The 72,089-nt window shown below is 36.9% G+C and overlaps 1 protein-coding gene across 4 annotated transcripts; it reads left to right on the plus strand.

Moving 5' to 3' along the window:
- The first annotated feature begins 25,332 nt into the window (after positions 1-25,332).
- On the plus strand, positions 25,333-46,546 carry LOC131051793 (mitochondrial outer membrane protein porin of 36 kDa). Of its 4 annotated transcripts, none has more exons than XM_057986400.2 (7): positions 25,333-25,489; positions 34,861-34,949; positions 39,374-39,441; positions 44,974-45,084; positions 45,291-45,377; positions 45,560-45,768; positions 45,919-46,546. In XM_057986400.2, the coding sequence occupies exons 2-7, from the start codon at positions 34,901-34,903 to the stop codon at positions 46,223-46,225; spliced, it is 831 nt and encodes a 276-aa protein (XP_057842383.1). In that variant the 5' UTR covers positions 25,333-25,489; positions 34,861-34,900; the 3' UTR covers positions 46,226-46,546. The 4 variants fall into 4 exon arrangements, with proteins under 4 accessions (XP_057842383.1, XP_057842384.1, XP_057842382.1 ...); XM_057986401.2 differs by having other exon boundaries at positions 25,337-25,489; positions 34,874-34,949; XM_057986399.2 differs by having other exon boundaries at positions 25,379-25,489; positions 34,808-34,949.
- The last annotated feature ends 25,543 nt before the right edge of the window (positions 46,547-72,089 follow it).

Raw genomic sequence — 72,089 nt, forward strand, 5'->3', positions numbered from 1 at the left:
TTCTTGAGTTCTGTTTTGACTAGTACTGCAATTTGAGGATGCATCTTACGAAGCTTCTGCTTGACAGGTTTGGCTCCTTCTGATACGGTGAGGTGATGCATGACTAAAGCAGGATCAAGCCCAGGCATGTCTGCATATGACCATGCGAAGTTGATCTGACGCTTTTGGAAGAACTCTATAAATTTAGGCTGTTCCTCTGGAGTGAGAAGAGATGCCAGATGTATGATATGAGGATTTTCAGGAGTCCCCACATTGTACTCTTTGGTTTCCTCGATGAGAATTGTTGATCGTTCCTGTTGTGTATTATCAGGGAGAATGTCAAACCCTTCATCCTCAGGTGCCTCAGAGAGGTTTTCACCGTTGGATACGCTCTTTCTTTTTACTTTTGTCGGATCAAACAGTGCCACAGTGTGGTTTTCACTGAAAGATCCATGTTTTAGTGTTATATTTTTGCAGCTGAAAGGTTTGGCATCCGCCCCGAAGTATGTTGCGCTATTAAGTTCAATGGCGAATCTAGCTTTGTGATCCCCGCTTGGTAGGTTATCCCTTAATTCTAAAAAGTCAATGATAGCCTCATCATTTTGGAAGAAGTCAAGACATGGGGGATTTGGTTGGTTCCATTCGATGAGTTCAGGGTGGATAGTGGGCATTACTTCATCGATTAGGTTAAGTGTGTTAGATGTATCAGTGAGGGTTAAGGCATTATGGTGAAGATCGTTAATGGTACTCTCCCTGTCAGAATCAGGCGTAGGATGAAACCTAGGGTCTGTGGAAGATGTTTCCAGCTCAGGAACCCAAGTGGTCTTTATCTGTGCTTCTCCATAAACAGGGATGTCTTTGCATGGTGGAGGTGGTGATGTGTCTTCCTCATCTGAAGTATTAAGCTGTACAGAATCAAATTCCCACTCATGTGAGTCAGTCTCTAAATCACTTTCTAGCATCTGATTACTATACCATACTGGGATGTCCTTTGAGTTAAATACCGCAGGTGTGATTGGTTGATGTACCTTTGTAATGATTGGTGCTGCAGGGCGATTGAGGGGGATCAAGGAATCTGTTATAGGGAGTATTGGTAATATTGATTTCGTTGCTTCTGTTGGGACTGCTGATGTTATAGATGCTGCTGCGGGTGCTGATACAGTTACTGCTGCTAATGGTGCGACTGATGAGATGACGAGTTCATTTGATGGGATGAGTGGCATTGGTGATAGTTGTGTTGGGACTCTGAGCCTCGATGGGGCAGTTGTGATGGTGCTTGATGTTGCTTTGATTATGAAAGGTGCCCGCTTTGCAGTAGGTGGACAAAATGGTTTGCTAGGTTTTCCTTTGAACTTGAGCTTAGGAAGGATCTCTTTTTCAAAGCCTAGGCCTGTGTTACCTTTGGGCCTTAATTCCGGCAGCAGAGGTTCATGTCGTCCTTGTTTGCAATATCCTAAAGCACTCTGACCATCATACCCCATTCTTTGCATAATGAGGAGGCCTTTGCCATACAGATCCATAGGAAGTTTAACTTGTGGTAGATCAGTGGTGATGGGATCCTTATAGATCCATTCCGCCAAGTCGTCATCTTGTGTTTCTTCCTCTTGACTCTTTCCAAGAACAAAAGGCGTCAAGGCACATGCTGGTATGTTTAGTGGTTGCTGGAGTACCTGCTGTGGTTTACCATGAGTTCTAGGAGAAGTGGGCATTTGTCCCACACAAAAGAGTTGACTCAAGTTGTATTCCCCAGGACCTTCCTCTGTGATCTTCATCTTAAGCTTATCTTGCTTCAGTATAGTGGTGTTTGAACCGGCAAGAGAGGCGGGACTTATATATGATGTGGAGGAAATGGCTTCTCTATTATTAGGAACGGTAATCTCTGGTTGATCGCTGATATTATGGCAAAATGCAAAGGGATTTGCATCACCCAGGATTGTGATCTCTACACCGTTATGTGGGAACTTGATACATTGATGGTAGGTAGATGGAACGGCTTGCATGGCATGTATCCAAGGTCTCCCTAATAATAGATTGTATGGCAGAGGAAGGTCCAGAACCTGACAAATGATGTGCTTTACCACGGGACCCACTCGGATTGGTAGTACCACAGCTCCTTTGGATGAACGCTCTGCGTCGTCATAGGCTTTGATTGTGATCTTCTTGCGAGGATCCACTGATTCTACTGCATATCCCAATGCTGTGACCAACTGTAATGTACAAATATTCAGGCCTGCTCCATTATCGATCAAGACTCGCTTGATCCTATGCTGGTTAATAAATCCTTCGATGTGGAGTGAGGCGTTATGAGGTTGCTGGAAGGAAGAGTTATCACTTTCGGAAAAAGTGAGACAAGGTGATGACTTCAGACTTCCAACCATGGCTTGAAATTGGTCTGTATTCAGATTTGCAGGGATTGACGCTTCTTGGAGTGCTTGATCCAAGATAGTTTTATGAGATGGCGATAGGCGCAATAGCTCTAAAATGGATATAAGCACAGGCGTTTTGTCTAATTGTTCCACAAGATTGTACTGCTTTGGGATGGAGGTGGTGCCTTGTGTAGTTGCCTTTATGGTGACCTTGCCACAACGCGTAACAACATTGCAATTTGAGTTGGGATTTTTGAAGGTTATAGTTGCAACTTGTTCATTGGCATCATACAGATGATTTACAGTGTAATTATACGCAGCCTGTGTATAATCAATGGTATCAGTGCCTCGCCTAGAAGTGGAAGGACCCCTTTGATCTTGTGATGGAAGTGGATTTTTGAACATCAGATGATCATTATTTGTTGTTTTTGGGTCATGTCCTTCAATTTCAATTTCTCCTCGATCAATAAGATCCTGAATGAGATCTTTCAATCGGTGACAATTACTTGTCTTGTGCCCTCTTCCTTGATGGAATTCACAGTGTTCAGTATCTCTCCACCATGCCGGTTTGACCTGAGGCTCATAGTTTGATAGTTTAGGTAGAGTGACCAAATTTTGAGAAATGAGTTGTCGCAATACTATTTCAATGGGTTCCCCTAAGGGAGTGTATGTGCGTTTCTATTTTTGCTGACGAGGTCTAGGTTCATCGTGAGATGTGATGCGACCTTGATTAGAAGGAACATTTGTGTTGTTTTGAGGTGGAGGATTTTGTCTTGCAAACCGAACCACAGGTTGTGCGTTTTGGATAGTCCGGGCATCCACAACCCCATCGTTGACGATATTCTTGTTTTTATTCCAGAAGCTTGGTTTATCACTATTGAAGCGCGGGCGAGGACCATCTTTTGGTTCATTAAAGATTTTGATGAGTCCTTTCTTGATGAGTGCCCGTTCACATTTTAAACCCTTGGTGATCATATCATTAAAAGAGTCTGTGTCTTTGACATCCAAGTGAAATTCCATTTCTTCGTTTAAGTTGGAAATGAATATTTCCACTAGTTCTCGTTCAGGTAATTGAAGAGAACGTCTGCTAGACATTTGGCGCCATCGTTGCAGGAATACTGAGAATAGTTCACCTGGTTTTTGTTTGGTGTTACACAGATCAGCCATGGTGATGTCGCATTCAATGTTATGAGAGTAATGAGCGAGGAATTTTTGGATAAGTTCCTCAAATGTTCTAATGCCACCTGGTAGTCGGGAAAACCATGATGTGGTTGTTCCTCCCAAGCTTTGGGGAAAAAGGCGCATTAGGTATGTGTCTTCATATGCTACTTCGAGACAAGCAGAATGAAATTCTCGGACATGATCGCGGGGATCCCCCTTTCCTCTATATTTTTCAAAGTTGGGTGTTTCGAATCCTCATGGAAATGGTGGCATGTAAAGATTCCTATCAAAAGGATAGGGACATATGTCATTGAGTGAGAATTGGTTAGTCTTGACACCACTATGAAGCTATTGGGCGAGATTCTCGACTTGTTGCCGCAACATCTCCATTTCATTTGGAGGAGGAGGTGGTGGGTTACCTCAAGGAATGTTATATCTGATGGGATTTCTACCTCTTTCCTCTTCATGGCGACTTTGTCTTTCTGATGCTTGTCTTAATTGGGCAAGATCAAAGTCAGAGGGGAGTTTTGCTCCTTCTTGAGCGAGTCTTAAGAAGTGAGCATCCGCATTGCTCCTGAGTATTTCATCAAAAAGTCTGTTAAAGAGAGGGTTATGCTGAGCCCTTTCTATTGTTGCAGGAGTGGGAGTACTTGGGTTTTCGTCATCTGCATTTCCTCCAAGTGCTTCTTGAAATTCATTGAGATTTTCCTCTTCTTCTTCTTCCCTTTCTATTTCTCGTTGCCTGGACTGTGATCGGGTTTGGGCCATTTTGTTTATAAGCTTTTTGTTGAAGTTGATTGAAGATGATGATGAGTTGTTTGATGAAATGAAAGATTGATGGTTGGTGAATTGTGTTGCACGTGGATCTCTTAACACTTTTAAGGTAGATGTAACCGAAATTCCTTCTTTGAATTGCTTGCTTATTTTGATAAGGTTGGATGTGATAAGGTGTAGAGAAATCTGAGATGTGTTACAAATTTAACTACCTAGTAATTAGAGGATTCACTCATGAACTAGTTTTAACCTGCGTAGATGTGTCTCTTAGGATGAACTTATCCTAGATGTAGAAACAATCTAAAAAGTGATGTGATGCGTTTGATTCAAGCAATATCTAAAAAGAGAACTTGGAGCAAGAACCTCTTAATGTTTTGAGAGTTGGAATGGATTGATGATGAAGTGATGATGTATGAGTGAGATGATGGATGAAAATGTTTTCAACTTCAATAAAAACTTTGTGTTACAAATGGGACAAACTCTATCTCTTCCCTTTCGGATGTTGGTGGTATTTCTCGAGCTGTGTTGTAGGTGATACAGACGTTTGGGAAGAAGTTTGGATTAATCTTTCCTCCTTGATTTTTGTGATAACTCAGAGCTCTATATTGCATAAAAGCTCTGCGGTTCAATGATTCGGAATCAAATTCGTTTGTTTTGCCTTGAAGATAGAGACACATGTGACGCAAGAAAACTCTATGGGAGACAAAGATTTGTCTATTGATATAGAAGAATTTCCTTCGTTTGATCAAAGCCTTTGAGCTCAATGGTCTTCTTTTCAAGTTGATATTTTGATGACACTTCTTCTTTCGCAAGATGTGAAGAATGGTCATAAAATTTTTGACTCTTTTGTTGTTTGCACTTTGTTTTTGATGTTTTTGGTTGTTTTTGAAAGATGTTTGGTTGGATCAATACTTTGTTTTTGGGATTGATTTTCTGATTTGATGTTTCTTTGACAAGAAAACAAAGCAAGCACACAAACACAAGAATGTTGCCTCCAAAGGCACAAATGAGTATGGGTCTAGATCAACCCAACCTTGGACTTGTATATGACCCTTCCTTTAGATGTATTTTAAGGTCTATTTCCAAAGCCCGAAGTCGGCTCAATTTGTACTTGGTCTTGACTAAAATGAACACACTTCAAACACTTTTTATCCCTAAGGTCAAATGGCCAGTTGTGATAAATTTAGCCCACATCTTGATATTTCTTCGACTTTGGTACTACATACCTTATGAATCTCGCCTTGGCAGGTAAGGATGTGATATACTAAGTCTTGCATGAGCATAACAAATAGATGATCCCTATGATGGGGGAGTCACCACTTTTATCAAGCCACAAGTGACTTTTCAAAAAGCTATGTTTCTACTCAAGGAAATATGTATGGTGAGTATCTTGGGAGCAAAACCATCTATGCTCTTGCACTAAATTATATCGCAAATATCCTCAATCAATAGAACAGGTGGGCTACTACTTAAAGGCGTTTAGTCATGTTCGATGTTTTTGGACATAAGTTCATTCTGCAGTGACTCACTTAAGAGCCTTGTAATTGGTGGTGGGGCCCATTTGTCCTTTCGGCCAGTTACACTGTAGGAACAACTATACCCAAGGCTACAGCTTTCGCTCTCACCTGATTTCTATAGCGGCTCGAAGGATTTACCGCTCGAGGTCGTTCCCAAGAGTATCGATCCCTTGGCAGGCCTCTCTTAAAAAGATAAAATTTTGAGTGTTACTAACACTTTTCTCTTGCACCTAGGACCACGAAAGCCAAGGGAGAGGATAGTGTGTGTTAGAGGTAGGACCACTCGACTGACTTTTTGCACAAGTGTGCCAAGTACGAAAGACACTTGTTCTTTTTAATCCACTATTACAAATGTGATCTAACTATTTGGAGATGTTGCTCCAACAACCATGGTGTTCTTTTTAACTTCAAAGGCAATGTGTTTTGAGTAAACTAGAATTTGAAAATCCTGGTCAACTTAATGAAAAACACGTTTGCATGAAGTAAAATTGCTTTAAAAATGAGACAAGTTGATTGTGAATTTTATTTGCACCAAAAATGGAAGTGTGGATTGTGAGTTTTATCTTGATGCAAGAAATAAAATTTGCCTTGTTGATTTTAAGCACCAAAACGAAGTTTGTTTCCTAACTTGCAAAAAAATAAAGTTGTTTTTGTATAAGTTTGTGGTTCTTTTTACCTTGGAACAATGAAATTCTTTTTAAGAGCCCTAAACAAATGTGTGATTCTTTTTTTTAAAAGCCCAAATTTGAAATGTGAAGTTAATTTTAAACCAAAATAAAAAGTGAATTCATTTTTAAAACCAACTTCAAAAACAAGTTAATAAAAAAATATAAATCTACTTTTTAATCTAATTTAAATCTACACAAAAGAGAAAAATAGTTAGTAAAATCCGCCTATTTAGTGGGCATCTACAAGCCTAATTTGTTTTTTGGTTTTGTTTTTTTTTGGTTACAAGGTGATTTGTACAACGTTTTGTTACAATAGCGCTAGTCTGCGTTTGAACAGAAGCGCTATTTAACACAAACGCACTAAAAGAAAGGGAAAGACAAAGAAGGCAAAAACACTGAAACAGGGTGAATAGCGCCAAAATAATGTCAAACGCACCAAAACAGTGTCAAAAGCGCAACCTGTGTGACATTTTCAACATTCAAACATGTTATTGGTTTAAAAAAAAAAAGTTGATCTTTTTGGTGTTTGGATTCACGTCGGGTTCACCAAATGATGCTCTGCAAAAAGGATTAGAAAATCTGTTTGATGGCAACACACACAAGAGCACAAGAAACAAACGTTAGTGTTAGCAACAAAAGATTATCCTAAACAGGCATATCAAGAGAGATATTAAGCATGAAATAGAAAGCATATAAACATAGAATAAAATAGCTAATCAAGATGCTCATAGTTGCTCCTCCCTTGTTCCTCTCCTCTCCAAGTCCCAAATGAGTGTAGCTCTCAGCTTTTAGCACTAGCCATGGATGCCATATGGAGATTCAAGATAGTTGAATATGATAAGCAAATGCTATGCAAGTGTAGATAGTGATGCTATGAGAAAGCTCTATGCTAATGCCAGTATAACAACAATACTCTAATGCTCCCTCTTTGCTTGAGGAGAAGGGTTCTATTTATAGAAGAAATGGGGAAATGAAGGGTTAAGATTGAATGGTTTAATCAAGGGCCAAGTTTGAAAGTTGGGGATGCATGTGCACAATTGGCACCAATAAAATGGTGACAAGTGTCAACATAGGATTGGGTTGAGAGAAGAGGTTGGAGGTATTAAAGGCCTGAGAAGACCTCATGGTTATCTAGAGGCTAAGGGTCAAGTCCAAATTAAGATTACCCACTGGATTAAGAGTTAATCCAAGGATAAATCTTTGTGCAAATGTTTAAGAGATAATCATGGTCAAAGCATTAATGGCCTGATGAGATCTTTGGGTTGGGTAGAGGTTGAGTCAAAACAAATGTTTTAACCGTGTGGGAGGGTTTGAGGTAACCATTAATGGTTATTGGAGACTTTGGGGATTAAGTGGTTGAAGGTTGAAAGCCTTCAATGGTTATCAAAGACTTTGAGCCATTTAGTGGTTGAAGGTTGAAAGCCTTTAATGGTTATCAAAGACTTTGAGGGTTTGAGAAGTGACTTCCCTTTTGCTTAGGAATGTGACAAAGTTTAGAGAAGGGGTTAGGTTATTTAGAAGTGATTAGAAAATTCTAGAAGGGGTTTAGGCATGCAAGTGGATTTTGTAGGAAAATGCAAGTGGGAGAAATTTTGGTATTTTCAATTAAAATAAAATCATTTATTTCAATTAAATGGTGTAATTTGCATTTGGATAAATATTCAAATAAATATTATTTTATTTAAATGAGAAAAATGAAGATAAACCATTAAAGGCTTAAAGACTTTAAGGAAAACCATTAAAGTCTTAAGAAGACTATAGAAGGAAGCCATCAAGTTTGAAGACTTTAAAGCCATCAAGTTTGAATACTTTAAGGGAAACCATTAAAGGTTTCAAGTGGGTGAGGATAAATAGGATTTTAAATAAATAATTTATTTAAAATAATTGTGCAACTTGCTTTTGTAGGAAAATACAAGTGGGTGGAGGATAAAGGTGATTTAAATAAATTATTTATTTAAAATAATTGTGCAACTTGCATTTGTAGGAAAATACAAGTGGGTGGAGGATAAAGGTGATTTAAATAAATTATTTATTTAAAATAATTGTGCAACTTGCATTTGTAGGAAAATACAAGTGGGTGGAGGATAAAGGTGATTTAAATAAATGTTGATTTATTTAAATGTGAGAGGTGGGATTTTGGGGGAATTTAAATAAATGTTGATTTATTTAAATGTGAGAGGTGGGATTTTGGGGGAATTTAAATAAATATTAATTTATTTAAATGTGAGAGAAGATTTAATTAAATAAATATGATTTATTTATTTAATTAATGATCTGAATTTGGTTAAGTGAATTAAATCAAATAAATTGAATAATTTATTTAATTAATAGGAGAAGAGGGTTAAGATGAATTAATTAAATATTAATTTAATTAATTATTAATTGATGGTTAAATAATCAAATAAATACTAAGTATTCATTTAATTAAGTGGACAGATTTATGTGACTACAATTACATTTTAGTATGTATTGATTATATAACCAAATGGGTGGAAGCTCGCGCCATGACACATGCAAGGGATAATAAGATGGTTGAGTTCCTTTATGAGGAGATATTTACAAGATATGGAGTACCAAGGGAAATTGTATCAGACCAAGGACCACAATTTACTTCAACATTGATTGTAGCCTTGGTCAATGAATACAATAAAAGGCACATAAAATCTACCCCATATCATCCACAAGCTAATGGACAAGTAGAAGTTACAAATAGGGAGCTTGAGGCTATTCTTACCAAGACAGTAGCTGTTCATAAAAAAGTCTGGTCTCATAGACTTTCAGAAGCAATTTGGGCATACAGAACAACTTGGAAGACACCGATTGGTTTTACACCTTTTGAGATGGTGTATGGAAAAGCAGCAATGATGCCTATTGAGTTTGAGCATAAAACTTTGAGGACAACTTTGCAATTAAATATCACTTTTTGAAGCACAAAAAGATCTTATTCAACAATTGAATGCTTTGGATGAATGGAGAAAAATGGTCGTCCAACAGATAGAACTGATATAAAATCAGAGAGCCAAGTGGCATGATAAATACATAAAAGAGAAAAAGTTCAAAGAAGATGACTGGGCACTATTGTATGACTCAAGATATAAAGATACTATGGGAAAGTTGCAAACCAGATGGTTAGGTCCATATGAGATAGAGGAAGTTTTCAATAATGGAGCCGTTCGTTTGATCATAATTGACCAGGTTCGATTCAAGCTTTTGGTAAATGGTCACAAATTGCGTCTTTATCATAAGCCTGCCAACAAAGAGGAGTTCCTGTAGCAATTTGCTAAAAAGGATCAACCATAAGTTCCTGCAGCAACTGGTCAAGTTCCTTCTGCAATTGAACAAAGTATTAGAGGTAAGGTTCCTGCAGCCTCTGCAGTGAACATACTTGCCACTTCATAATTCTCCACACGTCATTTCACAACAATATTTCCATGTCTTATGGAAATATTATTATCCATAAATAAATTTTTCCATCCACGTCATCCCATCTCATTTCCTTATCTTTCATTTCATTTCGCCATTCTTTTCACACGCTTGCAGGTATGTACATATTTTATTTTAATTTAATTAGGCATTTATGATGTCATTATGATTATTGTCTTTACTAAATCCGCATACACTTCCCTAAATCCTTTCAGCTTGTGTGGACACGTGCCAAAGTAAGTTGGGGGGGTGTTTTATGGTCTAGTTTCCAAAATTAGTAATTACTCGTCCTTTTCGGTACCTTGATTTGATTGCTTGCCATCATTCCTTTAATGAGATATTTTTTGGCATAAGAAAGTAATGAATTATGCTGCCAAATTTGGAAATAAGTAAGGAAGTTTCAATTCTCAGTCTGTAGAGTATTTTGGTTCTTCGTTTCTCATCTGCAAGGATTGCTACATTAACAGATTAAGAAATGGGTGGAGATCTAATCTGCCATGAACCAATAATCCATGATGCGTTGCTACAAGATGCTCTTTGTGAGCATTATTTCCAACAGTATGGTTGGATTGTCTACTTTCTAAAAATGACGGATTATAATGAAGAAATTGTCTCTGAGTTTATGCATTCATTCAATGAGGGGGAGGCTATTGTTAAAGGATTAAGGGTCATTGCTACAGAGCAACGGATAGATGAGGTTACAGGGTTGCTGCAGGAAGGAGAATTGTTTCCAAAATCAAAAGACGCTAGAAACGCCAGAGCAAAATTTACACACCCCATAGATGGACCTCTAATAGTGGACAAGCAAGGAACCAGGAGGATTTCCCTCCCAACAGAGTGACCCCAGGTGGCTTTATATGTAATGAAGTACATTACTTGTGAAGGGAGGTATTCAAATTTACATTCACCCCATTTCAAATTGCTTAGTCATTTACGGCATGGCCGGAGAGTGAATGTTCCAATTTTTTTATATCACCTCATTTCCACAAGTGCCAAAGAAACACGGAAGAATGGAAATCGTTCTATCAGCCATCATGGTTTGATAAAATTGCTGGTAGAACGTTCTCTTAGGGATGTTTCACAGATGGAATGGGGGGTATTTGAAGACATATTGCAGTTTAGGGTTGAAGATGCTCCTGTTGTAGATGAGTTAGCAGTTGAAAAGGAGGAAATGGGAGAACCCTCTTCTCCCATAATTTCTGCAGAGAACGAATTGCTCATCATTAAAGGAGCTGTGACTATTACGGAGGAAGAGATGGTTGAGACAAACATGGAGCAGCTCTCCACTTCTTTTCAAAGAAAATTAACATCTTCTAAAAGAAAAGGGAAGGACTTAATGCAAAATATGAACCTATGGTTCAGCCGCAGGAAACTCAAGTTTCCCCTGCAGCCAAAAGGGGTAGACTGAAGAGAAATACTCCTATAGCAAAGCTGCAGGTAGAAACCATTCCTGCAACCACTCCAAAGGTTTATGCAAGAAGAACTAGGAGTACTACCCAAAAAGTTCATCCAATAAGTGATGCAATAGAGGTTATTTCAGTAGAAGCATCAAAAGAAGAAAACCCAATAGAGGTTGAAATTCAGAAGGAGGATGATGTTGACAGACTTTCAAGTCTGGCATATGTGGCAGGACAACTTGAGAAACCTATTGAAGAAATTCCACGTCCAAAGGTAACAGCTATTAGACCTCCATCATCTCTTAGTAGTTTATCTATTGCATTAACATTTTATAGGCAGTGGGAGATAGAAAGGGCTAGATTACAAGGGATTATTAACAAACAATAGAAAGAAATTGAAAAAAGGGATAATAAAATTGAAGAATTAGAAGCCAAAGTTGATACAATCACTAGTATGGTCCCGGAGTTAATGCAATGTAGGGCACCACTAAGAGTTTATGCTCTGCATTTGAAGGAGCGGTATTTAAATTTTAAATTAAACCGCATTATCATAGACCTTAGCCCTTCTTTAGAAACCCCCGAGGAATTTTATGATGCCTATCAGACTTCCCCAACAGCTGTGAAAAAATTATTGTGTGGGCTTTACTTGCATAGCTATGCTGTAACTTCTGATAGTGAGTGGAATCTCTTGTTATACATTGGTGATATCCACATAAAAGCCTTAATGTCATGGATTCAAAATGACATTAGCATGGGAGCATAGGCCAGAACACATAGGGATGTTGAATTTGATTGTCCATTACCACTGAGGAAGGAAGCAAAAGAGCCAAGAGTTCTCTATTATGAATGGCAGAAGCTATTGGTAAGGCAACATGTGAGGAATCAAGTGTTGCCAATGAGGGAAGAAATATTCCAAGCATATGAGCATTTAGTTCAAAATGAAAGTGCAGTTGCAATTAAAGGCCTAACTCAGCGCTGGAATAATTTGCTAGAAGAATTGAAACAAGGAGAACCTCATTCACTGCCAAATTTACATGCAGCTATGCAAAGAGCCCCTAAATATATCCAACTGGGTAGGATGAAAACCAATAACTGGTTACCTTTGATCTTTCAGCCCCCTATACTTATGTGGCCATTGTTGGGATGTAAGGTTACAGATCACCCCTATGAAGCGGCTACAGAAAAGGCCAGATGGTCTAGATTAGAAAAGATGAAGGGGTTTATTGGAATTTGCTTTCAGGAGGAACAAGTCAAGGAACCATTGGTGACTTAAGAGTTAGTGCCAAAATCAGGAATTTTCCTCTTGCTGGAGGATCAAGAAGACCTTAAAGTTGGGGGGCATGATGAGTTGATACATTAGCATATTTTTATCCTCATAACTCTTAAGTTTTTCTCATATTTTGATTTACATAGTAGTAATGAGGAATCAAAAGTTTACTATATGTATTTCAGATGTTAGCCTGAACCTATTAAAACATGTTTTTGTCTTTGCCAGTTTATTCCTGCAGCCATGTTATTCATTCTTGTTGCCATGTGGATTGTTTAGGCAATATCATGTGTGAAATTAATAGATGTTTTAATTAATTAAAATAGATGTGTATGTTCTTGTATGTTCTTTCTTTTTGAGATTGCAGGAATAAATTGATGTTGTTGGGAAGGGTCTCCTGTCGCGCCAGTTGTTGTAGGAGATATTTAAGGAGGAGACTGAAAGATCGAATCAACAGAAATGTTGATGAGCGTAAGGAACGACAGAGGAAAAGTAATTGTGCAATGTTTACTGATGTCTTACTCAAGTAGACATTAGTGTTGAAAATACCGCCATGATGTGTTATGACTGTGGTTCAGTTTAGATCCATATTATCGGTGACTTAACTCCGGTTGTTTCCTTTCTTGATTAGTTATCCACCTCTTCTAATTGGAGTGATCTATGTAATAGGAAGTAATTGTTTTCTTTTAAATAAAGGTCTTTATCTCTTTTCGTAGGTTAGATAGTAAAGAGAGAAAAGAGAGCAGAGGATTTTAGAAATAAAGTTACAAGTGTTTTGTTTTTATTTTGATGTTGAATCATGTAATGACTTTGAAGAACAATGAATAAAAATATGTTATTCTGAGCACTTAGAGTTGTTTTTGGGAAGCCTAGAATCACTCATCCAAGGGGGCCCACTTGGTGAGTGTTCTTATGCCTTTGTTAAGATTAGTTTTCTTCTTTAGCTGTAGTAAACATTCTTGCATTGACTGTTCCTGCAGCCATTGGAAACAGATCAATTGATTGTTCCTGCAGCCAAACCAAAACAGAGTAATTTCTATTTAGCAGCATTAAACTTAGCCAGTATTGCTCGAATGAATTTATGTTAATGCAGAAGTAGTTTCAATTCTTGCTTACCTTTTTCCGCATAGATGTTAGTTGTTGTAGTAATGCAGGGTAGCTATTGCAGGAACTTAGTGCATATATAGTACAAACCCATTTCAAGTGTTACGTCCCTGGGTTGACAATCAAACGAACACTAGCTATGGAAATAATGACTTTACCAAGTGAATGTCCAAACTTCGGGTTGAGACTTCAACTAGAGTTATTATTCTTATTGTTGGGTTGAACAATCCTAAACACATAATTCAATCAATTCAAATCTCATTCCAGAAGAGGGGATTAACTTACCATTCTTATATCACTCAGAATTCAATCGCCTTTTCTGTAGGTTGAATCTAGTGCATTTTCCACCCTCTTCTAATATAATATGGGAAAAGTGTTTGAAGGGAAATCCAAAGTGAAACTTTCATCTCTCCTCGGAGGGAAGAAAAGCTTTCCTCTAGATCCATAATTCACCCATTTTTCCCCACATTACATTTTGGTGAACCCAATGTCTTACATGCTTTATTATGAAAATCATTGCATATTTTTCATTTACAAGTTTAATTTTCCTGCAAACTTAGTGATTAATTCATTCAAAACCCTAGTTTTTAAAAGTGAAATTGAACTTGTGTTCTACAAAAAACTACTTGTTATTGTCTTAATTTGAAAATTGATTTGTTTGTCAAATTCAATTTCTTCATTGTCTTGTTCAATTTGCAAATCAAATTCATAAAATTAAGAGGTTAATTGTCAAAACCCTAATTTTCAAAAATTATCCTGAACTTGTGCAAAAATTGAATTTCCATTCAATTTTCAGATTTGTGACTGTTTTCATATTTGTCTTCATTTCTACAATTCAAGTTTTTAATTTCCCTCTTCTTTTCACAATACAAATTTCAAAAATTATTTTGTTAGGTCATAAAAGCCTAATTTTCAAAATTAATTGGATTTTGAGTGAATTTCAATCAATTTCACTCAAATTCAAATTTCTAAACATTTTCCAAGGTGTCCCTCTCCCTTAGGTTTGACCCTTTTCAAATATGCAGTCCAATTCCCTTTTCTCTTCAAAACCCTAATAGGGTCCTATTTTTACATTTGAACCTTAATTTCGTCTATCTAGAAATCATAAAATCCACCAATATTTTGGGATTAGCTTTAAAATCATCGTAATATTCATCCTTGAAAATTTTGAAAAAAGTTGGTCGGACCGTGTGCATTTTCGCCACGATCCTTGACTCTTTTTCCGAAATTTTGGGAGACTGTTATGACTGTATTTAATAGCCTAAATCTAGAAAATTGGCTACTTTTGTTGATTTTTGGTACCTCTAAAATAAAAAATATCTCCAAAATTCAACATTTCAAATTTCAAGAAAAATTTTAAAATTAAGAGGTTACTTATAATCTGCCCTGATTTAAAATTTTTTGATTTTATCAATCTTAAAAATCTTAAAATTAAGTGGTATCCCACTGGCCCTAATTTTAAAATTCCAATTTCCTTTGATTTATTATTTTGGAAATTGTGTCGTTATCTTCCTCCAACAAAGTTCAAATTGTTTAATAATTATTTTCTTAAATTTTGCATTACTCAATTTTGTAAGCTTTCTTCAAAATTCAAAATTTCAATTTTCCCTCTAGTGCATGAGTTTTACCACTATTAGTCCTACCTACCCTATCCCTATTAGACAAAGCATTATAATTAAGTGATGCTCTGCTAAATGGACAAGGTTAGCAAATGACAAACAACACAAGACACAAGAAAATCGTTAGTGTTAGTCAATCAAAAACTAATCTAAACAGGCATATCAAAAGAGATACTAAAATCATGCTAATATATCTAACAAATGAAACAAAGATAATGAGACATCTCCAAATGCCTCTTAGCATGCTCTTAGCTCCTTCTCCCTTGTTCCTCTCCTCTCCAAGTTCCAAAATAGTGTAGCTCTCAGCAGCTTTTTGCACTATGGATGCTCATGGAGGATTGAGATTTGAAATATTGCTCTAAATGTAAATAAATAAGCTAATATTAAGCTATTGATACTAAAATGATTTATTTTAACCAAAATGACAATATATGAGTTTGCTATGCTAAATGCTCTCTAAAATGCCTATAGGTTAAATGCATACAAGTTTTCAGGATCTGGATTATGAAGAAATGGGCTCTATTTATAGGGAAAATGGAGCAATGGATGGTTGAGATTGAGCAATCTCAACAAGGGTCGAGATTGAATGATTTCAAATCCATGTGAGGGCTTTCAACCCAATCCTAGGATGACAAGTGTCAATGTGAGATAGGTTGAGAGGAGAGGGAATAAGCATTAAATTCTTGATATGACCTTGGGAGTTTAAAGTCAAGGTTAGTTGAATGAATAAACTCTTTATTCAAAGAATAAAGCTTTTATCCAATGGATAAACTCTTGTGCAAGTGTAAAAAGGATAAATATGGTCAAAACAATAAATGTTTGGGGAGACAAGTTTGAAATAACCATAAATGGTTATATAAGAGTCATAAATGGTCATGTAAGAGCCATTAGTGGTCTTGGAAGACTTTGGGGGTTAATTTGTTGAACACACAAAGCATTAAATGATTTTCAAAGACTTTTGAAGTCTTTGAGAAGTGACTCCATTTTGTTTAGGAATGTGACAATAATTAGGGGATGGATTAGGCTAATTAGGAAGGCGTTAGAAGAATCTAGAAGGGGATTTAGGAATGCAATTGGATTTGGTGGGTGAGGGAAAATAGGATTTTATTAAAATAAAAATTCATTTATTTCAATAAATATGTGCAAGTTGCATTTGTAGGAAAATGCAAGTGGGGGGGGGATAATGATTTAAATAAATGTTTTTATTTAATTTATTTAAAAGAGGAATAGGGGGATTTAATTAAATAAATAGATTTTATTTATTTAATTGATTTGAATTTGATTTAATTAATTAATTAAAATAAATTGAATAATTTATTTAATTAATAGAAGAATGTTTGGGAATAAATTAATTAAATATTAATTTAATTAATTGATGGCTAGTGGATTTTTAATCAAATAAATAGCGAATATTTATTTAATTAAGCTAGACAGATTTGTGTGACTACATTAAGGCTTCCCAAGGTTTAATTACTAAGCACATGGAGCCTAATTTAGGTGATTTCTTTAATGAGGATAATGCTAATTCTTCCCATCTTAATCATGTCCCTATCTATCCAATTGATGAATCCCATGATGAAGAAGAAGCTTTGACTAGATTTTCTATAGATCAACTTTCAAAATTGGACAATCAATTTGATAACTTTCAACAATGGATGTGTCAAGAATACCCTAATAGTGAAGCTCTTCCATTAATTAAAGGCCTTAAACACACGATTCAAAGTGATAAGAATGGAATTGATATATTGTGTGGCATTGCTCATATTGTTGATTCTAATGTCATGCCTATCAAGAGTTGTGCTGAGAACTTAGGTTATTCACAACCTTCAAATCAAATCAATTCTTCTATTCCTTTGACCACTTCAATGGCTAGTATTCCTACTTTCACTTCAAACATCATGGCTACATCAACTCAAAATGTCATTCCTACAACAATTGGTCATGGGGGCAATCCCTCTTCTTCATTTAATCCTCCATCTTTACCCATGTCTTCCATAAGTATTCCTATTATCCCTCAACCAATCCATGTGACACAAGGGGGCAATTAATTCAACAATTTTGTTCCTCCTTTAAGTGTCATGTTTCCTACGCAATCATCACCTATGCCTACTTACCATAATGTCCCACCACCTTATTCTCAATACATGCCTTCCTTCGATATTATCACACCACCTTCTCAATCAACCATGTCTGACATCGATTCTTCTACTGAAGCAACCATTAACAATCTTGCTCAAACCGTGTCTTCCTTACAACAACAAATTGCTTCTATGAGTCAATCCAAGTTTAGTGTTCCTACCTTTGATGTTGTGAGGCTACTTTCTCTTGATATTGTTAAAGTCGTGCCACCTAAGCATGTGGAGGTCCCTCAATTAGAACTCTATAACGGAAAAGGTGATCCTCTTATGCATGTCAAAACATTTCAAACCTTGTGTACTGATTTTGCTTATGATCAAAGATTGCTTGCAAAACAATTTACAAGAACATTAACAGATAAGGCTTTACAATGGTATTGCTCTTTTTCTTCTTATTCCATCACTTCTTTTCAACAACTAGCAAATGCTTTCATCCAGCAATTTCAAAATAACATTGGTCTTGGAATCACTTTGACTGATTTAATGCATTGTAAATAAGGTGTTAAAAAAAGTGATTGATTTTGTTGGTAGATATAAGCATTTGTGTTCTCAAATTTCTTTTCATGTACCTAATAATGATATTAAGAGAATTTTCATTTCTAATTTACAAAAAGATATCATGGAAAAGCTTCTTTTGTCTGAGTTTACTTCCTTTCCGTAGTTGTGCGCAACACTCCACAATTATCAACCGGCCGTGAGTCAAATGGAGCAATCCATTCCTATGGCTCTGAGTGATAAAGGGGAGAATGTTCAACAACCATTTGTAAAGTTCAAACCAACAAAAAGCTCCGTCAAGTTCAATGATACAATCAACAACAACAATGTGAATGCTACAACGGGTGTGCCTTCTATTTCTAAATTTTTCAAAAGAGAAAGACAATTTACTCCTTTGAATGAATCTTTACATAGTATTATGTCTCAGTTTTTGCAAATAAATGTTATCACACTTCCTCCTATAAAACAAGTTGATCCTTCTAAACTTTCATCCCCTTAATTTGATAACAATTCCTTTTGTTAATTTCATCGTCAGCCTGGTCATGATACTGAAAAGTGTTTTGCATTGAAAAATAAGATTCAAGATTTGATTGATAACGATACTATATCTGTGGTAGGTGTGAATGATAAGGGAAATAAATCAATAGCTCCTCCTAATCAAAATATTAATTTTTTTACTGATCGCTTGCCTTCTCATACCTCTAACATGATTGAGAATAAGTATACTTCTTTCTCCTCTGAGAAATTCACTTCTATGGCTCCGAACTTGGTAAACATGGTAGAAAACCAAGATACGCCTAAGGATTTTTGTATTACATTTGAACTTATTGAGACTATTAGAGCACCCGATGGCCCTTTATACATAGTTGTGAAGGTTAAGGATATCCCTTGTCGTGGCGCTCTTGTTGATCCCTTTTGCATGGTTAACATCATCACTAAGGAGTATCTTTTCACTTTACGATTGCATAAACCAATACATGATGCCTCTAATGTAGTGGTGAAGTTATTTGACAGATTCTCTTGTCCTACCATTGGCTCTATCACTCTTCTTGTTGAAGTTAATACTAAATCTATGGATGTTGACTTTGCTATCATACCCTCTTCCAAGTAATTCTGTGTGAAGTTGGGCTATCCTTGGCTATCTTCCATGAAGGCTATTGCTTCTCCAATCCACAAGTGTTTGAAATTTCCTCGCAATGGAGAAATCATAACCGTGAACCATAGCTTATTTAGACCATCTGAAAGAAGCCCTAACGTTCCTATTGATTTCTTTTGGCCTAAGCAATTTCAATCTCTTCCATCAAGGAGTGATGCTCTTTTTCAATCTTATCAAAAATGGAAGAAAGATATGATCTTATCCTTAAGTCAACTTAGATCCCCAACACTTGACATTCCTATCATTTTTAAAGATGAAGTTCTTCCCCTCGCAGATAGAACTAATCTCCCTCCCAAGGAGGATCTTCAATCTATTCCTATGGATGTGACTATGTCTTCTCCTAAGAAGAAAAACAATATTCCTCCTAAGGTTAGACCTGTACCTCCTCCTCATGATGGACTTGGTCTTCTTCCTACACCTAACATTCCTCCTTTATATGGCGTAGGTCCACCTTCTTGCTCTTATCGAGAGAATAGGCCTGCTTCTTCTCTTGTCCAACCTAAAAGACCTCAACCGAAGCTTTCAACTATCAAAGAGGAGCATGTTCCTCCTTTCATAAATATTCCTCCTCCTTCTCAGTCTTCCACTAAGACTCGACGAAATCATTGTGCGAGAGACCACCGACGAAGGCATCATGCTCGAGCTCGTGAAGTTGTTCCTCAAACTATTCCATCTCCAAAAACTCCAACAGTTGATATGATTCCCTTTTCTCCTAAGCAAGATGTTCAACCTACATCTCCAAATCCTAAGTTGCACAAAACATGTGATGGTTTTCCTCCTATTCGTGTTTGTATTCCTCTTTCTATAAATTTTAATGAAGAAATGATTGAAGATGTTATTCATGATGGAAATATAACTCCTAATGCTTCTGATAGTGACTATGAATATGTTGACATGGACAAGCATTTATCAACTGAATTTTCACAAACCCTAATCCTATCTCCTAGAATCGAACAAAGTGACTTACCACATGAGCATAGTCCTTGTTTGGATCTTGTGATAGCTCCATCTGCTGTGCTCGATGTCGCTCCTTTGGTATGTTGCTCTCATTCTTGAAATAGTGATCAGCAAGATCGGGAGGCGGATGTCCTGCTAGATTAGCAATATTAGCACTGTAGATCTCTTCTCCCTCTCCTCTCTTGCTCTTTGTGACCATTCTTCTATGTGTACCATGTTCTTCTATTGTTCCCTTAATGTCTTTTTCGGGACGATGCAAAGCATTGAGATCTCTTTTGGTCTCTTTCATGTTGAGTCAAAAAGACTCATCTCTTCCCTTTCTTCCAAGGTAGTGTCCTTTCTTTGGGGAATGATGATTATTATATGCATATACATATATGATATACATGAGTTATCATACAACATATTGATCCCGAGGAAAGTGAAACTGCCTTGTGTTTTGTGCTCATTATCCTTGGATTTATTGCTCACTTGGGGGTTAAATCCTTGTGATAAAGTGCCCCCTCTCTCCTCTCTCTTGGGTGTATCCTACCTTAAAGCAATCGCTCCCGATAAGGTGCGCACGATCGCTTTAACGTGGGGGCATACACTCCACTCATATTTTCCTTCTTGGTACTTAGAATTATTTAGTGAGCTTGGTTTTGCTTCATAATTTTGGTCTCTTTTTTGTGACTCATAGTGAGGGGAACCTTGCTACTTGCAGTCATGATTTTCCCTTCTTGATCTTCCCTTTTACTTTGTCAATCGATGTCGTAAGATCCTTAGTCCACTAGGGGCTTGGTGCATCTTGCCTCCTTGACATGGTAGAAGTCTTTCAATCTTGTTTCCTTGTACTTTACCGACAGCATTGGCATACGCTTATACTCTCGCTAAAGTAGGGGCTAAATGTAGTGTCATAAAATTGTGACCCTCGCAATTTTTGACCACATTAGAGTCCTCACGCATGTGAATCGAATCCCTAAGCCTGATCGAAGACTAGAGACTTGCTCAACACTTGAAAACTGCATCTTTCTTGCCCTCCACATTGCCTGAACTACTTCCTATCCTAGAAAAAAGGGCAGGACAGGGGCATGGCACCCCTATCCCCTGCCCTATTTTGGGGCATGACCCTTCAAATTGTGCTTTGGTGGTTGTGCATTAAGTGGGAAAACTCCCCCAATGTCAGCCTGTGTTGAAAAATCAGTCACTTTATCCTAATTGACAAGTATATAAGTCGCATTCACCCTCCTATTTGGCACATGTTCAATAAGTGATAAGGTGGGCATGAGATCAAGCATTTCAGAGCATTCAAGCATTCCTTTCCAGCATTGAGCATTCTCAAGTCTCCTTTCAAGGATATGTGTTGCATTCAAGTCAAGGATTCAACCATTGAAGAGGAGATTCATTCCAACATCCAACTTCATACAAGCAATTCTATTAACTTTTCTATCACAACCTCCCCTGAGGTGATTTGCATTACAATCTTTCATTTACATTTACTTGCAAGTAATTTCTTTTCATCATTTGGTTAATTCCAAAACTGGGGTTTGACCTAAAGGCAAACCCCCAATCCCAACCCCTTTTCCTCTCTTTTGTGTGTGTAGGTTGTAGGTGCGTAGCTGTACTTTCAGATTTGGACTCCATTTGTAGAGGTGAAAAAACCCTTTTCCTTTCGTGAATTTTTCGGAGGACCGTGTACACTCCCGCCATGATCTGGGAAACTTTTCCTCAAATTCGCAGGGCGGCTTCGTCTTGACATACTATTGCCAGATCTTGGTGCACAACTTCATCCTATGCTTCTATCTCGAGTTATAATCAAATCTTTGTCACTTTTTCACTTGGTCCTAAGCACATAATTCAATCAATTCAAATATCATTCCAGAAGAGGGGATTAACTTACCATTCTTATATCACTCATAATTCAATCTCCTTTTCTGGAGGTTGAATCTAGTACATTTCCCCCCCTCTTCTAGTGTAATACGGGAAAAGTGTTTGAAGGGAAATCCGAAGCGAAACTTTCATCTCTCCTTGGAGGGAAGAAAATCTTTCCTCTAGATCCATCATTCACCCATTTTCCCCCACATTACACATTCTACTTCATGAAATCATAATTCCATGTGGAGGCAAGCAAAACTTCATAAGGAGGTATAAGCATTTCATTTTCAAGCAATTCAATATCCCCTCAAAGAGGAGGATTTCTACTTTCAATCCTTTCATTTACATTATTTCAACCACTTGGTTAATTCCAAAATCGGGGTTTGACCTGATGGCAAACTCTTATTCCCAACACATTTCCCTTTCTTTATGTGTGTAGGAAATAGGTGCACAACTGTACTTCTAGAATTAAGCTTTATTCGTAGAGATGGAAAAAACCATTTCTACGCGCAGAAAGTTCAGAGGACCAATTGGAGAGCACCCCTGTCCAAACACACAATCCTTGCAACTTTTGCTCGATTTCACAGAGTAGTTCCGAATCATCTCAAACTTCTCAAATCCAATTGATTGACTAAATCCCGAATCTATAGCTCACTGTTTTCACATACTTTGTCTTCATTTTCAACACTTTGCCTTAATTCAATTAATCAACTTACAAAAGAAGGTCAATTACATTCCAATTTCAACCAATCTAATTAGTATTCAGTCCTTGCATCCTTTGGGATTGGATCTAGTAGATTCAACCCCCCTTTTGAATGTAAAGTTTCCTCAAGTGAAAATTGAGCTTAGTGAATCTCCCTTCTTTGTGGAGAATTGGCTAAGCTCCCAATTTTCTACTTTATAGTAGGTTCCACATCACATCGTTTGTTGCCAATAAGGTAGGATGGCTCTACCTCGGCCACATGTTCGTCTTTGACAACCTGCACAAACTCACGACTCATGAAAACATCAAATAGTCTGCCAATGATAATAGTTTAATACAACATAATTACTTCCCAAAAAAGTCAATTGATACAAACATTTATCATGTTACATTCCAAAATTGAAACATAGCAATTTGCAATCATCCATCATTAAAAAATTAAAATACCAGAGTAATTCATGTTCTTCTGGATAAACTCAAAAGTCTAACTTACATAGTCTTTTTTTAATATTAACCCATGTCCAGTTATTTAATAATAAAAAAATCGGGTTATGATAGTTATTAGATTTAGAGTGCTATTAACTTAGCAAAGAACTTGAGTTTTCACAAACAAAAAAATCATATTGATGTTCAATAATGTTTTGCTAATGATTTGATGGAGGATGAAAGGGTATTTTTTGATCATTTTATTAAATATTCTAAATGCATTAACAAAGTTGATAAACAAAAAGAAGTTTAGATGGTGCAATGAATTTATGAGCCCCACAAACTTTAATAGATAGTTCATAGTTTATAATTGGTGTCCATTTTTCTCCTGCATGGTATATGATAAGTGGGAGAATATTGGGATAACTGTCATACACCTAACAATTTTAATGTTCAATTAATTGATTAAAATATGTTTATTTAAGTGTTATCATGGAAAAGGGTGTCCCACTTTGAGGTGACACTTATTCCATGTATATTTTGTATTACGATGCATTTGTAAGGCCATTTATCTTATGTAAGATATGCAAGAACATTTATGACGTTGTAAGACATGTAAGATGTAAGTATGTTATTCTTAAGAGCATGTAAGAGGAAGGCTACTTATTGTAATATGTATTCTATAACATGCATATGAGCATGTAAGAGGAATGCTTACTTAGTGTAAGATGTAAGAAATTCCATGACATGTATAAGATCGTGTAAGAGGAAGGTTACATAGTGGACCATGATAAATTTGACCAACTTATATTGCATACAGAATGACATGTCATAGTGTATCATTGAAGGGTAATAATGGGTCCAAAACGTAGTGCCCAAGTTTGGCGGTGGATTATGATGGACTTTGTGACATGGGGAGTCTACCTTATTATTTGGAAGTTGACCACCGTGGAGGGAGACATTGGATTTTTCTCTAGATTTGGGTGCCATGTTTAGCCCATGGAATCATAAACAACTATTTTGTTGCAACCACTTGGTGGTTTGTGGGTTGAGCTTGCTTTATTTATTTGACACTTAGGATAAAAATTATATCATGTTATTATGTAGGAACATTATATTGGTATATTCTTTAGACTTACTTGGTGTCAATTTCTTGTGAAGGCTTGAGCATGTGATTATATTCTAATTGTTATTAATTCCACAAATACATTTGGTTTGAGATTTATAGGGTGGGTTTTTCTCTTGGAAAGGTTTTCCTAGTATAAATGTTGCATCCCTATCCATGTGATTCTAAATTGTGTTGTTTCTCTCTTGAAATTGTTCTAGATTGAATATTTCTTATGTTTCTCTTCTCATAGACTAGTGTAGGAAGCATTTTGCTATCTTGCTTCCTTTCATGAGGGCCAACCTTCTTCCTGTTGACATTGTATAGCTTTCGTTTCCACCTATCAATAAGTTAGTTAGCAAAGGAGATTTGAGAACAACTATCTTGTAAATATCCTCAAAATGGAAGAATCTAATACTACAGGCTTACGGCCAATGCTAGTCCTCAAGAGATTTACATTGATAAAAGATTCAAAAGTCAAGTGTTAGGAAGCAGGGACTAGGCTTTGAATTTAGTAATAATAAAGTGATCAATGTTGTTGAGATTGAACTCTTATTCAAGCGATCCCAAAATTTCATTGTAATTAAAATAATTCTCAAAAGTCTTAAAATCTTATATACCCTTAAAGAAATGTTTACCTCAAATTTAAAAACGAACCCCTAACATATTTTTTTAATAATTTACTTATATCTAAAAGATTAGTCACACCCTATTAACTCTTGGGAAAGGATTTCAAGGGTTTGCCAAGCCCTCCATTTTATTTATTCCTTGAGAATTTAGGGCGTAGCCTACTTTCTTATAAAGCTCGTGGAAGGATACTTGGTGCCCTAACTTTATTTACCACACCAACATGTTTTTCGTGGGATGTGGGCTAAATACAATTAATTTTCTTCTTCGTTGTACCTACCTACCATTTGATTAGAATAAAAAAATGCTTAAAGCTTAAAAAACAATAAAAAAGAATCTAATAGCTCGCCTTTCTTCACCACTCAACTTTCATTAACGGCATTTGACCACATATTGTTGGAATCCTCGGGTCAGAAATATCTCCATTTTATGATAAAAATTATTTCAAGCTAAACATGGTTTTATTTCTGTTTTTAAAACAGACAAATATTTTTCATTTTAATGTCTGTAAGTTGACAACGGTGTAGCTGCCGTCTACTAACTGACAGCTGTGTAAGCCTGTAATTAGTGAAGTCCCGTGTTTTGCGAATCACGTCATTTAACATTCTGTTATTTAACCCTCGCCGTGTCTTTTGACGGTAACGTGAACTGACGCCATTGTGTTCCCCTTTATTACCCTAACCGTATATGTTGTGTTCTCCCTGCCGCAATTGAGGAGGAGGCTGCCTGTTTAACGGTCGTGTTTCTCTGTCACAGGTATTTTGTGCCATCTGTTGATGACTTTCTTCTTTTAAATTTCCAAGTTTTGTTGTGCTTTAGGACTCGGATTTGTTGTATGTTAGGACTCGGATTTGTTTGTAGGAGTCGTGCCATTTTTATATTTATGAATCCAAGAGACGTAAAGAGGGTTTGAGTTCGTTGAGTGGTCGCATATCGAATCCTAGAGATCGATGCATGCGAATGTCTAATGCTAATGGCATTCTGTCAATGGCGCTCTGTTTTATTGTTGTCCTTCTATCGATTTTTTCTTGTATGTTGTATAGTTGTTTTCTTAAATAAAAGGTCATAGTTAAATTTCAATGTCCGCCAGTGACCAAAATAGGTCAATAGCACCCAGCAACACACCCGACTATGGTAGATAAGGGTTGCAGACCAAAGCACTGCAATTCTAGATCTATGTCAAAACTAGAGGGAATAAGTGTTTACTTTGACAAAAGTGCCCTCTAAAATTTTATTATAGATCAACACTAAAACTATTCATGGGAGAGGATTCAGTGGTTGTCCATCCTAATTTAATATCTTTATATCAAAACTAGAGGAAAAATACATACTTTGATAAAAGTACTCTCTAACTTTTACTATAAATTGAAACTAAAACTGTTCAAAAGAGAGGATTTGGTAGTTGTGCACCCTAGATTGGTGCCTCTTGAAATCATAAAAGGGTTAGACTTATAGTTGTGTATTAAGTCTTGTTTTTATTGGTATGTTCATATGACATTGCATGATTTGTTGCTTTTTGGATCTAGTGAGCATATTTTTTAAAATTATAAATAACAATGGTCAATGCTAAGAACCTTGAAGTCATAATTAAGTGGTATACTATTAAAACCAAAGATTAAACTATTAAAAATAATTTTCTTTAAATCTGCAAATGTTATTTCAACTATTAGAATGTGCTCAACTATTGGGTCTTTTACCCTAGAGAGGATATTTGAAGGTAGCTATATCCTACATATATGGTTGAAGTGCCTGCAAATACACTTGATCGGATGAGTTATATATTTTGCTAAAGGAAAAGATTGTCCTGAATTGCCAAAAATAGTTTGTTATCTCACTTATTTTTCGTCAGAATTACTTTTAATCATCCGCATTCCTTAGATTAGTCCATCTGTTGTAGTATACTTGTGTCCGTTGTGCTGTGATCTGGTCCATGCATCTAAGGTCACCCTGGTGCAAAGATCACAGGCTTGCCATCATTTCTCGGTCCAAACCCTTAACATAGCAAAATAAATTGAAAAAAAACTAGAAAACTGCAAGCTTACACAAAGCAAAGTAAGAAAAGAAATGACCGCTATACCCATAGCTTCTGGCCTCTAGCTCAGTGATCACCCAGGCTCTCAAGTGAGCAGGTCATTGTCCAGTTGAAAGGAGGCCTCCTGCTGAACAATGGCCCTCTATGTAGCTGAGTAAAAAAGTGGATGGATGGTTAGACTTAGGAATAGGTGCTACAATAAACCTCTTGACTACTCAGGTTGTGAGAGAAGATTAGAATATAGATCAAGCTTTTTAAATAAGAAGGTTTAAATGAAAGGAGGCCTCCCGCCAAACAGTGGTCCTTTATGCAGATGACAAAAAGTGGATAGATATTGAGGAATGAATGCGTCAATAAATCTCTTGATTTCTCAGGTTGTGATAGAAAGCTTGAATTATAGATCAAGCTTTCTAAATAAGCAGGTTTAAAATGATACAAATTAATTCATTATCTCTGGTTTTAGAAAGGGAAGATCTACAGGTGAATATGGAATGTACGTCCATAGAACCCCATAATCTCTAAAGAAAGAATCGTCCTTCATTATATATCTTGTATGCGCTTCACTTTCTGTTGAAAGAAAAGGATATGCAATCTATGATTCTAATGGTGAGGTTACGACAATTCTTGCACAAAATAGTTGATAGCTTGCTAATGCAGAACTACACGTGGTTGAGGGATGGGAGTAGAAAGTAAAAATCTTTTTCCTTTGATCAACTCCAAGGAATCTTGTAATAGGTATTAAGATCAATATTGAATGGTTTTTGACTTTTGACTTTGGAGTTGACTTGGCCTTGTCACCTCTTTATTTAAGCACTCATTGATCATGGCCATAAGAGAGCTCATGACTTTACGTACCATTCTATCCCTGTTTCTGACATAGGATCATTATAGATACTAGATTCTCTCGCCATGATTCTTAGCAGAAGAGAGACTGTTTTTTTACTAAGCAATCCGTTAACTCAATTATCTGCAGATCTCTATGGCAACTGTTCATAACAACAGATATTATCACTGAAGTCGGGAATCTACTAGCACTAGTAGGGATGATTGGTGAGAGCATAATATTATCTGAATCAAAGTGATGTGGTTGAAACGATAGTTATGGCACAAAAATCTGCATAAGACACAAACTGGTGGGTCATATAAGAAAATTATGGATATGTTCACAATACAGTCTGGTAGATCATATACTACAAAAGATGTCAAGACAGAATATGAAACTGAGGTTAGGTGAACCATCATTTTCCCTTGTATGCTAACAAAACCTTATCCTCTTTCAAAGGATATAAAAGATTTCTTCTATAGGATTAACTATAAAAGCAAATATCTTTCTCAGTAATATCTCTGTGAGCCAAAAATATAAAGATATTTTCAATTTCTTAGGATATTATTGGGAAAAAAATGCAGGAAAAAAAGAAAATAAGAGAAATAAGTTTATAACTGATGTTTTTTACATTTAATGCTATCCTAATTGGATAGAGAGTGAGAGAGTGAAAGTCAATGAGAGTGTGCACTATGAATATTTAAATATGGAATTTCCTCATTAGTTTTGAGATAGCTGATTACATTGCGCACCGCATGGTGCATTACTACATGGTTTGATTTTAAAGTTTGAACCCACAAAATCAATTAACACACCACAAACTACAATTGCTAAGCAACAAAGTGAAAGTGGGCAGAGTCAATGAGGCTAGCTGCTATGAAGTATGATCAACTATGGGGCTGCAGTTCCTGATGTATTTACAATTAGTTGGTTATACATAACGAAGCGGCAATAATCTCATAAAGCTTTTTTATATGAACAAGGTAAATTGATTAGATTATCTTATATGAGCTGGATGTGTTCCAAACCCTCAAAATCAACTACATACCACAAACTACAAATGTCAAGCTGCAAAGTAGCACATAGCGGATGGAGCCAATGAGGTTAGCTGCTATGAAGTATGATAATTATGGGGCTGCAGTTTCTGTTGTTTTTTGCAATGAGTTATACATATTGAAGTGACAATCATCTTATCAAGTTTTTATTATCGAACAATGTAAATAGATTATCATTAGATTGTCTTATACAAGATGGATGTGATCATGTGCAGTATACGCGGAGTGCTTTCAATCACTTGGTTCAGTCATGCACTACACCTCTATTCACTGCTAAATAATAAAACACAGGGGCCTTCATGCTCTCAATCTGATGTAAACTCAGTGCACATGTATCTGTTGATGTTACTTGATCCTCAAGCTATGGTTTAATGTTGTAAATCAGTAAATAAGGGAAACAGCAAGGCACCGTGTTTCTCACGAAGATCAAACACACCATCATCCCCATATCCTAAACCATTTCTTACGACAGATATCTTGTTTCTATAGCACTCAGAACATTTTATATTACAACCATCAGAGCACCTTTCCCAAGAGATGTGCAGGGGTACTGACGTAGCTTACACGTTCTTACTTCCCTTGAGCATGTCAGAATCTGTACTCAAAAGTTTAAGGTAGTTACAAGGAACTATGGTCATATATCCTCCCAAACAGAAATATCTTCCACCTCCTAATTTTAACAAAGCTCTGAATAAACAGAGGTGCCCTTAATATCATTTTAACACAAAATGCAAAGTGTACAAAGAGAACTAAAAAATCTCATAAAGGAATAGGATACAGTTCCTGGTATTGAATTTCCAACGTTCTGCTCGTTCCTAATTCTATTCATCTGCTCTTCATCAAATACCTTTTCCATCCTAAAGATATCAAAATCATTTGATGCTCGGGAAACCCTAAAAACCAGTCTGTTTTGTTACAGAAAAAATCATAGTAGAACGAAGTTAAATGAGTGAAAAAATCGCAGTTTACCTGCACGCTACTGGTGTGCAGGAAAACCTCGGGATCCAGATTGAGTTTGAATCTGGTGCGGATCCTCTACGTGGATCCCCCCCTGCAGGGATGTTCAGGGTCCTGTGGATTTGGGCAGGTCTGCTGCAGGGCAAACCCTAGTGAACTTGGGTCTGTTTTGCAGAACCCAGACAGAACCTCTGGAATACCTCTCTGAAAGAGGTATTTTTTGTAATAATTTTTTTGTAATTTTTTTCTATTAGATACAAACATGACATGGAATCATTGGCAAGAAGTTTTGTTTTTGCTATATCTGATTGAGCCCAATACATCTTTTCTAGGTATGGCTGGTCCAGTCCACGGGTAAATCAATTATGGTATAGTGGTAAGTCCCACTCTCCGTTGGTCTGGTTGTGCTCTAGTGTGTGGACGCCCCGCTTTTGGTTTAAGTGTTGCTTCCCTGTCAGTAGCCTGTCCAATGATGGCCAATATGTTATTGTGGTGTTATTATTGTCAGTGCTGCCTCTGGTTCAAGTTTGTATGCTGCTATTTCACTTTAAACTTTTATTGTTAAAAGTTTTGGGTTTTGTACAGCTGTTGGGGAATTTTAACTTTATGGTTCGTCTTTTTTATGGTAAGTCTTGGATTATTGCTGTCATGTTAATATAAACAACATATGATTTACTTTTTAGCCTTTAAGTGTTAATTTATATTTTCTAAATTAACATAGATTTAACCTTTAAATGTATTATTTACCATAGAAATGTATGTGATATATGGTTTTATTAACACACATGACACATATATTGAGTTTCTCTGCTCAATCTTAAAATAATTTATATGGTAACTCGCACCTATGTCAGAGAGTTTTCTGATTTTAATCTTTGAAATTCGGCGAATTTTTGAACATCTTTTAAAAAACATTAGAATTTGCCCCCAAAACTGTATGGAAAAAAGGGCTAGGGCTTTTTCATTAATATATATTTTTAAAAGCATTGATTTGAGTTGTGGGATGTGGGAGGTGATTGTCGGAGATGTCAAATTAGTGACAGCTGTGCAACTTGGGGTGGGGGGAAGGGGGGATGGGTTTTTTAAAGATATCAATATATATCCAGAACTGCCTTCCGCAGGTAGTAGTGGGCAGAGGTGACTGCAATAGGCAGCTGTGAGAATATTTATTTGTTTTCTTCTGTTGTTCGTTCTCTTATTAGGCAGGGGTGGGGGGAAGGGGGGATGGGTTTTTTTAAGATATCAATAATATATATCCAGAACTGCCTTCCGCAGGTAGTAGTGGGCAGAGGTGACTGCAATAGGCAGCTGTGAGAGATATTTATTTGTTTTCTTCTGTTGTTCGTTCTCTTATTAGGCTACTCTGATTTTGTTTAGGTTTTATTTTGTAAATTTGTTATTTATTTATTTGTTTTGTCTTTTTATAAAATTTAATATATTCATTTCAATAATAAACATTTTAAAATATATTTATACTAATATTTAATTATTTGAATTTAATGTTTTAAAATATTATAAAATTAAAGTAAACTTCTAGGTCCAATTATTAATATTTTTAATAATTAATACATAAATTTGAACTTAAAGTATTTCAAATACTTAAATCAAAATTTTAAATTCATCAATAATTTTTTTCTATTATGCGAATTTAATCAGATGTTGCTTGAACTTTCGTTTCTGAACTTAATCTGAGTTTTATCCTTGTCAAATTCAAATACAAACATGAACCTTGTGATATAGATTTACACTTCCAATATATTATATTTCTAAACTTAAAGTCCTGCTTGAGGCTGCAAATATGTATATATTTATGAATTTAATATGTTTTTTTTGTATGGATAAACTTAAAAGAATTCCGATCCCAATTTTTTGCTTTACTGGCATACCCAAATTAGTGCCGGTCACTTGACAGTTTACAGCTTGTAAAGGAAAAACTTGCACACTATTGGAAAATTTTGATCATTATAGAGTTAAATGATTTTTTCATGAAAATATTTTCGGCAATTTGAGATCTGATATTTTCCGAGATATCATATTATCTGCATGTATGCATTTTATACCTTCTTACGGGGTGATCTTTTGCTTTGATGCTTTTCTATCAAATTCACCTATGATTTGCACCTGGACTCATTCATTTGGGTAATACCATACCTAGACTTAAATGTTGTAATTTTCTCTCTTCAACATTGAACATTTACATTTGTAAATTTAAATATGTAACATGTTTCAAGGGGATTTGAAGATGGGTTATGAAACTCTTGATGATTTACCACTTGAACTCATCCTATTTGACAAACGACATATAAGCATTTGGTTGCATATGTTTTGTTGAAATATAAGTTCATCTTGCTTTTTTTGAAGACTTCAGGAGTAAGGTTAATGTGGGGTTTGTAACGGCATTAATTAAGAACTGAATATAAATTCATCTTGCTTTTTTTGAAGACTTCAGGAGTAAGGTTAACGTGGGGTTTGTAACGGCCTTGGGTAAAAGTATGGGTTCATCCGTACACTGCGCGTGTGCACACACACTATATATATATGTACATATATATATGTATATGTATATATATACGTATATATATAGATATATGTGTATATATATATGTATATATACGTATATATATAGATATATGTGTATATATATGTATATATATGTATGTACATATATACATACATATATACACATATATATATGCATATATATATGCATATATATATATATATACGTACGTACATATATATATATATTTAATAAAACTATATATTAATACATAATATATATTACTTATAAATATATGCCAATGTTCATGCACCTGGGCTGAATCTGCACCTGCACCCAGCCCCATATCCCCGTACCGGTAACATAGAATATACTAAAATATAGAAACACACAGAAATTGCTCCTTACGCGAATAGATAGAAACTGTTCACTGTTCATAATTTCATACATCAAGTGGTTTACGATGCTATGGTAGAGAGATGTATCAGTTCGTTAGAGCACTCTTTCTTCCAGTTCTGTGTCCATATGCTAGTGTTGGCCTAGAGGTGTGTGTTGGACTGTAATTCTTTTGTATTGACTAATGCTAACAACAATAATAAATAAGACAAACACATAGTCTGTTCCCTCATAATCATAAATTAGTAATTACTTGGCTGTCTATAGGGTTTGTGAATATAGGTATGAACAATGTGACATCTTTATTTTCAGCAAATATGAGTATTGCTCTAGTGTAAGTTCGTTCTTCGATAAGCAGTCTATTCTCTTTTCAGTTTTCTGTGTGTAATCATTGCATAAGAGGTTTGGATCTCTCCTGTCAAAAACGATCTACAAAGCAGAGCACCAACTTGCCAAGAGTAAGAGATCAAGTTCTGGCAATTATAAAGGTCTAATTGAGGAGAGGCAAGCATGGAGAAAAAATCTAGCAAATCAAACTATAACCATCTATTCTCTGATATTAGTTTGGTTATAAAGACATAAAACTGTTGCAATTACAAATTAGTCACACTTGCGTTTCTTAAATTCCAGAAGAGCAAGCATGGAGAAAAAATCTAGCAAATCAAACTATAACCATCTATTCTCTGATATTAGTTTGGTTATAAAGACATAAAACTGTTGCAATTACAAATTAGTCACACTTGCGTTTCTTAAATTCCAGAAGAGCAAAGCATGGATTCAGTGGACCCCATAAAAACACCACCTCAGAAGCATTGACACTTCACATCGAAGGGGCGAAGTTAAAAGTGTTTGCACCAAAAGCTGAATAAGCTTGAGCAGAAAGTGGTTTAAACTTTAGCTCACTGTCGAGATAATCTTAGTTGCACGAGCATACTGAGATGCATTGCCATATGCCAGGTGTTTCATCATGGTGGCATTGGGCCATGTACACACCTGTATTTGGAGGCTTTCTGCCTTTCAAAAACATATGTATTGAGAATATGTGGAGTTGCCTTCAATGGTCAACCTTGCATTTGCCTTGCTCTGATGTGGAAGTTAAGCTCGCTATAAATTTATTTTCCATGGTCTTCGCAGCCTTATTTCCTCCAGAGATGCTTCTTTCCTTCTTATTTTCATAAAGAGCGCCTCACTTGCCTTTAACAATGTCTCTGTTTGTTTGGCAGTCACAAGTAATCATTTTTTTTCCCTTTGTACACATTATTGAGGAATATCTGGCCATTCTTGACAAAACGCAGTGTTTATGTTGTGCACAATTTGATCCTATAAATTGCTCAAGTCAACCTCCTCACCAACACCCCAGTTGTTTTGAATTTGCCTAAAGCTCACACAATATGTCCCATTAGTGTAGAGATTAGAAGAATTAAATTTCGAGGATGATTATTTGGTTAGCTCCCATTTGCGTTTACATTGAGAGACTCTCCACACTCAGTAACATCATCTGTGGAAGCTTTGAAACTTCTATATACTTTACCGCTGTTTTTGGGACATTGCCATAGGTATTGGGACATTACTACAGATGTTATGACATTACTGCTAGTTTTCGGACATTACCATGAGTGTTGGGACATTGCTGGTGTTTGTTGGATATTACTGCTGGTTTTGGGACATACCTGCCGAAAATCAGGATACATTGCATGTTATCAATAACCACTGCTTGGTGGGTTTCTGAAAGAGTTGGGGTTAAGCTTCCTGGGAGTGGTAAATTACACACTGTAGTTCCTTAAATACTAACAGCTTGAGCCCAACTCTGGACCTGTATCTGATGGAAATGTTGAGGATAACTGTGTTCGCTTGCTGGATTGTGTGAAGCTAGCTATTCAGAACTCTCATTTGGGTTTTCAGTCATGAACCAAGTTAGATGAAACATAGTAACACAACAGGCAATTGCTTGTATTCTAATTTTTTATGCATGTTCTCTTTGTTTAACATGTGTGAGAAACTACTCAGGGTAGCCTCAGTAATTCATAACATATATTCCATACACATTATTCTATTTTTTCTAATCAAGAGTAGTGCAATGTTGTAGATGGTAGCTCGAAAAAACATGTTACTGAAAATTCGATATTTTTGCATCTTGTAAATGTGCCCCATTACTGTTTTCTTATTATTTGATACCAACGACATTCTTTTGAAAAATTGAAAGCTATTACACTTTTGAGTGTGGGGCCCTTGCATCTGTAATAAGTTTGCATTTGAATCTTATTTCTTTTATGTATCGGCATTTCTAGTAATTGCTCTCCTCTTTTAATAGAAGCTCGATTCTTTCCTAATATGTACTGCTGAAGCAATGGTAATTTCATTTAGTGCCGTCTCCCAGGAAGGACAGCCAACAATATTTACAGAGATGGGCAAGGGACCTGGTCTCTTTTCAGACATCGGGAAGAAGGCTAAAGGTAATTTTGTGATCAACAATTTAACTTTTGCTTTAGCAATTTTGAAATATGGTAGTGAATATCCTGAAGATTATCTATCTTGAAGACATAAACTGGACTATATCATGTATTTTAAAATGCTTGAATTAATATTATTGATTTATGCTATATATTTTTTGAAGTTGAATTTAATCACTTTCTTTTCCTTAAGTAGGATTTATTAGGAAATACTAAATTGTGGAACACACAACTCAGAAATAGTAACATTAGGAACATTGAGTATAATTCAATAAGGCTCTTGGAGACAGTTGTAATTGTCTAAATGTAACAGGCCTAGCAAGTTTTCATTTTATTTAGTCTTCCAGTTATCAGTATCTTTTGAAATTTCTAATTGATTATTGTTTTGTAATTACTGCCTTTCCTTTGTAGTGCATGTCATATATGAGAATCGGTCATGATTAATAGCGTAAATTAAAAGAACTTAACTTTTTGGTTATCAGTAATCTTAGTTATTTTTTGTTCTCCCTCTTGGCATATTGCTTCTATGCATACACCTTTAAAGACCAAATAGTGCTGGGGAAATGAATGACCAGTCAGAGGTTGACTTGGATGCTCTCTTTTTGGAATATTGGGCAAAGATTTCCAAGTTTCAAGCAGACATTTTCATGAACTTTTGCACTTTGAAGTCAAAAAGTCAAAATCAGGGATGAATCGACCTTAAAAATATATGTAAAGCAGATCGGGGAAGTGCACCATCTCCTCATTTGATGGATCCAACAAAGCTTCAGCTCGAGATTGAATCTAAAATTTAAATAGTCCTATGTCTGAGGAGGAAGGAATTAAATTTGCAATCCCTCACTTGGAAGGAGCTGCACATGGGGGGTGGTATCGTGGGTTAGTCGCTCAAGGTCATAACCTTATGACCACCTATGAAGAATTTTGTAGAAGGTTCACTGGCATACTTGAGTGTAATGTCCCCTAATGGAACCCTCTTATATTCTGACCAAGAATCACAATTTTAGTGCACAGTAAATACAATAGAGGGACACTGCTGTCAACTTAAGCTTAACTGGAACCTTCACAACAGGTTAGTCAACATTTCCATTATGTTATGATAGCTCATATATTCATCATTCTTTATATGTTGCCCAGTTTATATGAAGGATTCAACAACCCTTTCTCTCCCTACACCTGTCCCCATTATGGAGCTCAAGGAGAATCACACAAGGCGCCTCGAGTCTATCCCTCTCCGACAAGCCCAAGAGCACCAAGGACCTCGTCAACTTGACCTCTTGGCCCACACTCGGGTTGGCGTACATGCTGGAGCGTAGTGCTCTTGCTTCCTTGTATTCATCTCTTTAATTGGATGGTGAGATTGAAAGGTATTAGACTCCATCATATAATTTACTTAATTGCAATATGAATAGTTAGTGATAGAAAGACATTATTACACTGTCATACATATTGCAGTCTATATTAATATTACTATTAAATTCTGCATAAGAACATTATCTGGTGTCATATATTAAGCATACAAATTAAGCATATCCCCATGCATACCACCAAGAACAAGGATGTTACTGTATGTAACTTAATAACAGTTCTGATCTGATCTGATCGATGGTGATGTCACTAGAGGCTTTTGATTCCTTTTCTTCATATCTCTCAATGTGAGGGAGAGGTCACACCTCTTCATCATGTATGCTCTTTGGCAAGAGACACACCCTTTCACCATTAGCACCCTTTGAAAGAGTGCAACTCTTTATTATTTCTGCTCTTTGAAAGGGACAAAACCTTTAAACAATCAGATCTGCATTTCTGATTCCCAAAATTATATCTCCTCAAATGAGGTTCTCTTCTCCCTTTTATATCTCATGTTTGAGGGAGTCGCAACTTTTCATTTTTATGTCTTTTGACCATTCATTAACCTAATTAAATATTAATAATATTTAATTATATTCTTTAATATTTTAATTTAATTTTTAATATTTTAATTTTATTATTATTACTATTTATCATTAAATTTTATTTCAAAGTGGGGACATTACATTGAGAGGCAAGAATGAAGAATTTTGTAGAAGGTTCACTGGCATATTTGAGAGGCAAGACCTAGAGGAGCACTTTAGGGAGTTGGCACAACTACAACATGGCTTTGTGAATGCATATGTGGTTGATTTCTTGAGGGTAGCTGTGATGTATCTTATGTGTTGGAGAGGTGTTTGACTTTTCTCTTAATGGAAGTGTTGAAAAAGCCCCTAAGAGGCTTAGTCGATGGCCTTGAGCCAGATTCATTGCAAGCAGCCATCAAAAGGGGCCTTGACATTGGAACCATCTAAATGCCTTGTTTTCCCTTCGTGTAAGTTGTTGGCATTGGATACCACTACACATAATAGATACTTCCTAGAGTCTATCACTGGAGGTTTGAGTAACAAGAGCACCATAGTAGCAGCAGAGGACTCCACTCAAACCTTTCATGTAGAGATTGGGGGCTGTCCCTACAACAACATGGCTTAGTGGATACACATTCATGGCTGATTTCCTAGGGTGAGATGTGATGGTACCTAATTTGTTAGAGAGGCATCTGACTTTCCTCTTCATGGAAGGGTTGAAAGAGCGCGTTAGGCTTGGTTAAAGCTATTGAACTAATTTATTGTAGGCAACTACCAAAAGGGCCTTGGTATTGGAACCATCTAATTTCCCTATCTCCCATTCCTCTAAATCGTTGGCATTGGAGACCACTTAGATCCTTCCAAGAGTCTACCACTAGAGAGGCCTGAGTACAAGAGCATCACAACAGCTGCAAAGGACTCCACACAAATCTTTTTTGTAGAGATTTGGGCTGCATTTTCAACCCACACAGATCACGAGGAGATGGGACACACCTTTAGGTATCAGCAAATATGTGCTATGACTTGCAATAAGTTGCATAGGAAGTAGATAATTTTCAGTTGCAAAGAGCCTTAAGGCCTGATACATAGATGTTTGTGAAATGGGTAAATGCATCTAATTGAGATGTCCTCTAACGATTAGGGAGAGCCTGAGCTGTGCATAGAGGCATAGATTGTGGAGGATGAGGTATCACTAGTAGGTCTCTCTTCAACAAAGGCAGTTGGCTAACATTTTATATCACCTAGATTTATGATGTCCCCTTTCGCTCTGTAGCTTTGAGTTTGTAGATGACTAGCGTAGGAGCAGCAGTAGCTAGGATTGTAGTTGCTTTTAGTTAAGATAAGTTAAATAAGTGAATAAGGCAGATGAAAGATGAACACTTTCAATTAGGATTCGGGTAAACAAGGGAAATGGAAATGTCAATTATTAGTGTCAGTCATCAGTTTGGAACTGCCGTTGATGAAGGGATGAACTTGCTAGTTGATTGTTTTCGATTGAGGGAGGAACTTGTCAGTCAACTGCCATCAATGGAGGACTGGATTGCCTATGATTGAGAAATCATAGAGTGTATAGGCAGCACTTGGAGGAAATGAAAATAAACTTCCGAAATGGAAACAAAATTCAACTTCATTCCCAATAGTATGATGCTGCTTTTGGCAGTTTTGTTACTCAGAGACAAAAGCCTACAGGCAGGTTAATTCGACTACCTCAGAGGAACAGAGTGCCAGCAGGACTGTGCAGAGCATCAACAGGATTGACTGTTGACAGTGACAGGGAACATATGTGGTGTTAGAGAATATGTGCAGTATTCAAGCTCGAGCTGGGGTGAGCTATTTTGAACTTGGGTGTTTAATAAGTGAGTTGTGTGCTGAACCTCAGCAGCTCAAAAAAATTTAAAACGCAGAAATTATGTGTTGCTCATCATAGAGGGTTATATGGTTAATATAAATTACAGTACAAATTATTGCCATCTATTACTTTGCTTTTCTTTGTATTCAAGCTCGAGCTGGGGTGAGCTATTTTGAACTTGGGTGTTTAATAAGTGAGTTGTGTGCTGAACCTCAGCAGCTCAAAAAAATTTAAAACGCAGAAATTATGTGTTGCTCATCATAGAGGGTTATATGGTTAATATAAATTACAGTACAAATTATTGCCATCTATTACTTTGCTCTTCTTAGTATAAATTTCCTGTGTGCTTTTATTCAATACATATGCATTCCACCTTATTAATTCCTCAGTTGTGTAATATTTAAAATCTATATGTTGTTGATCCACAAATTTGACATGTTGTACATTCTTACGTTATGTTCTTGGCCATTGTTTTAAATTTATATGTAATTCATATCCTACATTTTTTATATCACAAAAAATATAGGAAGCGGACTCATTTATAATACATGGTTTAAGTGAATGTTCTTTAAGAACATGTTTTTTCATGTTATAACAATATCAGTAATTCTCTTGATATTTCAATTTTCACAAAATATATAATTAGCATATGTTATGAAGCCTTTGTTATAGACTTCTCTCATACTTTATCAGCAATTGGCTTTCAGATCTTCTTACAAAGGACTACAATTATGATCACAAGTTTACCGTGACTACATATAGTGAGACTGGTCTGGTGAGGTTCTCTTTTCCTGGCTTTCATGGTTTTAGTGAAAGTAATTTTTGGTTATAATTTTATGGCTATTCTTACTTATGTCTATATAATTGGATATCATGGTGATATTCACACTTTTCAGGCTTTATTTATGGAAGTTTTGAAAACTTAGGTGACATTTTTATAGCCAGCTGTGAATATTGTACAAACTGAGCGATTGTTCATATCTTCAATGTCAAACAGAAATATCATGTAAGGTACTGAAATGAGTCTTAGGACTTATCAATATATGTGTAAGCTCTTTGCTTTGTGATCTTACTTAAATAAAGCCAATGCTCAACTTACATCTCAACCTTTTATTCTTTAAAAGAGCATCTTCGAAATAAATCTAAGCATCTTTCCCACAGATATTGTTTCCGGTTGCTTCAAATATTTTACTAAGGTAAGGGCAATTAAAATGTGTGCTTCCGAAAGAACTAGCTGGCTCATTCCCCCCACCCACATTTTTACCTGGAGTCTCAAATTCAACCCCCGCAGCCTCATTCTGACCCTCTTTGTTACTTATGTCGTGACAACTCAATGACACTGCAAGAAATTAAATTTAAGGTTTAAATTTTAATCCATACATCTGTCATTATACAAGGACTGAAGACAAGGATTTTCTTTTTATTTTTTCTTGAAGTTGTACAAAACATAGAAGGAAAGGTACACAAAGTTAAGAATCCTTGTCCAACCTCTGTCGAACAAGGATTTCACTTTTGTTTTTGTTAATGTCAGATGAAGCACAAAAGTAGAGGATATACAAAAGATGAAATTCTAATTTGACTAGTATTAAATTATTAATTAGCTAGTTATGTGAATTTGCAAATAAACATTTAAGAATAATTTAGTAAATAAATTTAACAACCTAAATTATTGCTGTCATAAATGTAAAATGTCCCGCATAAGCATTAAAGGGGGAATGGATGGGATATTCTCTTGGATGAAGACAAAAGGAGTAGGTCGGAAGCAGATTTGGAGCAGATCACATCAGACCTTATTACAGACCTGGAGCAGACTTCATAGCAGATTATTGGAGATAATTGAATGGAAATGAAATAAGCATTTGATCTGAAATAGGGGAGTCTAGTTTTGATTACTATATCAGGTAGAGATTCTGAGATCTGCATCAAGACAGATTCACACATCTGCAGCAATCATTACAAAAGAGCACAAATACAGATTAGGGAAAGATCATTGTTGAGCAGCAAGGCAAACTCTAGGGTAATCCGGAAGGGGACATTGCAATTGGTATCAGAGATAACATCCTGCCAGCTTGTGAAACATGGAAAGAATTTTGAGAACTGAATGAGCAACAACAGATAATGAAAAGTTCTGAAAACAAACTTGTTTGGAAGATTAAAAGATGATAGGAATGTGGATGCTTAGAGAAGCAACATATGAAGGGTATGAAGGAAAACAGCAGAGCTGAGAGAGAAACAACATATGAAGGAAGGTTGTATGCCTTAGTATGCCTTCCAAGATATCTAAAAAATTCATAAAAATGCAAGTTAATTGAGCATTAATGAATTTAAGATACCTATAGCAAAAGATAAGGTAGGCAAAGGTGCCATAAACCAACCTGTTTGGAAGGTGAATGAGCAACAGTGGATGAGGAAAATAAATGCAAAGCAACAGAAACTGCAAACAGAGCAGCAGCTACAAGAGAAACATATTTGACAATCTTGAGAAAAGAGTAGATTTTCTATGGAGCATGAAAAATCATCCAAGTCAAACCAATGAACAATTAAGGGATGTACGATATGGAAAGTTCAGATAAATATTGAGTTATATCTTCTTGCTCAGTTGAAAAATATGGAAAGTAAAACTGTATGTAAGCTTAAAGCTGACAGAGATTTGGGTACTAAAAGTAAGGATGTTGACATGAAGCATAACACAGCTGCATGATGATTGATATTGTCTTATTCCTAAAGAGCTCAATCAAGTCACAAAAAGGTCAAACTTCTCATTTGTAATTCATTGATTGCTGGTTGCATCAGCAACAAACTCGTCAACAACTAGAAAATGGATAAACATGGGAGTAGAAAGGCACGGTTAGGTCCACTTTCTGGCTCAAAATGGGTTATGAGCAGCAAGATGGAGATAGGCCCACTTTCTAGCTCTAAATGGGTTATAAGCAGCAAGATGGGGTTAGGCCCTCTTTCTGGCTCTAAGTGGCTTATGAACAGCAAGGTGGGGTTAGGCCCCCTATTGCGACTCTCCCAACATTACGATGATTGACTTTTGACTTAAAGGGATGATGCATGAATAGAGAAAGTAGTTACAAGCACCCCACTAGGGTAGACCACCCCGAGTGGATGTCCAATGTGCCTGCCACTGGGGCCAAGAAGGTGAGTGTCTGCTCTTGGGCTTAGTGCTGGGATGGCTTTGGGTTGACCTATCATGCTTCCTCCCCCGAATCTTAATGTGTTGGAGTACTAGGGTTAATATATGGATGTATTCTAGTCAAAGAGAAGGAATCTAATAATTTGTGTTTTATGTGTATGCTCTGTGTTTGCATATATTGATGTGTATGCTCCATGTTTGGTTAATTCCTGATGTGTTTCCAACATGTCTACTCCATGTGTGTCTGATTATGTTATGCTTAACAATTCCAAAAATATGTGAATTTATTTAGAAAAGAACATTGCATATAAGGTCATAGATGTGTGTCATGCTTCTAATCTTCATCTTAATATATGTTAAGTTCTTGTGTTAACAAAGAGGTATCCAAGATATTGTGCATATGTTGGGTCAAATCAAATCAATCCTTTACATTTTCAAATGATGAGGAACGAAAGATGAGAGAAAACTTGTCTTAAAATTACAAATATTACAAATTTCCAACACCTTGGTTAAGCTGTTCAAATCAACAACTTGTGATAATCAGAGTAGCGCACACAATGAAAAGCAAGAGCACACACGTACTCTTTGCACAAGGAGAGCTGTTTACTCAACCCAACGCATCAAAACAGAAAGAATGCATCTCTTGGTGGCTATTATAATCCAAGAAGCAATAATAAGAAATTCACTATCAATTGGGGGAGGTAGGAGTTAAACAGTATGACTCTTGAGCTTAGCCTACCATACATTGTCTAGAGCATATGGTCTAGAGTGTAGTGAATGCTGTCACTTTGCATGGGATTGCCAAAAATGTTAGGACGGTAGCTTTCTTGAAATAGGGAGCTCGCGGGAAGAGAACTAGTTTATGCTGCGAGAGGGGTGTGAAAAAATGGTGTGAACATGGAGATCATGATGATGTTGGATGTTTGAAGTAGAAGGCAAGTGTCAGTATGATTGACATAGAGAGAAGTAATGAAATATTGGTCGTTATTCGAGCCCTGCTTGAATTCTGATTGCAACCTTAAATAATAAAAAAAAACCTAATCTATTGAATTTATGAGAGATGGTCAACCCACAATAGAAATACCTAAATTTGGCTAAGAGATGGCCGACCCACAGTAGAAATACTTAAATTCGGCCAAGAGATGGCCGATCCACAGCAGTAATAATTAAATTTGGCTATGACTATTTAAAAGAGGGCTGACTCAAACTGATTTAAACCAATGATTGAGGGGCCGTCCTGATTAAGGGCAATTATGAGCAATATTCAAATAATAATAATTTCTTAATGGAGCTGACTGCGATTTGTTATGGCAACGCTCAGTTCTTAAGAGTTGCAACTCTTGCTAAGGAAAAGAGGATGTTTTGAAGAGGTATGACCCTATCCAATGAAAGATATAAAGGGAATGAGATCTCATTGAGGGAAGGCATCAATTGATCAAATGAATAATATCTGATTGGGATAAGTGCAGAAAAAAGGCAGATAAGGAGATCAGCATAAAGGAATAAGTAAATAAAGTAAAGTAAAGAGATTTAAAAGACTAATAAAATACATCTTTTAGTCCAGCTTAAAGTAAGAATAATAAATCAAAAACTAAGAACGCCTCATGTTGCAAAGAAATATCAGAAACGTTTCTTTTAGGAAAACTGAAGGTAACATTATAGAACTCACCTAAAATCTAATTGAGAAATACATGTTCGTGCAGACAGCAAAGGCAAACACTTCGATTAAGAGAGATAGTCAGTGGAGTAATTAATTGAAGTTCCAGGTTAATGATGATGACTAAATGGAGAGACCTTACCTTGTGTCTTAAGCTGATAAATACACAACTAGATGACTAAGATATGTCGGATATTTTCGAGCTTTCATCTGTACTCACCTCATCTCCACATGCAGCTGCTTAAGTGCAATTTCTGCGTTAATTTAAGCAGCTTAAGTAGCTTGTTGGAACTGTAATTCCTCCCTTATGCATGAGAAGAACCGCAGTCTTGTGCAGTCTTGCAAGAAGATAAAAATATGATTTTTAAATATAGGCCTTGCGTATTATTCATCGAGCTGCATGATAGGCCTTGCATATTATTCATCGAGCTGCATGGCAAACTTCCAAAATTTGTAGAATGTATCCAAGACCTCTATTTATTGAGGCAATTTGTAATGAATTCTTATCTCTGATCTCTGATCAGGGATCATGCAATCAAGAAGTTTATATAATCATTTGAATGAATTAAGATTCATTGGGTTTATTATTTGCTGTTACAATGTTTGTTTGATCAGCTGTTTGAAAGCAACAAGATCTATGGTAGAATCTACACAGCTGGGGTGTTCCCATGCAATTTTTTAATTATGGGAAAATGATTAATTAGAATCTCTTCCTATTTTAGTGGAGCAGCTCCTGTTTAAAAATTGAAAATAAACTTCGAAAAAAAAGGAGGCTGGAAATAAGCAGCAACTACATATTGGAAAGAATGACATATGGCTCCACGATTTTTTTTTCCCTTTTTTCATGTCGCCAGTTTTTTTTTTTCCAAATTTTATCTGAAAAATTATTATTAAAAATTGCATTGTAAAATACAACTTAAGATGTCTGCTTAAAAATAAACAGCAAACATTAATATTCATGGGGCCACCAGCTCCATAAATTGCCGCTTTAAAAAATTGAGCAGTGACTGCTAGCCAAAATAACTAAGTTAAGCAGCCACATGGGGACCCACCCTTCGGATAAATTGTAATGTAATAATTGAATGATTTCTTTTTTGTGTTGCCACAGGGAGATTTTATGATGTGGATAAAATTGTTTAAACCATAATGATGGATAGTTAATTTGAAATTCTCAATATCATGTCGTTGAATATGCCACCTATGCTATGTGATGATAGTTTTTGCTTTCAGGTCCTAATCCTGTTGTGCCTTATGTGCAATTTATTTACTTTCTTCTGCAGATGTTTAATTTATTGTGCCCCCTTGTTGCCAAGTATATATGCATTATGGTGAACTAGAGATAATTATTAGAAAGATGTAGAAATTGAACAATGACTATACATTAGTCTTTTAGATAATTTTACCTTTAAATCTGAAAATGCAGAATTTTACACATTGAAGTAATACTCTTCAAATAGTTAAATACTATTTTGTTGTTGGAGACAACTAACTTCGTTTTGCACGATATACAGGCCTTTACATCAACTGGTTTAAAGAAAGGGGAATCTTTTCTTGGTGATCTGAAGACAGAGTACAAGTACCAAAATGCAACCGTTGATGTGAAAGTTGACACTAATTCCACTGTATGTGCCAAATTGGCTGACCGATGAAGATTTAAATATTGACAAATAGTGTTTCTTGGTTAATATAAATATTTTCTCTGATGGAGTTTCTATCATGAAAAGAAGGGTGTGAAACTTTTGTCATTTCACTTATGCGTAGCTAAATTTGACTGGGATCTTTTCTAATCTATTTCTGGAAGATTCTAACAAAAGTGTTTATCAAATAGATCTCAACAAATATCACTCTTGATCAATTTGTTCCCCATGCCAAGACTGTTTTCAGCTTCAAAATACCAGATCAGAAGTCTGGCAAGGTAAGTTCCTTTTTCTAATGATGAGAAATAAAGATACACCTGTTGAATTCCACACAATTTAATTACACTTAAGGAGAATATGTATAATAAAATTTTCAAGCTCGATGTTATTAGAGAGCTTTGTTTTTCTCTAGTTTCTGAAATTTCTGACTGTTAAGTTACTTATAAATTGTTTATCCCAGGTTGACTTGCAGTACCTTCATGATAATGTTGGGTTAAGTTCAAGCATTGGCTTGACACCTACTCCTATTGCGGAGTTCTCAGCAGCACTTGGCACGGGTGAATATTCACTTGGTGGGGAGTTGGCATTTGACACTGCATCTGGAGCATTTACGAAGTACAGTGCAGGCGTGGGTGTCTCGAAGCCAGAATTCTCTGCAGCTGTCATATTGTATACATTTGACCTTATTCTCTCCTCTTGCATTTATCATGTATTCATTTTATTGGCATTCTTCCTACAGAAGTTTACATTGACATAGGATTGTATCGCAAAATTTTTAGAAATAAACTTACGTCTACTATATTGGTGTTATCGTCATAGGACTGACAAGGGAGATACTGTGAAGGCATCTTACATTCACCTTGTGAACCCAGTTACAAAGACCACGGTTGCTGCTGAAATTACGCACAAGATTTCGAAAAATGAGAATACCTTTACTGTGGGTAGTTCTCATTTTGTCGATCATCTGACCACCATGAAAACCCGAGTTAACAATCAGGGCAAACTTGGTGCGCTTCTGCAGCATGAATGGAGGCCCAAATCCCTCATTACTATATCTGGAGAAGTTGACACCAAGGCTCTGGACAAGAATGCCAAAATTGGTTTGGCGTTGGCATTGAAGCCTTGAGAAGTTGAGACAATCTTTTTGATAATGGATACTTAGGCTGTTTTTTATTCTTCTCAGAGATCATTTCTATATTTTTTGAACAGTTATCTGAAGGCAAATTTGAAGTACTAAAATTTGTTTTGAAGTCTTAAGGAAACTTGAATAGATATTTTGTTCAAATGGATTGTTGTCTCAAGAATAAAGATTGTATGGTCTTCGCTGTTCAAGTTGATTTCTCGGTGAAGCCATGAGCATGAATGGTATTCCTTGTTTGATTTCAATCGATTGACTTAAACGCCCAATTACTTTTTGTACTCAAATAATGAAGTCATTGTTCTGATATTGGATGGGGATTACATATTCTTCTAAATATTTCATGGAAATTTTCGCTCTTAAATTCACTAGTTGGAAACTGCTGTGTAGAATTTTATTTTTAGACCATTTGCTAGTTGTAAGCAGTGTATGTTGTGTATTTACCGGTTTTGGTTTTCCCACAAAATAAAGAAATAAAAAAATTGGTTTTTTTGCAATTAGCGTTTATGGCTCTCAATTTTATGTTCTCATAGAGGTGTATACGCTGTTCTTCATACATTAAGTTGATGAAAATCCCTTTAGCCTAGAACCTTGGGAGTCGATTCATTGAAATAAATATTTATTTTTATATTTTGTTTTTCCTCAGGTCTGTGGGCATGCCGGGTGGGTACATACGGCTTGAATCTTTTGAATTAAATGTCTATAGAAGAATCAAATGCTCTTGTATATATGCCGATATGCTTAAATGCAAAAATTGGGTGTACCTAGGGGAAGGACCAAAACGTTCTGTTTTTCTTTGCCTTGGGCTTTTGTAATTCCTAGATATAGTCGCGAGGCGCGAGTTTCACTTTCATGGTCGTGTTAAATATTCACATAAACAGAGCATGCTCCAAATAGGTTTTAAATCAAGCTCGCTCCAAATAGGTTTTAAATCAAGTTGTGAGATGCCCCAAGAAAATCCTTTCATTTCTGATTCATTGCTTCTAAATCCTAGTCTCAGTAAATTAGCTGGTAGGCTTAGTAAGCATGGGCTTCGACTAAAACATCGGAGTCATGTTAACTGTGAAATATAGTTGAGAGAATATTTGTAATTACAAAATAATACCGGTAAGTGAAGGATGCGTCTATTTTGGTTCCAAAACAACAGTACGGATTGACTAACACGAGTGTTAGTCGCGCATTTTACACCGTTGATTTTGCAATTAATGGCTGCGATTGACTAACCTGTTGCTAACATGCTGTACGAAACACGCTGTACGAAAGGTCCGTTTTGGAGCCAGAAAAAAGACGCAGCCGTAAGTGAAGGCCCACTTGCCGGACGACTCAACGTGCTTAATGCACAACCTCATTCATTGAACCTCTGCTTCCAATGACCCGTTAAAAGAAGTGTGGAAACCTTTGTTGCTCGTAACTCTATTTTTTCTTTTGGAGGTATTTTGAAAAAAAGGTGCTGAAAATAAACAAAAAAATGATATATGGTTCAATAATTTTTTTTGTTCTCTATATTTTCAATTTTCTTTTTTAAATTTTAATTGTAATTATATTATTGTTAATAATTTGGTTTAAACATGCAACTTAAGACGGGTGCTTTAAAAAAACCCAGCAAAATTGAATATATCATCAGTGTGTAAATGTGGAGTAATTTTGGCAGCATAATGATGATTATAAAATTCATTGTATATTATATCTTAAGCAGTCAATAAGTAGATGAAACACAAATGTAAACCAACTAATGATTTCATAAAGCTATTTATTGTCTCAAAAGAAGTATGGTGTCTAAGCCTCCATTAAACAAATTCAAATGTTCCCTTTGGCCTTGGTCTAATAGTCTATTTTTAGAATATTTCTCTTTTTGTTTATTATAACTCGTCATATTTGATCTTAAGGGAAAAAAACTTGTCGTATTTGATCAACCAAACGTAGGAACCCATTTATGGTTGTTCTATGACATGCACCATAAACTGTCCAAATGTTCAAAATTTTAATGTAATTCTTTTAGAATCATGTTATATATCATACAATATAAGTAATTCTCATTTTATGATGCTGTAATATTATTAGACGATTTTACAATCGCTTAAAACATCTCAAATTACCCAACAAGACAAAGTATGACTCAGAGTGATGCTTCCTCACGAGGCTAAAATAATTAGTCAATATAAACATTATGATAGAAGTTTGATACACACCACTATATTCCCATTTATCGAACACCTTGTGATGCCCTCCTAAATGGCACAATATTAGCTTAAGATCAAAGAACACAAAAACACACAAGATGTTAGAGTTAGTCAATCAAAAACTAAAACAAATGAAGGCATTCCAAGAGAGATACTAAAAACACATGCTAATGAATCTAACTAAAGAAGTAAAGACAAAGAGACATCTCCAACTATCTCTTAGCATGAGATTAACTCCTTCTCCCTTGTTCCTCTCCTCTCCAAGTTCCAAAATAGTGTAGCTCTCAGCAGCTTTTTGCACTATGGATGTTTATGGAGGATTGAGATTGTAGAATAGCTCTAAACATGAAATGAAAAGCTATTTTAATGCTAAAATGATGTATTTTAACTAAAAAGACAAGATTTAGTTATGCTATGCTAAAATGCTCTCTAAAATGGCTATAGTCTAAATGCATACAAGTTTTCAGGATCTGGATTATGAAGGAATGGGCTCTATTTATAGGAAAAATGGAGCAATGGATGGCCAGGATTGAAAGGTTTAATCAAGGGTCAAGCTTGAAAGTTGGGGATCCATGTGCACAATTGACACCAATAAAATAGTGACAAGTGTCAACACAGGATTGAGTTGAGAGAAGAGGTTGGAGGCATTAAAGGCCTGAGAAGACCTCATGGTTATCTAAAGGCTAAGGGTCAAGCCTAAGTTAGGCTTACCTACTGGATTAAGAGTTAATCCAAGGATAAACCTTTGTGCAAATGATTAAGAGATAATCCTGGTCAAAGCATTAATGACCTGATGAGACCCTTGGGTTGGGTAGAGGTTGAGTCAAAACAAATGTTTTAACCATGTGGGAGAGTTTGAGTTAACCATTAATGGTTATTGAAGACTTTGGGGGATTAAGTGGTTGAAAGTTGGAAGCCTTTAATGGTTTTCAAAGACTTTGGGGTTTTTGGTGGTTGAAGGTTGAAAACCTTCAATGGTTATCCAAGACTTTGGGCCATTTGAGAAGTGACTCCATTTTGCTTAGGAATGTGACAATATTTAGGGGATGGATTAGGTTAATTAGGAAGGGGTTAGAAGAATCTAGAAGGGGATTAGATTTTGCAAGTGGATTTGGTGGGTGAGGGAAAATAGGATTTTATTTAAAATAAAAATTCATTTATTTCAATAAATGTGTGCAAGTTGCATTTGTAGGAAAATGCAAGTGGGGTGGGGATAATGATTTAAATAAATGTTAATTTATTTAAAAGAGGGAAAGGGGGATTTTAATTAAATAAATTGATTTTATTTATTTAATTGATTTGAATTGGATTTAATGAATTAATTAAAATAAATTGAATAATTTATTTAATTAATAGAAGAATGTTTGGGGATGAATTAATTAAATATTAATTTAATTAATTGGTGGCTAGTGGATTTTTAATCAAATAAATACGAAATATTTATTTAATTAAAATGGACAGATTTGTGTGACTACATTTGCCCCTCTTTGAGACGATGCGGTTTATCGCGTCGTTTCAAAGAAAGAAAAATAGGTGTGGAGAAATGCCCCATAAATGTAAATTTAATGGGTGGTATGCCCCCTCGAGAGATGGGCCGAAAAATTTCGAAAAATCGGGCGATCTCTCGAAAAAGAATGAAAATTGGCGAGGTGATAGAAAAGAATAAGTTAGCAACGTGGGTGAAAAATAGAAGAAAACGGGGATAAAATGGAGAAACATCAAGCCAGTGAGTACCCTTAGGTCATGCAGGAGATACAGTGACAATGTGGTGGTTGTTCTTTCGAGTGATGCTATACAAGTGATCAAAATTGGTTTGAACAATCTGGTGCAATCGGTTTAATTGCCCCGGTCAAGTCAAAGCATGACAGTTGATGCCAGTTGTTTGCTTGGACAAGATAAAGTCTGAGTAAGTGAAGCAAAGTGACCTGATGTGACTTAGGCAATTGATGCAATTGCCCGATGAAGTCAAGGTATATGAAGCAAAATACTCGTTGAGACGTAGACAATTGATGTAATTGTCTGATGTGATTGTGTTTGATTGGTTGATCAATTGATGGTATGTGCGGGTGATGGATGGTTGTGGGGAATCATGGCAGCCCCGTTGAGACTAGGTCATTATGATAAATGCCTGATGTAGTCTATGATTACCATGATCGATTACCTATTGAGACCCGAAGATACTTGATCAGAGTATCTGTTGATAGTCTAGGTGTGTGGGAGTCGATGTATCTGTGTAGACAGAGTAACTGGCTTGGCTTATTGGATGACTGAGGATGGGAAACACAATCCCTCCTATTTAGAGATGGATGGTGATGAACGTGGCTTGATTGGGTTGATTGAGAAACGATGTAGGGTATGTGATGCTGATTATCGAGATGGGGAGGGTGAGGGGGGGGGGGGGGGGGTTCGATGTTAGATAGAAGAAAGGGAAAACCTATGACTCATTCCTATGGAAGAAGAGGAAAATAGAGTATGCATTATTATGACTATGTATGCATGATATGTAGCTATTATGAGTGTATGGATGGGTGGAATGCAACGAAATGCAATATATACAGATGAGATGAGATGACGATCCATAGTGCTCTATTTTCATCATTGAGCTTTAAAATGTTGGAAGAGAATACAAGCATCTTGACATAATGATTCAAGATGACCTGAGTATTCCTTTCATGGATTTTTATATAGCAAGTTAATACAAGCGACTTGATATAATGGATCAAGTTGACCAGAGTATTGCTTGCGGAACAGATAAGGATTATCTCCTTTCGTGCATGACTTGGATCGTCCTCCTTGATCTTAGGCTTGATCAGATCCTGAGACAAGTACATACCGTACTAAAAAATAAAACCTTTATCCAATTTGGAGGAAGAGGAATCAAAGGATGAGCATTGTACCTGCAACCAAATAATATATACATAAAGAATAAAGAATATGGATCCTTGGTAATGGTTCATGCCCATATGGTTGAGGTATACGCTGTAGTCAGCAAGCCGTAATGATCTATGACTGCATTTTGCATAAGATCACGTAGCTTGGTGAACTTCCCACGTAGACACCATTAGTACATGCCCCAGAACTTCATCGGAAATAATGCGCAAACGATACAAAACCATGTTGAAAGATCCTGATACTGATAAACAAACGATTGTACTCACAAATCAACCAAGCATTTGATAGCTTAACATAATTTTCTTGTCAAAGAAAACGTCACTTTCGTCTTTGTTTTGGTAAGGAAGGATGCATCCTTGTTTAAAGACAGGTTTGGATTTGTTGATGTCGATTGTGTTGGGTTGATTGGTAAGTGGTCATTTGTGTGAGTATTTGTCAATGCTTGTTTTGGTATTTGCATGGATGAATATGTACAATGTGTTGCCATGTTTTTGTGTGATTTTTGATGGGTTTTCTGATGTTTTTTGGATTTTGTGAAACAATTTTGAATGTTTTTGGTATTTTGAGAGTCATTTTTGAATGTTTTTGATATTTTGAGAGTCATTTTTGAATGTTTTTGATATTTTCTGAAGATTGCCTAAATGAAGAGCGTAATGATACATAAGACAATGTAGAATCCACTTCCATTACTAGGGTAAGGGTATTGCCCCCAGTTTGTAGACCTGACTATGAAAAGGTGGGATGCTAGATGCATGGAGTACTTTCTTAATTGCAGATCAAATAACAAGCCATGGTTGAGATGGATGGATGTATATGTGCATTAATGTGATCGCAACGAGCCTGAAAGATACTGGAGCTATTGCCTTTACGAGTGGTGCCTGTCTGCCAGGTTTTCACCATCGCACTTACCCAAGGTGCCACCGGAGTGTTTGTTCACCGTTTGGATGCATGATTTTTCTTTACTTTTTTTGAATGTTTTTGTATTTTCTTCAGGACATTTTCTGAATGTTTTTGATATTTTCTTGATATGCAGTGGAGCCTGATGCTCTATACACCTTAGGTATAAAACCTTTTGAGGTGCATGCTATTGATTGGATCTGTAAGTGGTTCTCCTTCTGAAGTAGCTAACTGATATGCCCCGGACCCGAATACAGCAGTGACAACATATGGGCCGAGCCAATTTGATTCAAACTTGCCTTGATGTTCTCTATTTGGTTGGTTGCGAGGATTTTCGCGAAGAACAAGATCACCTACCTCAAATGTACGAGATCTAACTCGGTGATTGTAGCTTCTACTCATGCGCTGCTGATAAGCTTTGAGGTGATTGTATGCAGCTTGTCGCTTCTCATCTAGTAACTCTAAGTCCTGAAGACGGGATACTCTGTATGCTTCATCATCGATGAGATTATGCAAGGAAACTCGTAATGATGGTATCTCAACCTCAATAGGTAAGATAGCTTCTGCACCATAGACCAATGAATAAGGAGTTGCACCTGTAGGGGTCCGAATGCTAGTTCGATATGCCCATAGCGCTGGATTCAATTGAACATGCCAATCACGACCGGCATCATTGACTGTCTTCTTTAGGATCCTCAATATGTTTTTATTGGATGCTTCGGCCTGACCATTGCCTTGTGGGTAATAGGGGGTGGAAAAGCGGTGTTGGATATGAAATTTCTCACAAAGTTCACGGACATCCTGATTTTTGAAAGGAAGACCGTTATCTGTGACGATGGACATGGGTACACCATACCGACAGATGATGTAGTTGAGGATGAATGAGGCGATCTGCTTGCCGGTGACTTGGGTAAGTGGGACAGCTTCGATCCACTTTGTGAAATATTCGGTGGCGGTAATAATGAATTTATGGCCATTGGATGAAGATGGATGAATTTTACCCACAAGGTCAAGGCCCCATTGACAGAAAGGCCATGGTGTTGTGATTGGTTGCAGTTCCTGGGCCGGTGCATGTATCAGGTCGCCGTGAACTTGACATTTCTTGCATTTCCTGACAAAGTAGTAGGAATCCTTTTCCATAGAGGGCCAATAGTATCCAGCTCGCATGATCTTCTTGGCTAGTGATGGACCACTTGAGTGAGTCCCGCAAATTCCTTCATGTACCTCTTCCAAAGCCTTTGTTATCTCATCTTGTTCCAGACATCGAAGGAGAGTACCATCAAGACTACGTCGGTATAGGGTTTCGGCAATAATGGTATATCGAGCAGTTTGGCGAATGAAGGTTTTACGTTGGTTATTTGATTGGTTGGGAGGAAGGGTGTGATCGCGGAGATAGGTGTAGAACTCACCGTACCATGGGGATTCGGAACCGACAAGGCGACATATCATCTCGGATTCGGGGATATCATAAGCGGGGATCCAAAGTTGTTCTACCAAGAACTCGTAGTGTGTTGAATTCTGTGGAAGATCTAGTAGAGATGCGATGGTAGCCATAGCGTCAGCAGCTCGATTCTGATCTCTTGGTATCTGCTCAAAAGTGATAGTAGTAAATGATGTCTTTAGATTGTCCACCATTTGCTTGTATGGCATGAGTTTATCATCTTTGGTCTGATACTCATCTGTTGCTTGTCGAATGACTAGTTGGGAGTCGCCATATACTTGTAGTTCTTGTAATTTCCATTGTATGGCTAATCTGAGTCCTGTGATCAAGGCCTCATACTCTGCTATGTTGTTTGTGCATGGAAATGTGAGCCTGTAAGACTTCGGGATGCTATCACCTTGAGGTGTGATAAACAAAATGCCTGCCCCCGAGCCGTGCCTAGTGTATGAACCATCAAAATATAGCTTCCATGGTTGTGCTGTTGTAATCATGAATATCTCTTCATCTGGAAAATTGGAAATGAGAGGATGATCACCTATGAGAGGTGCATCGGCCAACTGATTTGCAATGACCTGCCCTTTGATAGCTTTACGGTCCACATACTCAATGTCAAATTCACTTAGAATCATCACCCATTTGGCCAAGCGACCTGTCAATGCTGCTTTGCTGAGTAAATACTTGAGTGGATCAATCTTTGCAATGAGTTGTACCTTGTGTGTTAACAGATAGTGCCTCAGTTTAGTGGCTGCCAAGATTACTGCTAGGCAAGCTCGCTCAATAGGTGTGTAATTGAGTTCATAGCCCACCAGTGTGCGAGAGATGTAGTATACAGCACACTCTTTACCTTCTGCATTATGTTGTGCTAGTAGTACACCCAATGCTGTACTTGTTGCTGAGATATAGAGCAATAATGGTCTACTTGGATCTGGTGGCATCAGCAATGGTGGATTCATGAGATAGTCTTTAAGCGCCTGAAATGCTTGCTGGCATCTGTCATCCCACTGAAAGCGGATGTTCTTGTGTAGCAGGTGTGTGAATGGGTGACACTTATCAGCCAATTGTGCAATGAATCTGCGGATAGATTGAAGCCGTCCTTGTAGTGTTCTTAGCTGACTGATATTCTTTGGAGGTGGCATGTCCATGATTGCCTTAACCTTTGCTGGATCGACCTCAATACCTTTGCTTGAGACAATGTATCCTAGAAGCTTCCCGGAGGTCACTCCAAAGACACATTTCTTTGGGTTGAGTCGAACACGATATTGTTCCAGTCTATCAAAGATTTGATCTAAGATATGGAGATGTCCTTCTCTTGTAAGTGATTTTGCTAGTAAGTCATCCACATAGTCTTCCATCATGGTATGCATCATGTCATGGAAGATGGTGGTCATTGCTCTTTGATAGGTCGCTCCTGCATTCTTTAGACCAAAAGGCATTACATTCCAGCAGTATGTGCCCCATGGACATGTGAAGGCTGTCTTATGTTGATCTTCTGGTGCGATCTTTATTTGATTGTATCTTGAAAAGCCATCCATGAGTGAAAGCATGGCATGTCCTGCTGTTAGATCCACTATGATGTCGATATTTGGTAAGGGGAAGTCATCCTTAGGACAGGCCTTATTTAGATCTCTGAAGTCAGTACAAATGCGGATGCCCCCTTTTGGTTTGCCAACTGGTACGATGTTGGAGATCCATTCTGCATAATCAATTGGTCTAATGAAACCAACATCTAGGAGTTTCTTGAGTTCTGTTTTGACTAGCACTGCAATCTGGGGATGCATCTTACGAAGCTTCTGCTTGACAGGTTTGGCTCCTTCTGCTACTGTGAGATGATGCATGACTAAATCAGGATCAAGCCCAGGCATGTCTGCATATGACCATGCAAAGTTGATCTGACGCTGTTGGAAGAACTCTATAAATTGAGGCTGTTCCTCTGGAGTGAGAAGAGATGCCAGATGTATGATATGAGGGTTTTCAGGAGTCCCCACATTGTATTCTTTAGTCTCCTCAATGAGAATCGTCGATCGTTCCTGTTGTGTACTAGCAGGGAGAATGTCAAACCCTTCATCCTCAAGTGCCTCAGAGAGGTTTTCACCGTTGGATACGCTCTTTCTTTTTACTTTTGTCGGATCAAACAGTGCCACAGTGTGGTTTTCACTGGAAGATCCATGTTTTATTGTTATATTTTTGCAGCTGAAGGGTTTGGCATCCGCCCCGAAGTATGCTGTGCTATTAAGTTCAATGGCGAATCCAGCTTTGTGATCCCCGCTTGGTAGATTATCCCTTAATTCCAAAAAGTCAATGATAGCCTCATCGTTTTGGAAGAGGTCAAGACATGGGGGATTTGGTTGGTTCCATTCGATGAGTTCAGGGTGGATAATGGGCATTACTTCATCGATTAGATTGAGTTCGTTAGAGGTATCAGTGAGGGTTAAGACAGTGTGGTGAAGGTCGTTGATGGTACTCTCCCTGTCAGAATCAGGCGTAGGATGAGACGTAGGGTCTGTGGAAGATGTTTCCAGCTCAGGTACCCAAGTGGTCTTTATCTGTGCTTCTCCGTAAACAGGAATGTCTTTGCGTGGCGGAGGTGGTGATGTGTCTTCCTCATCTGAAGTATTAAGTTGCACTGAATCGAATTCCCACTCATGTGAGTCGGTCTCTGAATCACTTTCCAGCATTCGATTGCTATACCATACTGGGATGTCTTTAGAGTTAAACACGGCAGGTGTGATTGGTTTATGTATCTTTGTAGTGATCGGTGTTGCAGGAACCGTGATGGGATTTAAAAGATTTGTCACTGGAAGTATCGGCAGTGTTGATTTAGTGACTTCTGTTGGAATGGCTGGTGCCATAGATGCTGCTGCGGGTTCTGATACAGTTGTTGCTACAAATGGTGTTGCTGATGGGATTACTGGTGCGATTGGTGGTATGTTTGGCACTGGTGATGGTTGCGGTGGGGTTGTGAGTCTCGATGGGGCAGTGGGGATAGTGTTTGATGGTGCTTTGAGTATGAAAGGTGTCCTCTTTGCAGTAGGTGGGCAATATGGTTTGCTAGGTTTTCCTTTAAATCTGAGTTTAGGAAGGATCTCTTTTTCAAAACCTAGGCCTGTATTACCTTTGGGCTTGAACTCTGGCAACAGCGGTTCTTGTCGTCCTTGTTTGCAGGATCCCAAAGCACTTTGACCATCATACCCCATTCTTTGCATAATGAGGAGGCCTTTGCCATACTGTTCTGTAGGAAGCGTAACTCGCGGTTTATCAGTGGTAACGGGGTCTTTATAGATCCAGTCTGCTAGGTCCTCATCTTGTGTTTCTTCCTCTTGACTCTTTCCAAGGACGAAAGGCGTTAAAGCACATGCGGGCGTGACTATGGATTGTTGGAGCAACTGCTGGGGTTTACCATGCGTTCTAGGAGAAGTGGGCATTTGTCCCACACAAAAGAGCTGACTCAAGTTATATTCCCCGGGACCTTCCTCTGCGACTTTCATCTTAAGCTTTTCTTGCTTGGGTATAGGAGTGTTTGAACTGGCAAGAGAGGCGGGATTTACATATGATGTGGAGGAAATGGCTTCCCTATTATTAGGAACAGTAATCTCTGGTTGATGGCTGATATTATGGCAAAATGCAAAGGGATTTGCATCGCCCAGGATTGTGATCTCTGCACCGTTATGTGGGAACTTGATACATTGATGGTAGGTAGATGGAACGGCTTGCATGGCATGTATCCAAGGTCTCCCTAATAATAGATTATATGGCAGAGGAAGGTCCAGAACCTGACAAATGATGTGCTTTACCATGGGGCCCACTCGGATTGGTAGGACCACGGCTCCTTTGGATGAACGCTCTGCATCATCATAGGCTTTGATGGTGATCTTCTTGCGAGGATCCACTGATTCTACTGCATATCCCAATGCTGTGACCAACTGTAGTGTACAAATGTTTAGGCCTGCTCCATTATCGATCAAGACTCGCTTGATCCTGTGTTGGTTGACAAAGCCTTCAATGTGGAGTGAGGCGTTATGAGGTTGCTGGAAGGAAGAGTTGTCACTTTCGGAAAAAGTGAGACAAGGTGAGGACTTTAGATTTCCAACCATGGCTTGAAATTGGTCTGTATTCAGGTTTGCAGGGACTGACGCCTCTTGGAGTGCTTGATCCAAGATAGTTTTATGAGAGGGTGACAGACGCAATAGTTCCAAGATGGATATAAGTGCAGGGGTTTTGTCTAATTGTTCCACAAGATTGTACTGCTTTGGGATGGAGGTGGTGCCTTGTGGAGCTGCCTTTATGGTGACCTTGCCACGACGTGTAACAACTTTGCAATTTGAGGTGGGATTTTTGAAGGTGATAGTTGCAATTTGTTCACTGGCATCATACAGGTGATTGACAGTGTAATTATACGCAGCTTGTGTATAATCAGTGGTATCAGGACCTCGTCTGGACGTGGAAGGACCCCTTTGATCTTGCGATGGAAGTGGATTCTTGAACATCTGATGATCATTATTGGTCATTTTTGGGTCATGCCCTTCAATTTCAATTTCTCCTCGATCAATAAGATCTTGAATGAGATCTTTCAATCGATGACAATTACTTGTCTTGTGTCCTCTTCCTTGATGGAATTCACAATGTTCAGTATCTCTCCACCATGCCGGTTTGACCTGAGGCTCATAGTTTGATAGCTTAGGTAGAGTGATCAAATTCTGAGAAATGAGTTGTCGCATCACTGTTTCAATGGGTTCCCCTAAGGGAGTGTATGTGCGTTTTTGTTTTTGTGGACGAGGTCTTGGTTCATCTTGAGATGTGATGCGACCTTGATTAGGAAGGACATTTGTGTTATTTTGAGGTGGAGGATTTTGTCCTGCAAACCGAACCACAGGTTGTGCATTTTGGACAGTTCGAGCATCCACAACTCCATCGTTGACGATATTCTTATTCTTGTTCCAGAAGTTCGGTTTATCGCTATTGAAGCGCGGGCGAGGACCATCTTTGGGTTCATTAAAGATTTTGATGAGTCCTTTTTTGATGAGTGCCCTTTCACATTTTATACCTTTGGTGATCATATCGTTAAAAGAATCGGTATCTTTGACATCCAGGTGAAATTCCATTTCTTCGTTTAAGTTGGAAATGAAAATTTCCACTAGTTCTCGTTCAGGTAACTGAAGAGAACGTCTGCTAGACATTTGGCGCCATCGTTGCAGGAATACTGAGAATAATTCACCTGGTTTTTGTTTGGTGTTGCATAGATCAGCCCTGGTGATGTCGCGTTCAATATTATAAGAGTAATGAGATAGGAACTTCTGGATGAGTTCCTCAAAGGTTCTAATGCCACCTGGTAGTCGAGAAAACCATGATGTGGTTGTTCCTCCCAAGCTTTGGGGAAAAAGGCGCATTAGGTATGTGTCCTCATAAGCCACTTCAAGACAAGCGGAATGAAATTCTCGGACATGATAGCGGGGATCTCCCTTTCCTCTATATTTTTCAAATTTTGGTGTTTCGAACCCGCGTGGAAAAGGTGGCATATAAAGATTCCTATCAAACGGATAGAGACAGATGTCGTTAAGTGAGAATTGATTGGTCTTAACACCACTATGAAGTTGTTGGGTGAGATTCTCAACTTGTTGCCGCAACATCTCTATTTCATTAGGAGGAGGAGGTGGTGGGTTACCTCGAGGGATGTTATATCTGATGGGATCTCTACGCCTTTCCTCCTCATGGCGACTTTGTCTTTCTGATGCTTGTCTTAATTGGGCAAGATCAAAGTCTGAGGGGAGTTTGGCTCCTTCTTGAGCAAGTCGTAAAAAGTCAGCATCCGCATTGCTCCTTAATATTTCATCAAATAATCTGTTAAAATGAGGGTTATGCTGAACCCTTTCGATTGTTGAAGGAGTGGGAGTACTTGGGTTTTCGTCATTCACATTTCCTCCAAGTGCTTCTTGAAATTCATTGAGGTTGTCCTCTTCTTCCTCAATTTCTATTTCTCGTTGCCTTGATCGTGATCGGGTTTGGGCCATTTTGTTTGCAAGTTTTTTTTTTTTTGAAGTTGATTGAAGATGATGATGAGTGGTGATGAAATGAAAGATTGATTGGTTGGTGATTTGTATTGTATGGGGGATCTCTAGCACTTTAAGGTATATGTAACCGAAATTCCTTCGTTGAATTGCTTGCTTGTTTTGATGATTTTGGATGTGATAAGGTGTAGAGAAATCTGAGATGTGTTACAGATTTTGACTACCTAGCAATGAGAGGATTCACTCATGAACTAGTTTTAACCTGCGTAGATGTGTCTCTTAGGATGAGCTTATCCTAGATGTAGAAACAATCTAAAAGTGATGTGATGTGTTTGATTTCAAGCAATATCTAAAAAGAGAATTTGGGACAAGAACCCCTTAATGTTTTAAGAGTTTTTTGGGATGGATTGATGATGGAATGATAATGTATGAGTAAGATGATGGATGTTTTGTTTTCAACTTCAATAAAAACTTTGTGTCACAAATGGGACAAACTCTATCTCTTCCCTTTCGGGTGTTGGTGGCACTTCTCGAGCTGTGTTGTAGGTGATACAGATGTTTGGGAAGAATTTGGGGTTAATCTTTCCTCCTTGATTTTTGTGATAACTCAGAGCTCTATATTGCATAAAAGCTCTGCGGTTCAATGATTCTGAATCAAACTCGTTTGTTTTACCTTGAAGGTATAGACGCATGCGATGTAGAAAGACTCTATGTGAGACAAAGATTTGTCTATTGAGATAGAAGAATTTCCTCTTTTTGATTAAAGCCTTTGAGCTTAATGGTCTCCTTTTCAAGGTGATACTCTGATGACACTTCTTCTTTCGCAAGATGTGAAGAATGGTCATAAATTTTTTGACTCTTTGTTTGTTTGCACTTTGTTTTTGGTATTTTTGGTTGTGTTGACAGATGTTGGATGAGTACTTTGTTTTTGGGATTGATTTTCTGATTTTTTTCTTTGACAAGAAAACAAAGCAAGCACACAAACACAAGATTGTAGCCTTAAAGGCACAAATGAGTATGGGTCTAGATCAACCCAATCCTTGGACTTGTTTTTGACCCTTCCTTTAGATGTATTTTAAGGTGTAATTCCAAAGCCTGAAGTCGGCTCAATTTGCTCTAGGTCTGTAAAATGAACACACTTCAAACACTCTTTATCCCTAAGGTCAAATGGCCAGTTGTGATAAATTTAGCCCACATCTTGATATTTCTTCGACTTTGGTACTACATACCTTATGAATCCCGCCGTGGCAGGTAAGGATGTGATATACTAAGTCTTGCGCGAGCATAACAAATAGATGATCCCTATGATGGGGGAGTCACCACTTTTATCAAGCCACAAGTGACTTTTCAAAAAGCTATGTTTCTACTCAAGGAAATATGTATGGTGAGTATCTTGGGAGCAAAACCATCTATGCTCTTGCACTAAATTATACCTCAAATATCCTCAATCAATAGAACAGGTGGGCTACTACTTAAAGGTGTTTAGTCATGTTCGATGGCTTTGGACATAAGTTCATTCTGCAGTGACTCACTTAAGAGCCTTGTAACTGGTGGTGGGGCCCATTTGTCCTTTCGGCCAGTTACACTGTAGGAACAGCTATACCCAAGGCTACAGCTTTCGCTCTCACCTGATTTCTATAGCGGCTCGAAGGATTTACCGCTCGAGGTCGTTCCCAAGAGTATCGATCCCTTGGCAGGCCTCTCTTAAAAAGATAAAATTTGAGCGTTACTAACACTTTTCTCTTGCACCTAGGACCACGAGAGCCAAGGGAGAGGATAGTGTGTGTTAGAGGTAGGACCACTCGACTGACTTTTGTGCACAAGCGTGCCAGATACGTAAAACACTTGTTCTTTTTAGTCCAGCATTTGCAATGTGTTTTAACTATTTGGAGATGTTGCTACAACAACCATGGTGTTCATTTTTAACTTCAAAGCAATATGTTTTGTAATCTAGAAGTTGAAAGTCCTGGTCAACTTAATGAAAAACACGATTGCATGAAGGAAAATTTGTTTTTGCCAAAAATGAAGACAAGTGGATTGTTCTTTTTACTGCACCAAAAATTTGAAGTGTGGATTGTGATTTTTAAGTCCCAATTGATGTAAGAAATAAAGTTTGTTTTGTTGATTTTAAGCACCAAAACAAAATGTATCCCTAACTAGAAAACAATGAAAAACTGTTTTTTTTTTTTTTTTTGTGATTTTTGTTGTGTTGTTAACCTGCACAAAGAAAAGAAACAAGTTAATAAAATCAATGCTCAAAGGGGGGCTTCCACAAGCCTAATTTTTGATTTTTCGGTTACAAATTTTACAAATCCTGATCTTGAAATGCCCTGAAATTTGACTAAGTCTGAAATTTGGAAGATCTTCCAAAAACTAGATTTTGCATTTCAACTCCTAGAAGTCTGAAACCCCTCTCAAACATCCTGAAAGTATATATGGAATATAACTTAAAGTATAAGAAAGAGAAAAGATAAGAGGAAATGTCACTTATACTTAAATGATATTCCATATATATTCTACCTCCCACAAGCCTAAATTTTTTTTTTTTTTGGTTACAAGGCCTTTTTTTATAACGTTCTGTTGCAATAGCGCTAGTCTGTGTTTTTGCAGAAGCGCTGATTCATGCAATAGCGCTAGTCTGCATGATCAGAAGCGCTAATTTAAACGGTAGCGCTGAAAGAAGAGAAAAATCCGAGAAGACAAAAGCGCTAGAAGTGTGTCAATAGCGCTGAAACTGTGACAATAGCGCTAGAATGTTTCCAATAGCGCTGAAACATTTTCAATAGCGCTACTTTATGGTCAATAGCGCTAAAAGAAATTTTTCAATAGCGCTAAAACGCATTCAATAGCGCCGAAACGCGACCTGTGTGGCAATTTCAACAAGAAAAATGTTAATTTCAAAAAAATCAATCAGAAGGTTGCGTGTTCGATTCACGTCAGGTTCACCAAATGATGCCCTCCTAAATGGCACAAGATTAGTCTAAGATCAATCAACACAAAACACACAAAACATTAGTGTTAGTCAATCGAAAACTAATCTAAAAAGGCATACCAAAAGAGAGACTATAAGCATGCAAGCATATTTATAGTGACAAGTGTCAACACAGGATTGGGTTGAGAGAAGAGGTTGGAGGCATTAAAGGCCTGAGAAGACCTCATGGTTATCTAAAGGCTAAGGGTCAAGCCTAAGTTAGGCTTACCTACTGGATTAAGAGTTAATCCAAGGATAAACCTTTGTGCAAATGATTAAGAGATAATCCTGGTCAAAGCATTAATGACAAGTGTCAACACAGGATTGGGTTGAGAGAAGAGGTTGGAGGCATTAAAGGCCTGAGAAGACCTCATGGTTATCTAAAGGCTAAGGGTCAAGCCTAAGTTAGGCTTACCTACTGGATTAAGAGTTAATCCAAGGATAAACCTTTGTGCAAATGATTAAGAGATAATCCTGGTCAAAGCATTAATGACCTGATGAGACCCTTGGGTTGGGTAGAGGTTGAGTCAAAACAAATGTTTTAACCATGTGGGAGAGTTTGAGTTAACCATTAATGGTTATTGAAGACTTTGGGGGATTAAGTGGTTGAAAGTTGGAAGCCTTTAATGGTTTTCAAAGACTTTGGGGTTTTTGGTGGTTGAAGGTTGAAAACCTTCAATGGTTATCCAAGACTTTGGGCCATTTGAGAAGTGACTCCATTTTGCTTAGGAATGTGACAATATTTAGGGGATGGATTAGGTTAATTAGGAAGGGGTTAGAAGAATCTAGAAGGGGATTAGATTTTGCAAGTGGATTTGGTGGGTGAGGGAAAATAGGATTTTATTTAAAATAAAAATTCATTTATTTCAATAAATGTGTGCAAGTTGCATTTGTAGGAAAATGCAAGTGGGGTGGGGATAATGATTTAAATAAATGTTAATTTATTTAAAAGAGGGAAAGGGGGATTTTAATTAAATAAATTGATTTTATTTATTTAATTGATTTGAATTGGATTTAATGAATTAATTAAAATAAATTGAATAATTTATTTAATTAATAGAAGAATGTTTGGGGATGAATTAATTAAATATTAATTTAATTAATTGGTGGCTAGTGGATTTTTAATCAAATAAATACGAAATATTTATTTAATTAAAATGGACAGATTTGTGTGACTACACCTTGCACGGAGTAAAAAGAGAGTGACAACATTGAAAGCTAACTACTAGGGTTGCAATAATTATAGACTTGTACCCCCTGATTTTCTTTGTGCTCATTTGCAAGATTCGTCAAAATATCAACATTTTCTAACATCAATCTTCCATCCAGTACCATGTCTCACACAAAATAATATTCAACATCAATATGCTTCCTTTTTGCTTAAAAGGTTGGGTTCTTTGCTAAACTAATGATATTTGATTGTCATACCTAATTGTAATAGCTTTCCAATTGAACCCAACATTTGAATACAATTTGTGAAGAGAGATGGCCTATTTATAGGCTTGAGTAGTTGTGGTATACTTAGCCTTAGTATAAAACAAAACAACCATAGCTTGCCACTTGTTCATACAATTAATTCAACCACTAAACAAGTTAAAAACATACCCATTAGTAGTTTTTTATTTATTTTCAAAATCCTTCGCCCAATCAAAATTTACAAATCCACAAATATCCTATTGGGTCCCAAAATCATTGCTCCATTCCTTAGAATTGAATCTCGCTCACAAGTTCAAGGTTGTCATTCGGTGGGTGAAAATGATTCATAAACATAACAATAGATATGGTTAAAGGCCAACTCTATGAGAATGGGTTATATCTCTTATGCTTTAAGCTTAGTGTAGATTCAAGAGGGTGTTCCTAGGGGTATACCCTAACAAATATTGAGATCACATCAAATGAATGATAATAGAACAAGGACAACCAAACGCAACTTGATATCTTGGTTCCAAAGACTATCATTCAACAAGGAACATTTGGTTGCATGCAACCCCTATATAGCTAATAAAATAGTGCAATCATAACAAACATCAAATTAATTCATTAGATACTTTCTAAAGATAACTCACTGGTTACAGTATGAGGTCATGAATGCACAAAAAATACTCCTCCACTACTGATTTATGTTATGATTTAATGGTTTGATACTAGTAAGGGTTCTAGATTGGTGCCTATTCATTGGGTATAGAGCATAGATAATAAATTGAACAACAAATTGGAAATACAAAGACAACAATTATGCATTCATAAGCATTGAAACAATGCTAACAATGCACAAAGAATATTTAGTTATTCATAAACACACTGTTGTAATGTCGTAAATTGCATCCTATGCAATTCACATTACACAAGCAGGTAAGTGCATGAAGATGCTAGTAAAAAAGGGGGGTATAAGTGGCCACTTTTTTTTTGAAATTAGCTAAACCTAAACTTGGAGTAATTTGAGACTCGTGCACTCAAAATTTAAAGATACCAAAAGAACAAGAATTGTTGTACTTTGAATCTAGTTTCTAAACTGCTAAAGTATTTTAAAAATGAATAAAATTAAGAGTGAAATCATTCTTGCACACAAAACTATTTTTGATTTTTTAGGAAAACATAATAGTGTCTGGTGTGAGGGTGAATTTTTTCAGAAATATATTAAGTGTGAGTAATACAAGTTGTGTAAACTTTTTTAATTTTTTGTTAAGTATTTTTTTTAATGATTTTTCAAAGTGGACGCATCTTGAAAAATAGATCATCAAGTGTGTGGGTTACATAACTTGCGCCAAAATAATCGAGAAGTTATTTTTTTTTGAATGTGTAAAGAATGAAGAATAGAACAATATTATATTATTTATTTCAAATTTGGACAGTAGGTCAAAATTTATTAAAAAATGGTACACAAATGTCTTTGATAACTATGCATACATTGGTAAAAGAAATTAAAAATAAATATGTTATTATTGTTCAAATCTTAAAAAATTATATGGTTAGAAATCTTAGAAGGTGTGTGAAATTATGGTGGTAATTTGACTAATACCTATTTATAATGTGTAAACTTGATGACGAGGAACTTGAGAAACATTAAGAGAAGAAAAAAACACATCAAAATGAGACAATAATAGCTTACAAGCCTAAGGCTTGTCAGCCAAGCCTAAATATAGGCCTAAACGTGCACACGTTAATAATAAGTACATGTCATTTGAATTAAAAACATGTATGTGCTTTTAAGCATTAAAAAACACATATGTGTTTCTATTACTAAATAAAACACGTATGTATTTCTGTTAGTAAACAAAACATTTACTTGTTAGTCTAACATAAACTCATTAAAAAAGAACCCTTCCTCTTAACACTAAACCCTCAACCCTAACACCTATATACTTAACCCTGAACTCTATACCCATATGTTAAAATGTGGCGACTGATCAGCAAAGTACTGTACACTCAGCACGTATCCTCGCCGGGGTCTGGGGCCGGGCCGGGCCCTGAGCATTGGTAGCCCCCGAGAAAAGTGGGGGTTCGGGGGCAGGAGCCCCCGAGATTTTTTTTTTTTGCTGTTTTTCATTGATGAAAACCGACATTGTAATAAAACCCTAAAAAGGCCGACTTTGTTTGTTGCCCTAAAAACACATGTTATAAGCGGCTGGGATGCTTAAGGCATTGTAAGGTTGATGTACTATTTTTGCTGGATGATAAGAAAGATTGGACGACTGTGTATGGTGGACGTAACCCATTCTGGGTGAACCACGTTAAATCTCTGTGTTATCTCTGTCCTGTTTTATTTCTTTATCTTTTGTATTTAAATCTGCATATAATTGTTAGTTCATATTTGCTTCAGATCTGCTTGAAACCCTAACACCATATTCCTTAACCCTTGGCCCTAAGATATATATGATAAACTGATCTTGTGGGACAAAACCCTATTACAAATTCAAACTCAAGACACCAAGCAAAATAACAAAGACTCTCTATTAACGAAGAAACAAAATACAGTTGAAAAGTAACTTTATTCCACTCAAATGTTTTGACAATCACACATCAATTTTGTAACATATTATTATTTCAAATTTTGGCCTTTCTCTCAATTCACACTACAAAATTTCAAACTAAGCAATTTCATCTATATCCCTCCTCACTCAAACCTCCATTGCAATATGCAAATGATCTGCCCCTTCAACTGGCTTATCTAAATCTCTTGACTCACACCTCTGTTTCCTTTCGCACTGGCATTTTATCAACCCACACTTTTGATCCTATGTTTCCTTGTGCATTGGCAACATACTTGTTTTCTATTTTCAGACAAGTCTCCTCTAAAATTGCTTCTTCATAGCCCCCTTCACATTCCCTTCTCTGCATGCACCCCATAGTCTTTCTCTCCTCATTTTGACTCCTCACTTAGGTCACTGCTCCTACACCTACACAACCCACACCCTAGTCTGGTTGCTTCACCCCTTTTCTCACACTATCACCTCTTGGCAATTAATAATATCCTTTATCCATTGATGCCCCTCTTTCCTATGCATACCCTCTTCACATAATGGGTTGATTCCTCCACTATGTTGCCCCCTTCCCTTCTTAGCCAATACCTATTTATAACTCCTTTCTCTTTATTGCTGTCATCAGTTACATTAATTTTACATCGGATCCTATTCTTGGGTTGATGCATCCAATTATTCCATCATTTTTTAAAAATCTGCCATCTTTTCCATTGACTAAGCTATATCTGCCATTTTGTGTGTTTCTTCTTCATGTTGAAGCATTATAACTCTTCCCTTATGAAGCCACATGCACACCTATACAATATTTCATGTGCCTACTCACTGATTACTTCACTCTCCTTTCACCATACCATATGACTGCCAAATGCTTCTACATCAGACACACCTAGTAGAAAGTTTGTGAGCATAAGCTTCAAAAGTGGACTTGAGTGATAGAATCACCCTTTGAGATTGTGAATACTTTGCAATGAACTCCATCATTGTGACAATTGCACATGAAACTATTTATTTTTTCCCTTCTTCTAGCATTTGTCGAAACAACTGTCACCCTCCTCCCACAACTCTGCTTACCACTCTTCTCTCCTCTTGTGGATTGGCATCTACCCTATGTTGTCCTTTTCTGCCAATGGCTCTCTCCTCTCTTCTTCTCCTTCATGGGATCCAACCCACCATCAACTAACATCCTCCACCAAATGTCCTCTACAATCTTCACCTCTTTCGTCAACTTCAATCCACCACAAATTGACCACCTCCACCAAGTTTCACCTGCACAATCTTTCATAGCTTCCACATACATATGTGCAACATCTATAATCCACTTTGTCACTACACAATCCTCCTTTTCAACACACAGATCCATCTCAAATTATTTATTAGAAAATTCATAAAAATTTACCTCATTACCTTCTACCACAAGATCCTCACTTCTCACATCCTCTGCTTCATCATACAAATATTTCCCTGCATATAAATCAACACTAACAATGTCCATTAGTACCATCTCTTTTGTATTCACTACCTCATTCATCTCAACATGCAAATCCTTTCACAAATTCAAGAAAGTATAGCTTCACCTCTTTTACTAGTTATTTTGTTGTTACTGCAACATCTATCTTCATACTATTTGCTTCAATCTTATCATCTACATACAATCCGCTCCTATTTTTATTATAAAAATTAAAAATATTATGCATTACCTCTTTCACTACAACGTTTTCATTGCCATTGTCTTTTACCATATCTTCTTTACCTTCACTAAGTTTTTCTCTAAATTTAGGACCCACAAAATCCATCATCTTGGCTTCCACATCTTGAGTATCTTCTTGGCTTGTCACAAAAACTCCCGTGTTTCCTATACCTTTACCTTTTAGCGTCCTAAATTTTACTTGCCTACAATTTTTTCCTCACTTGGACCTCACTTTGGTGCTTTGAATTTTGAGGCCCGATTGAAGTGCTAATTCAATTCACACCACTTATTAAACCTACTTTTTCACTACCTTCACAGTCTCCCCTCAAACCTGGAGCCCTGATTTCCAAGACTATGGTGCTAGGTGCCTTGATCCTAAATAAGGACCATGGTGCCCAACACCACGATCTTCTAAAAAGGGCCCAATTTGGAGCCTCATAATGGTCACATAATTTAGGTGGGGACCTAGATTCCATGTCGACCTACTTTGAAAAATTAATTTGATTTTCGGGTAGACATGTATAAAAGGAGGTCTACTCCTCTCATTTAAAACCTAAAGAATTAAAATCAAGATCTACAATCTAGAAAATTCAAGTGAGCAAGCAATTAGTCTTTCATCAAGCATTAGAGTAGAAATGAAGTCAAGTTTCAGACATTGAAGATGACATCCACGATCTATGTTTTACAAAAACAACATACATGAAACCCTAATTCCTTTGCAAAGTTCAAACAAAACTTCATTGAGGTATATCATTAGTGTTTCAAGTATTTTCACTCTTTCCCTCAAAAGGAAAGTATTTTACTATAGTCTTTCATTTACATTTATCAATTCAATTTCACGGTTAATTCCAAAACTAGGGTTTGACCTAAGGCAAACCCCTATTCTCAACATATTTCCCTTTCTCTTTGTGTGCAAGAACAGGTACAAAGTTGAAATCAAGAGGATTAACAAAGTTCACAGTGATGAACAAGTTCAACTGTTGACGTCGAAAAAATTCAAAGGACCATGGTGAATTGATACTACTTGGTCCCAAAAAATTAGGCCAAACTTTTGAGAACAAATTTCTCATAGCTTATTTTTCCCAGGTCCAGGTCGGTGGCTCCATGAGACATCTGTAGCTTATTGTTTATGTCAGAATACTTCAATTATCATCTATTTTGACGTAATCATCAAACAATCAAATCAATTCAATTTTAGGAGAAAGGCCCTACCAAAAGAGGGTGAATTTGAACAAAATTTTAGTCTTCTAAGGCTAGATCTATTAGATTCCCCCTCCTTCCAAATGTTGTTGGAAAAAATGGTGTCTCAACCTTGCATTTACATGAGGTTACTATTTATAGTAAGTTTTCGTTTGAGCACGAAATGATGCGAAATTCTCCCAGAAGCTTCTAGTTGGCTAGATAAGCATTTCGGTAAAGTTACGTCACAAGATCACAACTAGTTTGAAGATATTAAACTTTTCGTTTTGGAGGGGTGTAATGAAAGGTTAAATTTAATTTTGAGGACTTTAGAGGCCTTGAAATGCCTTGAAAAGCGAGCATAAACGACATAGCATTTATGAGGCAATAAAACACTTCGTGAGCTTTCCGACGCTTCAAACGGTTCGTCAATAGGACACACAGTTCTCAAGTTATGGCCTTCGAAAGTTTGTACTCAAGAAATAGGAAATATAAAATGTATTGGACACATAAATGAGCTGTAAAAGGAAGGGTGTTGATGTGTGTTTTAAATGTCATAGGGCATCTAGAAGGGAGATAAGGTCAACTCTACTTTATTGGGTGGTTTTAGCCCATGGTTTTGTAATACCGCTTGACGATTTCTTGTATTGTATCTCCTATATATGAGGTGCGTGAGATAGAACTTGTAAGAGTATTATGACGATTGAGTTACCTCCGAGTCTCTGATTAGTGGTACTCCTGCGAAGAGATTGCTCAACATGTATATTGTAATATGTTATTGATTGCTGAATAATATATTGAGTTGCTTTTGGAGTGTGGAGTTTTTCTCTCGAAAGGGTTTTCCCCATGTAAATCACTATGTTGCTGTGTTGTGGTATGCATGATATTTTAATTATTTCTGTTAAGTTTCTGTAACTACTATAATGATCTGTAAAAGTTTTTTCATTACCATCCTCTCAAGGTTAGTGTAGGAAGTTGTCCACTACTTATCTTCCTTACAAGTGATATCAGAGCCTGATCACCTTTGGTTTCAGTTGTGGGTTGTTGGGTTTTTTGAACTAATCTAAATTTGAGTGGGAGCTTGTGCAAAAGATACTTTTTGATCTTATTGCAATAATTTTTAGATGGCAAGTTCGTTAGGGAGAATAGAGATGGAAAAATTTAATGGTAGTAATTTTGAGATGTGGAAGCTGAAGATGGAAGATCTACTAATAGGTAAAGATATGTGGGATGCTGTTGATGCGAATGACTCAAGACCTGCAAATCCTACTGCGGTTGCTTAGTATGATGTTATGGACCTAAAAGCTAAGGGTCTAATTAGATTGTGCCTGACAGACTCTGTTCTGATCAATGTCGACGAAGAGAACACTGTAAAGAAGTTATGGACTAAGCTTGGTGAGATGTATCAAGACAAATCTTTATTAAATTAGATTTTCTCGAGGAAGAAATTATATTCCTTGAAGATGGAAGAGGGTGGAAAAATTGTAGACCACCTGGAAGCATTTAATATGTTGGTGGCTCAATTGGTATCTATTGGTGTTAAAATGGACGAAGAGGAGAAATGCCAGATCTTGCTTTGTTCTTTGCCTGATTCATGGGATTCTCTTGTTATGGCTATCGGTAGTACTTCTGTTGTTTTGAAGTTTGAAGATGTGGTGGGTGCCCTACTTGGTGAAGAGATGCGAAGGAAGGTATCCATCAGTTTGAAGGAAGCCCTAATTGTTCATGGAAGACTTAAGGAAAAAGGCAAGAAGAATGAGAAGCGCATTAAGTACAAATCCAAAGGGAGATCCAAATCTCCTGGAAAATCCAAAGTCATATGCTAGAATTATGGTAGACCAAGTCACATTCGTAAGGACCACAAAGTAGAAAAGAAGAAGAAAAAGAATAAGTTTGATTTTGATTCTGATTCTGAGAAGGAAGATGGTGATGCGTTCATTGTAGCTTTGGCTACTCATGTAGGTAATGATGCATGGTTAATTGACTCAGGTGCATCTTTTCATATGACTTCCAATAAAGATTGGTTTTCTGAATATGAAGAATTTAATGGAGGCAAGGTGTACTTGGGTGATGATTCACATTTAGACATTGTTGGTTGAGGTAAAGTTAGGATCAGGTTTCCTGATGTTAGAATATAAAGGATTAGTGGTGTGCTGCATATCCCTGGTTTAAAAAAAAATTTATTATCTATGAGCAAACTGATAGATGCGGGTATGTAGGTAGTCTTTTTTGATGCAAGATGTAAGATGATTAAGGGTGCTATGGTGATTGCTAGAGGTGTCAAGTTCGACACTTTGTATAAGCTAGAGGCATACATTGTTGAGTGTAATAACACTTCTGTAAAAAAGTAAATCTGTGGATACTCCGTCAGAAGATTTGAGGGTTTCACCTTCAGCAGATGGACATGGCTTTTGGGTACCTAAGGGTTCTCTTGCTTCTGAAGCAAATTTACCTGCAAAAAAGACTATGTTACGACACCAGAGACTTGGCCACATTGGAGAAAAGGGTCTAAGGACCTCAAAAAATAAAAACCTTGTTGAAGGTTTGAATGATTGTAATCTTGACTTTGATTTCTGTGAGCATTGCATTTATGGAAAACAAAACCGTGTTCAGTTTTACTCGA

This window comes from Cryptomeria japonica, chromosome 5 (genome assembly GCF_030272615.1).
Source record: "Cryptomeria japonica chromosome 5, Sugi_1.0, whole genome shotgun sequence".
Classification (NCBI taxonomy): domain Eukaryota; kingdom Viridiplantae; phylum Streptophyta; class Pinopsida; order Cupressales; family Cupressaceae; genus Cryptomeria; species Cryptomeria japonica.

Coding starts and splice junctions, on each gene's coding strand:
- LOC131051793 (XM_057986399.2), top strand. CDS start 34,844: ATGGTAATTTCATTTAGTGCCGTCTCCCAGGAAGGACAGCCAACAATA. Junction 34,950..39,373: donor CATCGGGAAGAAGGCTAAAG/GTAATTTTGTGA, acceptor ATTGGCTTTCAG/ATCTTCTTACAAAGGACTAC. Junction 45,085..45,290: donor AAGTTGACACTAATTCCACT/GTATGTGCCAAA, acceptor TTTATCAAATAG/ATCTCAACAAATATCACTCT.